Below are 72,089 nucleotides of genomic sequence, written 5' to 3'. Positions count from 1 at the left end.
CACTCAGATACGGCAGTGTTGTACCAGTGAGTGCCCGAGACCCTACTAAGTTTCAACACCAGGTGAGAACTGAAGCTCTGCTTGTTGTGCATATGAATAAACATGTTGTGAGTTGCTTTCAGGTGCAGCTATTGAAGTTATTCTGTACACTGCTTGAATATCAAGCAGAGAGGCAGTCAGATTACTGTACCAAAAGAGTAGTGACATTGGAATACCCATTTAGCTCTTAGATGTCCAGCCATTAAGATTGTCATTGCTTGTAATGATGCGAATTGGTTAATTACCAACAGAATTTCTAATTGTTAGACCTTCCTACGAAAGAGTTTTGGTTTCGCTATAACAGTGAATTGGTGTTGATGCTAGGTTGTTTCTATGGCTCAGCAAAGCGTAATCATGGAACACAAGACAAAATCTAACCTTTTCATCTATCCCTCTCAACATTTTAACATATTATGCATATCCCTATGATAAAATTTCTTGTGTCTGAACAAATTTCTACACGTATTGCTCACACCTCTTTTCACTGCACTGCATAGAACTCAAATCCACAGTTGAAAATTCTGTTATCAGTTGAAATTATCTTAACTACAATAAATCCATTCTATTGTGATCCATGGCAGCTTCTGTATTCTGACCCCTTAACGATTTCTTACACAGAAATCGCTCATTCTAAAAAAGGAAACATTTTTTGTATTGTCTGTTTCGCTTATGTCTGTGCCTGCATGCCTGACTTGGACCAATTTGGCCAATTTTCCGTTGTTCTAAGCCTCGTACTGCTTTTATGCTCTTCCGTCAATCTCGTCAGGGCTTTGGAACGCTGCTTATGGAGGAAGCGGAGCGCATTGCTCGTGATGAACATGGCTCGCACAAGCTGGCAGTTATTTCAGGTGAGTCGAGTGGCTACCTTGTGAGCCACTAAAATGGCTGTCATTTCTGGTGGTTTACTTTGCTCCTGTGTCAGCAACGACATGACGGTAGCATGTTTTTAATATGCAGCTTCCAAAGTATTTAGGGATGGTCACGTGAGCTCCCTCTTAAAGAGGCAGGGTAACCAGCTGAACAAGGTTAAAAATCACTTGCAAAAAATACGTGCTAAAACTAGTATACTGTAATTGGCAGATGTCACAGCTTTATTATTCAATGCACTGTCATTGCTTACCATTTTGCAGCTTATACTGTATAGTTGCATCTTTTTGTTATATTTATGTTTTTGTCATATGAGGGACTTTCAACTTAGCCATTATTTTTGTAAAGCACAGGAGGAAAGAATGAGCATAAGAAAAAGCATGAATACGAGAGCAACAAGACTAGTGATCACTTAAAATTATAAGTTCTAAATCATCTATTTATATGAGGGCTTAACTTGTCTGAGATGTTAAGGTACAACAACTTGCCAGGGAAGAGCCAGTCATGTTTGATTTAATTACCATTTTTCTGCAAGGTAAAATGCAACGCTGTTTTTCTTTCCTTTCTTTTTTTTTGCTTATTGGTCTACTTCTGTAGCACACTGATGCTTTCGTAGGAATGTTCTCTGAATGTTGACCTACGCAAGCCTATGTTCTCCTCAATTTAGTGTCTTTGGTATTCGTGTAATCGTACTATGTATTTTGTCATTTGTGTTTCAGGTGTAGGCACACGAAACTACTATCGCAAACTTGGATATGAGTTGGATGGCCCTTATATGTCTAAGCTGCTCACAGCCAAACCCACTTGAGTGCTTCTATGGGAGGTACCTTGTGGGAGGGCGTTGTTGTGGCACTGTTATTGTGAGATTGTTGACGCGGACTGTACAGAGAGAATAAAGTGTTGGTCAAGTGTGTTTATTGATGGCGAGTCATTCTTTGTCTGGGAACTTCAGCTGACGCTCTTTGTATGCAAACACCCAACCTTGTTGCACCTTATTCGTTAAGCCAGACTAACATTGCATTGAGAATGGGGTACGCAAATTAAATATGTCATTGTAGTGATAAGAAGTTGGAAATTTGTGCAAGTTGCAGTAGAGCAGTAAACTATTTGTCCAGTACGAAATGTAGTCATAAGTGGGGCTGCTAAGGTTGATGCAGGCCGGTGTGTGAGGCGAGCGCGAGCGCAACCCCCCCCTCCCCCCCATCTCGTGGACGAGTCCGGGGTGGTGGAGGAGACTCCCCCCCCCCCCCAACCCACTGCTTTTCCCGTAACTAACGCCTCTGCGTCGCTACACTCACCGACAAGCTCAGACTACAACACCGATGCACGTTCATTTCGAATTTCGCGCGGTATCGTTAGTGTTACATAAGTTCTAGCAGATGGCGCAGCCTTCCACATAGCTGGCCGTAACGAGAGAGGAAGAGATAGCGGGTTTTCAAGAGGGTACAGGTGAAACATCGATCTGTCATTTGTATAGCTAACGGAGGGCGGTATGTTTATTACCCCTTGCCTGATAAAAATCATTATCTATTTTCTTTTTCTCTTTAATCTTTTATTTATTTATTTATTTATTTATTTATTTATTTATTTATTTATTTATTTATTTATTTATTTATTTATTTATTTATTGTTCTTGTTTCGGCCGGGCTGTGTGTTGTCGGGCACGGCCGGGCCCGTCCGCTCATGGGCATAGGTCGGGTCTTCGACCGTGCAAATGTTCTTCATAGATCCAAGGCATTCTGTGGAAATACAGAGTGACAAGTAGAATTAACTGGCTCTTATATATATATGTATGAAGTACAAGTAGAATAGACGCGCGTGCGCTCGGGTTCAGAGCGAAGCGTCATTTTACAGCGTGCTTACTTTACTGTGAATATTTCACCGGACCGAGAACCTATTTGTTGTGATCTGTCTGTCTGTCTGTGTGTGTGTGTGTGTGTGTGTGTGTGTGTGTGTGTGTGTGTGTGTGTGTGTGTGTGTGTGTGTGTGTGTGTGTGTGTGTGCGTGCGTGCGTGTGCGTGTGCGTGTGTGTGTGTGTCCCGGCTAACTCGGACCGAGATTTAAAGGGACACTAAAGAGAAACAATGAATTGGTTTAGATTGATAAAGTGTGCTCGGAGAAGTCTTGTGTAGTTTATTTCACCACCATAGGTTTATTATTAGAGGAGAAAACCAAGTTCAATGTTTCATTTTTAAATTTCGCGCCGAACTTTGTAATTCGTGACGTAAAAGACTTCAAAGACCATTTAACGTATTTTGGCGCCACTGGCTCGACGAAATTTCCACAAACTCGTTATGTCAAGTCTCTGGCCCCCTCAGAGGACAATGTACTTCGATTTAACCGATTAGGAACTACGTACGCCCAAGCAGGCGCCGTCGAAAATATGTGACGTCACGGCAAATGGTGCGGGAATTCCAAGGTGGCGTCGCCACCTGTATTTCCTTTTTGCGCGTTTTCTCGCTTATTAAGCTTCTTCGCGCAGAAAGCGTGGTGTTTTTGGTATCGTGGAAGACTACTTTACTAATGCGAGAAAAATCGTTTTTGCTCTTTAGTGTCCCTTAAAAAAAAAAGCATGTGCTCGAGCAAAGTCCTACCTGCTTTGTATTAGTAGTATACAGGTTGTATGTCTACATACTTGCAACCTGTATTTTTTTCACTACTGAGCACCAATTACTTAATTAACTTTGATTAGCCGACTTTTTTTATTCTTGCTCGAATCAGGAAAATATTAAATTTAAGTTGCAGGTCGCCTCAAATAACCCCTGAATCAAGCATTTATTTTGTGAGATCTCCCTGCTTGTTTTTTTCCGAGAAAAAACAAAATCCCTCGAAACACACCAAATATCAAATAGACGTGCGCTCGTGCGCCGCTACTCGAGCGCTTCCAAACGTTCTTTGAATGATCAGCGCCTCCTCTCTCTGTCTATATTTTTTTTTTCTGAAAAAGAAAATAGAGGCGGCACTGGATTGGTACGCGGCGGCGTTCAATCGTTCATTGCACATGGCTTTACGCTGTTAAATGGACGCGCATCAAACCACGCCGCTGACGCGTCCATCAAAAAGCGCAAGGCCCTGTGCGACTGCTGTGCGAACTCAACTGCAGGTGATTTCGTTCGCTCAAACCACGGTTGAGAGCAGCACGATCGCGGCGCGCGAGTGCGCTAGTCACGTGTTTTTTTTCTTTTTTTTGTATTTCGTGGGCTTTGCAGCTTGGAAATAATGGTACACGTGAGACTCTTTATCGCAAATAATGCAATGGGGGGTTTGTGAAGACGCTCTCGAACTTTGTCTAAAGTCAATATTTAGCAATTTATTTAAGTAATCGTAATTAACAAATTAATTACAAAACAAGAATTGTAGTGCGCAATGTGGCTGTCAGTAATATGCAACTGATTTCACTCGCCTGCCTCTAATATTGTATTTTTTAATCATTCGCTAAAGATAGCTGGGACACCCGGTATATATATATATATACACGGTAAAGTTCTAAGCGAGCCCCCCCCCCCCCCCCCCCCCCCTACGGTAAAGGATAATCCGACAAGATTTGTAGAGGGGAGGGGGGGCTTGCTCGATCACGGATCAAAATTCAAGATGGCGCCGGAAGAGCCGCGCGTGCTTCCAGTGAAATGCGTTAGTGAATAGGCTTGTATTCGCTGTCGTTATTAGCCCCCACCAAGCGAATAAAAACAGTGAATGAAGCAGTGAAAACGGCGGGAGGGCAGGGTGAGGGGGGGGGGGGGCGCTTGCTTGGGGTTTTACGATGTGTTTATATATATATATATATATATATATATATATATATATATATATATATATATATATATATATATATATATATACATATGAGGTTTTCTTGAAGTGCCACCTCTCATACTTATACGGCAACCAAGGCAACCACTCCTTCAACTATATATATATATATATATATATATATATATATATATGCCGTGTTTGCTAATAAGCACTGACGAAAACCGGTCCACCGGCGGTCGAAACCGTTGGCAAATAAATTTAAGATAACCGCTAAGTTGTGTCTCTTCTGTTCCCAAGTACGTTTGGCCCACTGGAAAAGCTTCTTCAGTATATATATATACTACGAAGTAGAGGACGTGCAAAACGAAAACGTTTTATTTTTCCGACGTTTCAGCCGGGGACTGGCCTTCATCAGGGTAGTATTGATTCTACTGGATCCAAGGACACTTCCTTCCTCATATATATATATATATATATATGCGCTGTTTGTGCTATTTGTCTCTTGTACGACAAGATTGCAGTTAAGCAGAGTTTGACAAAAAAAAAAAATATTTTTTTCCACGAAAATAAACCGCGCAATTTATTTTCGCTCAGAAGAATAACCCGCGCTAGAAGTACTTTTCTGAGAAAAACGTTCGCCTGCTCAGACGTGCAACCATTAAAACTCCCGCACTTTATTTCCTAACAAACTCGTGAAGTCCCTGTCATTGGGATGGCACGTTTGAGATGTTTTGTCAGTCAGACGTCTTTGTAGGTGAGGCCACTGAACTGAAACCATTGAAGGATTTCATCCAAATTTGTAAACAAAATCGCCGCGAAGTCATCAGAGGCGCGCCTGTTCCGTTCTGCTCAGAAAGCGCACTGACTGCATGCCGGCATATATACCTGCCGATCTCGCTCTTTTTGGCTCGAGTATCTCCACTTACTCGCCAATGTGATCTATTGAAAACAGAGCCCTTCGATACGAACACTTATCGCTTTCTTGAGCACTTGACCGTGCGACGAGTATGGAAAAATACCGTCTTATTCAAAGCGATCGAGTAGCATTTCTTTGCTTGTCGGCACATGTTATTGTACACGCGCAGTAGTATTTATCCGGACGAATAACCGCTTCAGTTTCACCGCCGGTGCAGTGGCTTTTAAGTCACTAGAAAAGACGTCACCTCGGCTTCTGCAAGATATAGAAGGTAACACTATAATATAGAAGGCAATCAGGGCTTGAAGTCTCCTTTCATTGAAGTCTCCTTTCAATCATATCAGAAACGTCTCTATTTTCAATTTTCGCGAGAGAATAACGCCGCAAACGAAAAGCTTATGTATAATTTACAAGTGTTTCAAGGCGAAAGCCTTATATGTCTTTCGAGAACGTGACTTTAAAGCCCGGCGTGTGGAACAAAATTTCACATGACCACCTGCGCGTGATTTAAGCGTTCGCTTCGTCTTTGCGGTGGTCGCGTGACTAAATTTTTTTTTAAACATCGGCGTTCACGTGATATAAAGTGCACGGTAAGATAGCAATGGCGAATGAATTTCGCCTTCGAGTCGTCTTAGGCTAATAAAAGGAACACTGCGATTTTTATTTTTATATTATAGATCAGAAGTCTCAAACACGTCCACCCGGCTATTCCCACGTGGGGACCGACATGTCTAGCCTGTGGGCCCTGTCGCGGGCGTATCGGACGGGGGACGCTCTTCCCCACGTCTGTAACGGACCACAATATGGACAACGACAGTCATGTGCGTACCGCAGGCCGCGTGTCTGAGAGAGAGCGAGAGAGAACTTTATTGTGGTCCGTTACAGACGTGGGGAAGAGCGTCCCCCGTCCGATACGCCCGCGACAGGGCCCACAGGCTAGACATGTCGGTCCCCACGTGGGAATAGCCGGGTGGGCGTGTTTGAGACTTCTGATCTATAATATAAAAATAAAAATCGCAGGGTTCCTTTTATTAGCTTAAGGCGACTCGAAGGCGAAATTCATTCGCCATTGCTATCTTACCGTGCACTTTATATCACGTGAACGCCGATATATATATATATATATATATATATATATATATATATATATATATATATATATATATATATATATATATATATATATATATATACATACATATAGATTAAGCGTTAAGAGAGGTGTTTGCGATGATCACAGTGCAGTGAAGCCAACTGTCTCTAGAACTGAACAAATGCTTATGAATGCTATACAAATACATATATTATTCCGAACGTACTTCGGGCATTTATTCAACGTGTCAATCCAATCAAGCATTAAATGAAATTACTTTGGAAACGATTTTTCAAAAATAACTCGGGATGTAAATATATGTGAGCTCAAAGTAAGTAACATTAGTTGACTCACTGGATGCAGAACCTCAGGCGCGACAATGCTATATTTTATGTTCCCTACCACTTGCCTAATAAAGTAAGCAAAATACATGCGTCTTTGCAATTACAGCAGACTTGTGATGCACATCTAAAAGAATGAAAATTGAGTGGCAAACTAAACAGACCAAGGTGAACCATTACCGATTCACGATCAGGTAGCTTCACACCAGTGTTGGCGGTAACGCGTTACAAGTAACGGCGTTACCGGTAACGCGTTACTTTTTTCGGTAACTTAGTAACGTACTCGTTACAATTTAGAAACTGTAACGGGTAACGTACTTACGTTAACATTTTTCGGTAACGTGTGGTGTCACGTTACCCGTTACTTTTTCATCCTGGGGGTGCAGTCTTCTCAGAGCTCGCCCCGACAAATTCTTTTGTCGCAGCGTCGGACTGCTGTCGGCGTGCCAGGCATTGACCAAGAAAGCGCGGGCGGAATCGCTTTTCTTTTTTGTGGAAATTGTTGGGACCAATTTCTTAAGACGCGCCGACTCCTTGTGTGGAGGTTTTGGCCATCGCCACACAAAGCTTGATGAAAGCCGCATAATTCGCCATGAGAAACTGTACGGACATGCTTCTCGTGGAAGTGGATGTAGCAGGTTGATTGCTCGCACCTGCGTCTTTTCGTGCCCAAATGACAGGCCGACCGAAGAGAAAGTGCAGCGGCTGGTTTACTCGATACCACGTGCTGGTCGTGAAATTTTGTACGTGGGGGAAACAAAGAACTCCCCCGAAAGGCTGCGACAACATAAAAACGATGCCCGCAAGTTCGCGTGACAAAGGAGTACACTCGCTGAGCATAGCATGGTAAACGACCACCGCATCGAATTCGACAACTCCCACGTCGTCGACTTAAGCGGCTTTCTGCAGAATTCTGGCCGATCCAGGCGACAGCCGGTAACGTCAACCGGTCTACAGGTGCGCTGCCGATCAAGAGTCTGCCTTATTGTGGAGAATTGGCGTGACCCCCGGCTGGAAGAAAACCCTGAAAAAGAGTGCGAGCGGGACGCGAAACGTAGAACTTTTTCTTGTAACGCAAAAAAATCTTATTTTTTACTCACTACCTTAATACCGCTGTCTCACGAACAGCCTTAACCGCGGTTAAGCTAACTACGGTTACGGCTAACCACGGTTACAGGTAGCTACACGGCAGACATTACCGCAGTTAGTGTACTAATCGTGGTTATTGCAAACGGGTGATTCCACGAGAGATCGACACGGATCCGAAAACAAATATTTTAAGTTTAATTGAGTATTTTATATTTTATGCATGTCCCATGCCAGTAGCCCGAAAAGGAACTCAATTTCCTTATTAACTGCATAATTTACGAGGGAAAAATATCAAACACATTCAATCCGGAGGGACCAATTTCATTACCTGTCGTTCTCGAAAGTTCACGACGTTGTAAACAGAAATATTATCGTTAAAAAGAATATATTTTGTGTATGAAATGTATGCGCAACAAAGAGTAAAGTAACATTGTTTGAAACTTGTACAGCTAAGGAAACTGTTTTTGAAAAATGTCTAAATATGCCACGTTTTATAGTACCTACAAAGTTGATAAGGCTTATCAACTTTATTTTAAAAATAAATTTTGCTTTTAAATGCGAAGCATCTCTTAGCGAACTTCTGCGACTTTGAGCGTATCTATCTATCTATCTATCTATCTATCTATCTATCTATCTATCTATCTATCTATCTATCTATCTATCTATCTATCTATCTATCTATCTATCTATCTATCTATCTATCTATCTATCTATCTATCTATCTATCTATCTATCTATCTATCTATCTATCTATCTATCTATCTGTCTGTCTATCTATCTATCTATCTATCTATCTATCTATCTATCTATCTATCTATCTATCTATCTATCTATCTATCTATCTATCTATCTATCTATCTATCTATCCGCCTACGTCTTTGTGCTCTCCTGGCCGTTTCGTTAATCGGATGTATACCAAAATTGGTGTGTCATAACATGGCCTTATTACGAACATAAATGACAGGTCATATCATGAAAATCATGACACGCATGTCATGAACAGCATGATTTACATTCCACGGCCTTTGGGCTCCCTGGCCGTTCCGTTAATCGGATGTGTACCAAAATTGGTGTGTCATAACCATAGAGTTTCCTACAATACTTACTAGAGGGAACTCTGGCGCTAGTGTCTATGGGAGCTGCAATGCATCGCGCTTCAGCCAGCATGGGAATCATGGGTAGTACACGGATTTGTCTAAACTTCGTTCTTTCGGCTCCGTTTGGCTCCGCGTCGCCTGCATCCGCTTTGTCGCAAAACGAAGTTCAGCAAAAATCAGCAGTTTCACTTCACCACTTTAACTTCTTTAGGCTCACCGATTCAAATCTGGTCACGAAGTTCACAACGATCCATTCTTTTATCCGAAAGAAAACCAAAACATAGCAATAAACAAAGCCACAAGTGCGTTCGAAGCCCACAAGCACGAAGACTAGGCAAATCCGTGTACTACCCATCATTCCCATGGTGGCTGAACGATCGCAGCGCCAGAGTTCCCTCTAGGTCATTTTAGGAAACTCTATGGTCATAACATGGCCTTATCACGAACATAAATGACAGGTCATATCATGAAAATCATGACACGCATGTCATGAACAGCATGACTTACATTCCACGGCCTTTGGGCTCTTGCGGCCGTTCCGTTAATTTCATATATACAAAAATTGGTACGGCGTGACAAGAGTTCATGACGAACATAATGACAGGCCCTAACATGCAAATCATGACGCGCATGTCATGTGCAGCATGATTTACATGACATGGTCTCGGGGCGCTCGCGGCCCTTTAAATGAAGGGATACATACAAAAACTGGTATGACGAGACATTTCTGTATGACGAACATAACTGGCACGTGGTAACATGAAAATCATGATATGCATGTCATGTATAACATGATTTACATGCCGCGCTCATGGCGCACTCGCGGCCGTTTCGCTAGATTGATATACACCAAAATTGGCACTGTGCGATGTGACTTTATGAAGAACATGAATAACAGGTGGTAGCATGAAAACCATGACATCCGTGACGTATATGTAATGATTTACATGCCACGCTGATGGTGCATTCGCGTCCGTTTCGCTTGCGTGATATACACCAAAATTGGTGCTACGCGACACGACAGTATGACGAACGTAAGCGAGACGTGGTAGCATGAAAATCATGACATGCAAGTCATGTACGACCTGATTTACATGCCACGCTCATGATGCTCTAGCGGCTGTTTCAGTAGATTGACATACACCAAAATTGGTATTGCGCGACGCGACTGCATGACGAACGTAAATGAGAGGTGGTAACATGGAAATCATGACATGCAGGTTATGTATGTCATGATTTACATGCCGCGCTCATTGTGCATTCCCGGCCGTTTCGCTAGCTTGGTATACACCAAAATTGGTATTGCGCGACGCCACTGTATGACGAACGTAAATGAAAGGTGGTAACATGATAATCATGACATGCATGAAACGTACGACATGATTTACATGCCATGCTCATGGCGCACTCGTGGCCGTTTCGCTAGGTTGATATGCACCAAAATTGGTATTGCGCGATGTGACTGTATGAAGAACATAAATAACAGGTGGTAACATGACAACTATGGCATGCATGCCATGTATGTCATGACTTACATGCCATGCTCATGGTGCATTCGCGGCCGTTTCGATAGCTTGATATACACCAAAACTGATACTGCGCGATGTGACTGTATGATGAACATTAGGGACAGGTGGTAACATGAAAAACCAAAATATTCATGTCATGTATGGCATGATTTACATGCTCTACTCATGGTGCACTCGCGGCCATTTCGCTCCTTTGATATACACCAAAATTGGTATTTCGCGATGTGACTGTTTGACGAACATAAATGAGAAGTCTTAACATGCGAATCATGTTATGCATGTCATGTACGATTTACATGCCACTGTCATGGTGCGCTTCCGGCTGTTTTGTTAACGTGATGTATACCAAAATTGGTATGGCATGACACGAGTGCGTGATGAACATAAACGACAGGTCATGCATTTATATACCAGAATATGCGTTTCATTGGCATGGTGTACTCTAGACTGTGCATGCATGCGTGCATGGCAAACATGCGATATATGGTGGACTAGAGGCCATGGCATGAATGATTTCATTTTGCTCAAAGACAAACAAGGCGATGTGTGCAGCTCTTTGCTGGCTGCTTCGCATTACATCGATTCCCACAGTGCGTGGGATCTGTCGAATTTTTCTATCTGCAACTGCAGCGAAGTTTCTGGTTATTGAACTCCTGAGCGAGTGAGGCTGATCTTGAACACCCTCACATAAACGCTCGCGATTTTTGCGGTAAATATACAGGTTAAAGTGAACAAAAAATGTTTATGCACAGATATTTTTTTTACGTAACTAGCCCGTTTAAGCATTTCTTTATTACTACAAAATTCGCGCATTTATTTTGCTAGCAGAAGCACACCATCAAAATTATTGTAAATTTCTTGAGATTTCATTGATGCTTTCTTTGCGAATAGCGTTGATGATTGACTCTCATATTCTGTATAATGTCACATTAACAAAAACGGCTTCACCATGTGTCAGAGTCAGAAGCCATCACACGTAACTCTAAAGGCAACTTTAAGCCCCTATACCATTGCTGAGGTCCGGTACATTTGTGCAAGTAATACTCATTAGATCAGAATTTTGGGTATATTCGTTGTTTGGGTTAGAAGTTTTATGTGAAACAAATTTCAGATTTAAATTATTGCTATTGTGGGTTCGTGCAGCAAGGACACATCGATTATAATTTATGATTGCGGAGTAACGGCAGAGGTAACGTGCGTTACTTTTTTTCGGTAACGGTAACGGTAAGGCGTTACATTTTTTTGTAGGTAACGTAGGGCGGTAACGCGTTCCTTTTTTTATAGTGTAACGGGTAACGTATTTAGTTACTTTTTTTCAGTAACGCCTACAACACTGCTTCACACTCAGGTGCCTCGTGAAACAGCATGCTGTGCCAAGGCGCTATGTCGAACAGGGTGGTGACCCGTGGTTTCAGGAGGCGTTGCTCGTGGTGTTCAGTGTCTCAGTGAATTGCATTCAGCAGTACGACGATATCTGTTTCCTTCTGTTTTTCTGACACCCCGTCAACCAAACATTCGCAATTAAATCATTATTCGGATAATTGCAGAGCATAATTTCCCCGCCCAAAACATTACTGCCAAAAAAATTCAACTCCAGCACTTGTCAAATGGGTGCCACTGTCGGACTGCCGAGGGGGGGCCGGCCCCTCCTTAAAAAACGGAGGGGGGGGGCAGCCCCCCCCCCGGGCCCCCCTGACTTTAAGCCCTGATGGCAATACACTAAGAAGACAATAGAATAACTTTCTGTTGCACGATGTGGAACACGAAAATTTACGGATAAATAAAAAGAAAGAAAAACAACTTGATGACGATTTCTACTAATGTTTTCCTTCAGTGTGTTTCGGAAAGACTTATCTGACTTCGCTGCAGCCAAACGACATACATACCTTTTTAACCATCCCGCGGAACATATTTAGCTCTGAGCTGTGTGTGCCATTGTTTTTTAAGTGTAAATGTAGGTACTTGTATGCAGAACAGACGCTTATTTAAATGCTTGTAGCGATTTTCCGACGGAGACGTTATAACAGCGCAGCTGTTTAAGCCGACCGCTACTCCGTGCGGAGCAAACAGAAGTCATCATCATCATGAACCGGCACGCGCTCTCTTTGTCTTCTTCTTCTGCTTAGCTCCCAGAACACGTGCACCGATTTCTGCGGCGCGGGATGCATTAACCCTGATGGGCGAGACAACGAGTACAGGGAAAGAAAGAGCGAGAGAAATAAAGATGGAGAAAGAGAGAAATCCTTGGGAGAAAAAAAAGAAAGAGAAAGAGAGAAGTAGATAGAAAGAAAGGGACGAAAGAGAGAAAAATATAGAAGGCGAGAGAACGACTACAGAGAGAGAGAGAGAAAGAAAGACTTAGAAAAAAAAAAGAGAAAGCGAAAAATATAAAGAAGGAGAAGGCAAGAAAGAGTGAAAAAGATAGAAAGACAGAGCGACAAAGACAGGACATAGAAAGACATAGAAAAAAAATATCACGCATAGCCATGTACGTATAGTATAGCATAGCAAAGCGCGTGAAAGAGAGAGTTGAGAGGGTAAAGGCCTAGCCAAGGCAGTACCAGCTATGTGCCTAGTGCAAGCTGCGCTAATTATTTTGTGCCTTTAGGTGCACTCTGCAAAGGAGTTATGGGGAAAAAAGCCTTACATGAAGCAGGACAGAAGAAAACACAGATCAATCAATCAATCAATCAATCAATCAATCAATCAATCAATCAATCAATCAATCAATCAATCAATCAATCAATCAATCAATCAATCAATCAATCAATCCAGAGGCTGGCGAACACCGTGCCGACGCTGCCCTACGACAACATTTTACAGAAGGCCGCAACCATACAATTTACTACAATAAAACTGCGCTTGCGCATCGCCCGGACAGCTCTGAAAGGAGATTCTGTGTGGAGTTTTTTGTTTGGTGTTCCTGACCTCCAGATAAAGATATATATGTTACTGTAAGCAGATTTGTAACAATAGGAAAAAAAATAATAAACTCGGACCCTTAACGCTAATATTTAACCCACATCGAGCCAGTCGTCCCAAATACAAACCTTTTATTAATAACGTTTTATAGATGCTGCGTAACATCTTGAAACGAGCTAAAATATAATAATTGTTCGGGTTTTACATTCCACAACCACGAAATGATTACGAGGGACGGCGTAGTGGAGGGCTTCGAAAATTTCGACCACCTGAATAGGGCTCTTTAACGTGCACCTGAATCTAAGCACATGGGCCACTAGCAGTTTGCCTCCATCGAAATGCGGCCGCCGCGGTCTGGATTTGATCCCGCGACCTTCAGGCCAGCAGTCGAGCACCATAATAACCACGATACCACTGCGGCGGGTGAACTGAAATAATTGTTACATATTAATGCGCGCTGGTTATTATGGTGTTGGGAGACTTCTGCTAACAGAAAAATTGAAAGCAAGAAGAATCCTGATTGACAGCAGTGATGCACTTTGTAGTTCTCGTCCATCTTGACAGCCAGCTATCGCATAGCAATGTAAATGCGCTGAATGAAGCACAGACGAGAAACGTAAGGGACAGGACAAGTGGTGCGCAAACTTTCAACTGTTTATTTTCGCAAAAGCACGTCAAAGATATACACAAAAAACACTGAAGATAACAAGGACTATATTGCAACGTGTTGTTCATCGAATGAGGTCATTTTGGTGCTATCATGCTCCGCATGTGTATTCCTAACTAATCTGGCGGTTGTCAATAAAGTTAAATGCTGCCTCACAAAGGGCAATAGATGCAGAGCTCACGTGATTGTGTGATTTAAACATGAAAAATGCCTCCATGATTTCGCGTGTTTTTTTAAACCTGCAATGCGCCAACGTCTGCGTTTGGTTAAAAATGGGATCACATTCGCATCTTGCGCAATGAGTAGCTAAGTGCCCTGGTGACTTCAGCATTTCTGTGGAGTACCGATATTCTCTTAATCTTGTGTTTATGCAACGCCCAGTCTGCCCAATAGCAGCCAGCTATAGTTTTGAAAAAAAAATGCATTTATATTGGCTTACGTTATCCATATACTTATAATGTATGGTTAACAGAGGGGAACGCTTATATTCAACTCGATGTTCGATGTTCTATCACGTCATCACCAATCGGAAATATTCAAAAATTGAGTTGTGGCTGTAAACATATGCGTCCGCACGAGGGGTGCGGAAGGGGGGGGGGGAGGGGGGAGGGGCAGCCCTCTCCCTCTTAGCCACCTAAAGGGGGGCGATAATTCTGCCCCATACATTCACTCTGTCGGGTCTTCATTTAATATTTACTGCGCAGCTGCTTATGCCAGCCGTCGGCTGTAATCCGCGAGCAGAAAACTATCATCATCATGAACAGGTACGCGCTATCTTCGTCCTCTTCTTCATCTTTTGCTTCGCTCCCAGAACACTTGCGCCAATTGGTCCGGTGTGGGATGGGATAACTCTGGTGGGTGAAAGAACGAGTACAGTGACAGAGAAAGAGAGAGAGAGAAAGAAGTAAATGTTCTTGGCAAAAAAAAAAAATCCTTGATGAGGCGGTATTCGAATCCGCGTACCCACGATCCGAAAGCGAGCATCGTAATCACTCGGCTATCCAGGCACCCTAGCAGGGCGCAACAAAGCCTTGTGTAGTATAGTATACCAAGGAGGTGGGAAAGGGACGTGCGGGTGAGGAGGAGGGAAAGGAGGAGGGGAGAGAGTAAAGCATAGCATAGAAATACAAAGATAGAAATAGAAAGAGAGGGAAGAAAAACAGAAAGTAAGACAGAGAACAAAAGAAAGAGAGAGAAATATATATACAGAAAGAAAGAAAGCTAGAAAGAAAGAGGAAGCGAGAAATAGAAATAAATATATAGAGAGTAAGAAATAGAAATAAACAGATGTAAAGAAGAGAGAAAGAATAGAGAGGACAGTGAAAAAGAAAGAAAGAGATGAATAGAAAAAGATAAATATAAAGAGAAAGAAAGAAGGCCGCGAAGCTCCGCACTTCCTTCAGGCTTGGCACCAGCAGTGGGAAGCCGACTTAATGTTTTTTTTTTAATGCGCAGGATTGTGGCTACGCATGTTTAATGACGACCAAGGACCCCTGATGTTGCATTAAAAAAACTATTTCCGTCCCACACTTACAGGCCTTCTTGAAAAGCACGTCAATGCGTTATGTGCACGTCGTTCGTAAAAGCACGTCGTTCATTATGTGCTGAAATTCAGATATAAGTTGTCCGAAATACTTGTACGTCACATAATCACAAATCCATAATAATCCATAATAATAATCCATAATAATAATCACAAATCAGCAGCTCCACACCAACAAATGCGCAGCCAGTTGTCATGGTTCAGCAAGCTGTGTCTTGCGATCAGCCGCTTGACAAACCCGCAGCAGCGGCCGCTCGATGCTGCGGCCGCTCACATTACACGAGTGCCGCTTCGACTGCGGATGAGCTCCGCTTGTGCGCCAAACTACGCTCAGAGGACGGACGAGCGAATGAATGCATCACTGTCAAAGTTAAAGGCTGTTAAGTTCCAACAAAAGCCATATTATGCAATGAAAACTCTGCCGGCAATTTCGCAGTGAACACCTTCATACAGCACGCATGTATTTTCTCCCCTGCTGTTATGCCCGCAGCCGCAAAATAACGTGATAAACACTCGGCTTGCGTTGAATATTGTATCTGCGGACGCACAACAATACTGTATTGTAAAAGCGGTGCTTCAATGAAGCAAAGGAGTTGGACACACTTGTTTTCGCAGCCGGCTGACACAAGTGTTGCACGAGATGGAGAACAACTGCAGCTTGAGTTGTTCTACCATCGGAAGCACGTATGGCAGCTTTCTTTAGATGCAAATGGCTTGCTTTTGTGTCATGTGTTGCTGATAGAGTGAACGTAATCATCTTTAGGCCATCAGGAGAGAGGAAGCAACATGAGCGCACTACTGGAGGCGCTCACTGCAAAATTACCGGCAGAGTTTTCGTTGTATAGTATGGCTTTTGTTGGCGCTTAACAGCCTTTAACTTTCACAGTGATGCATTCCTTCTCTCGTTCGTCCTCTGAGCATAGTTTGGCGCGCAAGCGGAGCTCATCCGCAGTCGAAGCGGCACTCATGTAATGTAAGCGCCCGCAGCATCGAGCGGCAGCTGCTGCGGGTTTGTCAAGCGGCTGATCGCAAGACAAAGCTTGCTGTACCATGAAACCTGGCTGCGCATTTGTTGGTGTGGAGCTGCTGATTTGTGAATATGTCACGTACAAGTATTTTGGACAACTCATATCCGAGTTTCAGCACATGAAAAACGACGCGGCCGCTAGGCTGACTTGGTCACATTTGACCGCATTATAACTTCTTAGCAACCAAAATAATGCAACGTTTTTTTTTTATGCAGAATGGTAGATGACGTCCTTGACTTCAATCAGAGCGATTTAAAAAAAAATTAATAATGGCCTTTTTGAGAAAACTATTTTTAAAGTTCAGCGTTTTCGGTAAATCACTTACGTTTCAGCCCAATTATCGAGTTAAACGGAGCGCGATAAAACCACGAAAATTAATTTAAAAGTGAACAGAGGTATCAAAGTTAATGTGTACCTATTTTTATTATCCTCACTTTAACTTGTTTGCAGCAATAAATTCCTGAAAGACAGGTATTTTGTGCGATTAGCGAAGTTTGTGATTTTTCTTCGAAAGTGCTTTGACAACCAAGGGAAATAATAGACTCATAAGATTGTATTTCCCTTGTTCTTTAAGGGGAATAAATATTGTGACCAAGAAGTGCACCGTTTTTTCCCTAGGCGCGCTCAAAATTCAGAAATCGTGAAATTGACGGAAGAGTGCTTTTTGCGGCCAAAATTTATGTATTTTTTTTTTCAGGCGAACAAAATTATTTTTCGCGAAACTAACTAGTTTCGAAACCATTGTTCTTGGTGTAATGCCTAGACCTACAGTAAATTTCATCAAAATCGGGAATGGTGACCAGGATTTCGTGTTCGATCTTATCTGGAAACATCCAACTATTCTTTTATCATGTTTATCACGTGTCTGCCCTTGTCTGTTTCTCTGACCGTATATTTCGCGTTTCGGCAATAAAACCCCCTGTTGGAAGTCAGCGCCTGTGTTGTGTGGTATATATATTCTCGGTGTACCGTTTCTGTGCTGTTTGAAAAAACTATGTACGTACCAACAAACCCGCTTAACCACCATTTCGAAATTCATTAAAAACGTTGTCATGACAAATATGCGCAGGTGCGCGAGGCACCACTCGGTGACGGCACTGTATGCGTGTATATACTTTGCATTGTGATAAATCGAAGTGTATTCGCAGCTACAGTAACGTCGCGTACTCGCAAATTAACGATGGGTGGAGCGCGCTACGGCAGCGCAGGATATGCGTGGGCCGTACGCGAGACCGAGACCATTTGGTGAGGTTACGAGAAGTCAGGGACCGCGATCCGTTACGGACGAGAGGAGGACAATTAAAGATGGAAGGAGTGCCGAGCGTGTTGACAGAGTGATCGGCCGTCGTCGGAACGAGTTCCGAGAATCACGTGAGCGACAAGGAGTCAGCGAGACGCTCTCGCGTTGCGCTGACACACGAGAACAGCGTACAATCGTCTCCCCCTCCTTTACTCTTGCTTGAACGAGAAGTGTAACATGTAGCGCAGACAGTGACGTGGACGCCCCTGTCTTGCGGTAGAACACGAACGACATTGGAGGAAGTTCACAGCGAAGAGACGAGGACTACTAGTTAACAATAGGCTATTTGTCTATCTATTTTATAACGTACAGCTGACCTGTTTACCAGACATGCAAAGCTCATCGCTGAAAAAGCAACATTAAGAAATAGTATCACACATACATGATGACGTCGGTAATAACCGCAAAACACCATACGGAAAACACGACATACAATACAAAAAACATACATTGGAACATTTTTATAACAATTTAACAAAAACAAGAAAAAAAAAAACGCCAGGCCTGCGCTGAAATCGCAGCACAGTCACAGCGAAAGCTGGAAGAGCGGCGTTTCTAGAACCCGTTGTAAGCTCTCTTGGGGCTACAATAGAAGTACACTAGAATGGTACCCACTACGCCATAAATCACAATTTTTGTGAAGTTGGGAAGCACCTACTGAGACATTATTCGTCATTCTGCGGAGAAGCGAGGCACCAGCTACACGTCTGTAAGGCATTATGTGCACTTTGTTGACGCGACGACTGATGACGATGAAGAATTATGGCTCAGCCCTTTGTAATGGGTTGGAAGCTTTAAACGGCCCACCAGTTATGCAATTTGCATTGGGTGACGCCCGGTCGCTATTTCCCTCTCCCGTCATGCTGTATAACATACGTTGACGTGGGAGAGAGATGGCGCGAGGTGGGGGGGCGAAGACCTTTACTGAGACCCCGAGAAAATGGATCATGCGCTTATGGGCTTCCTTGGCAACCAATACAAGTGCACTTGCGAGGAACCCACTACGCTATAAATCATTGTAATTTTACTGAGGCCCCGAGGAAATGGATCATGCGCTTATGGGCTTCCTTGGCAACCAATACAAGTGCACTTGCGAGGAACCCACTACGCTATAAATCATTGTAGTTTTTGAGAAGTAGGGCAGCAGGCACTGTGCCATTTTTCGTCATTCTACGGAGAGCCGTGGTACCTGCTAAACACATGTAAGGCATTATGCGCACTTTGTTGATGCTGTGCCTGATGACGAGGAAGAATTATGGCAGAGCCCTTTGTAATGGGTTGGAAGCATTCAACAACCTACTCGTTGCGCAATTCGCATTGTGTGACGCCTGGTTACAGAATTCGCGTTGTGCGACGCTTGGTGCTTATTTTACTCTTCTACCACGCTATATTGCATATGCTAATGTGGTTACTTGTCGACATGAAGCCTGTATAGGACCTTTTTGCAAAGCAGCTTCGAGCACCGGCATGGCTCAGAGGTTGAATACTGGGCTCCCACGCAGAGGGCCCAGGTTCGAACCTCGTTCCATACTGGAATTTTTTTCTTATTTAGTTTTTTTTTCTTATTTCGAGCGATACTGGTTACGGACACCGGCGGCGGCGGCGGCGGCGGACAACTACGGCGCCAAAAACGGCCGGTGAAATGATCTCATAACAGCTTTCGCTGTAAAACGTTACAAGGAAGAGCATAATTTTACACACTGAAACATATTGAACACAAAGGGAAGCACTGCGTATCTCCGAGAATGTATGATTATACAATAAGTAATAGTACAATTTGTTAAAGGTTGTTGAGTGCATCGAGAAATAAACCAACTGCTTTGCATTCTACATCAGCTGTTAGACTATTCCGCTCACGAGTAGTTCTGGGAAAAAAGTAATACTTGAACGTCTTTGTGCGGTTTATGTAAACTACAACTTTCTTTGAATGACATGAGCACACAACACATTCACTTGTTGGCTTAATGTGCATTGTTTTGATAATTCCAGTTTTGCCATGAAAAATTATATACAATGAAGAATAAAATTAAGAAAAGGCTCTCGTTGTAACAGCAAGTAGCCGAAATTAGCCGACTAACAGCAGACTTGGCAGTAATGAAATTACTGTAATTAAATTACTTTTTCTGTAACGAGTAATGTAATGAATTAATTTTGTGGGCTTTTAATTCAGTAATGCAGCGATTTACTTCGAGCGAGTAATTTCAACAAAATTGCTCATTACTTTTCCAACTATTGACTGAAATATAGCGTGCCAGCTTCCCTTATGGCATAAGAAAATTGACCGAAAATTGAAAAAAAAAATTGACAACGACAAGTTAATCCGAGTGCCAAACCTCCAGCGTGAGAATGAGCCCACAGAAAAGCCACGTAGCATCCGAACTCGAAGCCTTGTATAATAACGTTGCTTGAATAACTTTTGCTAAAGTCATTTCATGGTAATTTCACTACCTTTAGGAAGTAATACTAATGTAATGTCACTACTTTTGGCCAGCTGTAATTTGTAATGTAATTAAGTTACAATAGAAAATCTAGGGAAGTAATTGGTAGTGGAATTAAATTTGTTTTTGGGAGTTATCTTGCCATATATCGCCAACAGTAAGCCAACATTAGACCACTAGCCAGCATATGTCATCATTTAGCTAGCATCACGCAAAAGTAGAGTGGCGTGGTCTTCTGGGTCAGTTGGTGCATGATGAGACCGTGAAGGTGCCAGGAAGCAATAGACGCCGGCACATCAGGAAAGGAAACGGCCCCGAAACGCACAGCACAAACGTTGCAGATTTGCATCTGAAGTTTATTACAAACGTATTCTGTAGAATACGTTTGCCACGCATGCGTAGAACCAGGTGCAGTAAAAAACACGCAGACAACCTGACCCCCCTCTTCCGGTCTTAATACGTGCAATGCGTGGTAAAATAAGATATATACGTAAAAACTTTATGTTCCTTATCGGTGAAATGGTGAGAGTTCCCTATCGGTGAGAGTGTAGCAGACTGGAAAGAGAGATGAGCTAGCTTTCGATATCAGAAACTTGGGTGCTCACCCTCGATCCATGTTATCGATAAGTCGCTTCAATTTTTGACATATACCTAATGTTACCATGCATTGCACATGTTAAGACCGTATAGGGGGGGGGGGGAGGTGAGGGGTTGCATGCTATTTAGTGCGCCTGCTTCTCTGCGCATGCACAGCACAATTTTACGTCTGTTCATTTGGCAGTCGTATATCTCTGGTACGGGTTGAACATTTTTTTTTAAGTGCGGAGCACTTCATGGGCCCGGCCCGTCATATGTTATCGTAGCTTGGCGTAACGCAGGCAAAACCACGAATGGCATAGCCGTCCGTAGAATATTGAGCGCGCTCGCGCCAAGATTCCTCTTGTTCATCGAGCACCTTGATGATGATATTAAGTGCGGAGCACTTTAACGCCCGGGCTGTCTGTCGTATGCTGTCGTCGCTTGGCGTAACGCAGGCAGAACCACGTATAAAAATAGGAAAAAAAAGAGGAAGCAAGCGAGAGACAGAGAAAAAAAGGAAAAAAGGGAATAAAAACAGAAATAAATAGAAATAAAGAGAGAAACAAACACGGAAAGAACTTGAAAAAGAAAGAAAGAGAGGAAGAAAGAAAGAGAAAACCGAAGAGAAACAAAGAAGACTGCAAAGCTGCCGTAATTTTTTTTTTTTTTTTTGTCGCTCTCTCTTTTGGTATCGACGACGCGCGGGTGATGACACGTACTCCTATCCGCGCGTCTAAAACGGGGGCGTTATTGCGGCATGGCGATCAATTTTTTCTCGCCGCACCTGGCAATAGGCCCGCCATCATCCGCCTCACATTACAGCTCTATACCTGCCTGCACCGGCACGCGCCGGCGCAAAGACAGCAAGGCAGAAAGATGCGTGTAAAAAGAGCGAGCGAGAAAACGGCGTTCTGGCGAAGGGCGCGAGATGCGAATGCGCCGCACACGTCACTTGTACCGCGTTTACTCCCCGCCCGCACTACCACACATAGGCGCACGTGATTGCGCAAAGAGCGCATGTATATACCCTCTACTCAGACGACCTTGCATGTCACAACCCGGTGTTGGGAAACGCCGGCGTGGCCCTGCGCAAGCGAGGAACCGTTCGCATGCACTGTGCTGTGCAGGGCATGTAAAATCAAGAAAGTAATAGAAAGACTGCCCACCACGGTGGTTTATAGTGGTTATGGTGCTCGACTGCTGACCCGAAGGTCGAGGGATCGAATCCCGGCCGCGGCGGCCGCATTTTCGATGGAGGCGAAAATGCTTGAGGCTCGTGTACTTCAATTCAGGTGCACGTTAAAGACTAGCCCAACTAGCCCAACTTTCTATCCTGTTGCACGTTAAAGAAGCCCGGGTGGTCGAAATTTCCGGAGCCCTCCACTATGGCGTCCCCAATAATGATATCGTGGTTTTGGGAGGTTAAACGCTAACAATTTATTAACAAAAAACAGGAAGGCCCACGGAGTCCCCTATGCGGTGACATCGGCGACATGGAACATTTTATTCGGCTTTGCCCGCAGTTTGACAGGGAAAGAGCAGCGATAGTCCGCAGCTTGCAAAGGGGTTTTCATAGGCACCGGGCATTTGAAGATGCCATTTTTTCCACAGATCCCTACAATTCAGGCTATGCTCAGGCGGAACAATTGCCCGCCATGTAGTCCAGGCTACTGCAACATCACAACCACCACCACCACCACCACCACCATCCCTTATGCTTTCGCCTAATGGCATATTCGGGTGGTCTTTTGAGAGAGCTCTGACCGTGTTTGAAAGTGTGAACTCTACAGTGAGAACAAGCAGGTATGGAGGCCAGCTTTCTCCTTCCTTATCGCGTATTGACCCGACTATTTTAGTATTAATGCTTAGCTGCTCTTTTACACCAATTTGCCGGAGCCTGAAACAACCACACGAATGTACCATGGGACGACTCGAAGGCGAAAACCATACGTTGTGGCTATTTTACCGTACACTTTATGTCGACGTCCAACTTTCACTAATTAACGGTCACCAATTAAATTCCGCTAATGAACTCACTACTTTTTTCGTCCCTACTTCTTTGCGCTTTCACCTTTCTTAAGAATGGATGACCAACGCGCGCAGAGTGCCGCATTGATTCACCTAATCTGATTCGACCAATTAACGAAAAAAATTTCACTAATTTACTTTTTACTATTTAACTTTCAATACTCACTAATTAACTCACTGCTCATGTCATTTGCCTCGCCCCGCCACGGTGGTCTAGTGGTTATGGCGCTCGACTGCTGACCCAAAGGTCGCGGGATCGAATCCCGGCCGCGGCGGCTGCATTTTCGATGGAGGCGAAAATGTTTGAGGCCCGTGTACTTAGATTTAGGTGCACGTTAAAGAACCCCAGGTGGTCGAAATATCCGGAGCCCTCCACTACGGCGTCTATCATAATCATAGCGTGGTTTTGGGACGTTAAACCCCAGATATTATTATTATTAACGTCATTTGCCTCGATTATCGTCATAAATGTGCTCAGTCCCCGCTTTCACTCGCTTTTGTGTGGCTTTCGCTCCCCTAGACGTCACGTGACCCCTTTTTTTTTGCTTCACTTCTCTGACGCCGCCTCTTCGTTCAAGGCTACCTTCGCATGTGACACGCAATACTTTCGCCGCAATAACTGCCCAACGAAAACGCCTGGAAAAGGACTGGCACAGAAGGAACAGGAATGAGAATCTGCGTGGCTGAATGAATGACACTCGGCGGCCTGGCCTGCTGTGAATGTTTTACAGGCGACGTCACGACAAGTGCAAACACTTCACCTGTCATCACTGTCCATTGGAAATAAATTTGAAAACGTCACGGTGCTTCTTTTTTATGTTCTGTCGGCACCGTCGCTATGACGATGCTGCACAGACGCAATGATTCAATCGTCTGGATGGGAATTCGACGCGCCCTTGCAGGCTTCCCCACACGACCACTTCGACGTGTAGTTAGATGTCCATGACGAGAACGCACGTGTTCGCACAGAGCGTTGACCCGCTACGGTGGTCTAGTGGTTACGGCTCTCGACTGCTGACCCGAAGGTCGCGGGATCGAATCCCGGCCGCGGCGACCGCATTTCGTTGGAAGCGAAATGCTAGGCAGCGTGTACCTAGATTTAGGTGCACGTTAAAGAACACCAGGTTGTCAACATTTCCGGAGCCCTCCACTATATGGCGCCCCTCATGTTCATATCGTGGTTTTGAGACTCTCTAATTCGACCATGTCCAAAGGACATACAGGGGCCTATACGTTTTGAGACTCTCTTTTAATTTGAACCTCGGATTATTCGAATTCGTCCTGAATGAGTGTCTTCGACTATACTCTTGCAGCTTTTCCCCTCCGTTAGACAAGCATGCATTCATAATATAAAGTGGTCGGTTGGCTACTCTATACCCTACACTTGGGAAAAGGAAAGGAGGAACGCTAGATAAGAAAGATACGAAAAATAGAGTACAAAAATGACAAAGGAACAGTTGGCGTTAACACAGAGAACACCAACACGAGCTATCGGTTCACAAATGTAAGGGAACTATGGTTGATTTCAGGAAGCACAATGGGGCTTTTGGGGCCCCGTGCGCTTAAGAATGCGTAGGCCACGATCCCTAGATCTTTTCTTCCAGAAGTGGTCTCCAGATTAATTTTTGCCTGTTTAACAGGCACCTGAATCTAAGCGAGCTAGCGTAAGGCTCGTTCGCACCTGCGACTCACACCGGTCGCGCGACCATTTGAGACGGGCAACCAAAAAGTGACTCAAAGCGTCCGATGTTCACACCTGCGTGCGACTTATATATCCATCACCACACCGTCGTGCACCGTATTTGCGTCTGCTCGCTCTGCTATTGGCTCAAAAAAGTAAGCCGATATCCTGTTTATGCACATCTGATTGGTTCAGAAGTTCGCTATGGCATTGGCAAGCCAGAAAAATTGAGCAGCGAGTGACTGAACCAATTTGGCCAAAGCAGTCGCTTTGCGACCAGAGCGGCCAATAATTGCGACCGTTTGTGACCAGTCGCTTTGCGAATAACTTGGTCGCGCGACGGGTGCCAGTCGCAGGTGTGAACGAGCCCTGACTCTCCAATGGGAAGGCGACCGGCCCGTCCAAGAATCGAACCTCTATCCTTGGTTTCAGGAACACCGTGCCCATTGAGCCGCCATCATAAACGTGTTCACAAGGGGCAGCACGCCTATGGCCGCCATGGCTCGCCAAGAGTGTTTGACACCGCACTCTTTGACTTGTCCAACTAAAGTAGCGGTTATCGGTTATCTCGCTATAGCTAACCTATATAAAGCTAATTGCTTCCCGGAGTATTGAATTTGTAGTTAGTGATGCACTGCGGAGCTCCATCCGCGAATGCCACCGCACGATCACGTTGGTGCTGTCAGCAATCTACCAATGGCGTGCGCATCACAAAACGGAACGCATTAGCAGACTTGTATTCCTGGCATTTCTGAATAACCTCTGAAAAAGAAAGAAAGAAACGGCTCAAGGGGAGCTGCCGCAATGTTGCAAGCACTACATCAGTGTCAGCACGTTAGCACGCTCTCTTCTTTCGGTAGCCAAGCCTAGTGGAGAGAGAGAGAGAAGCAAGGACAGGCATGGAGGTTAACTAGACGCGCGTCCGGTTCGCTACCCGGCACTGGGGGCCACAGGCGTGGTTCTCAATTAGGGGGGGGGGGGGCTAGTAAGTTTCAGCTCAGCTCCCCCCTCGCCCCTCCCCCCCCACCCCCACGTTGGTCGAGTTCGAAAGAAAGGTCGCCGCAATGGATAGAAAAATTAAAATGAAGCGATGACGTGCTTTTCACAAAGGCCTGTGCATTAAAGAATGGCGTGGAAGGTCCTACTGACTAAAGGCATGGGGCAGAAATGGCACCCCCCCCCCCCTCATTCGCACGCCTATGGGCAAAGCATCGCGAAGTGTATGCGGCAGAGGCGTAGCCAGAATTTTTTTTTTTTTTTTTGGGGGGGGGGGGATGGTTCAACCATAGTTTATGTATGTTCGCGCGTGCGTTTGCATGTGTGCCTGTATATATACGCAAGCAAAACTGAAAAATTTCGTGGGGGGGGGGGTAGGGGGTTTGAACCCCCTTAACCCCCCCCTCCTTCCCTGGCGACGCCCCTGGTATGCGGAGACAGTAGTTGATCTGTGCAACTCTCTCTACAGGAATAGATCGCTAAATATGGCGTATCACTTCTGCATCGTCGACGCCAGCGCAGCGCAGCGCGTCGATATAAGACGACGCGAAACACCATTCCGCCGTTATATGTCTGTACGTACACGTGCATATGTAACAGAACGTTCGTGGAATGTTGAATTGTTACACCGTGAGCCGAGCTTAGTTTGATATTCTGCCAACCCCTTTCCACGATACCGTGACGTCGACAGGCGCATTAGCAACGAAGGCAACGGGAAGCATCCATCGGATGTGTCGCGTCGCGTGTAGACACAAGCACACCAAGCAATGACACACTATAGCGCGTGCACAGACAGGACAGCAGCAAGAGGGCCAAGTGCGCCCCGATGTCGCACACGTGACCTTGTTTGCCGACGTTTCGTCGAGTGGCAATGAGCGGCGTGGTGTCGGTGGGGCCGCGTCAGTGAGCTGCGCTCTTCCACCAGCGTCAGACAGATCCAGAGGCGTGAACGGCCCGGCGCGCACAGAGCGGCCGGTGTGAGCCCAGCCAGCCGGCAGCGGGACGTGCAGGGACAGCCCCGCCTTGGGCACACGAGCGCCGCGAGCGCTCGACGATAACGAAGGGCGCGTCATCGTCACTCGATCGCTTGTCGCGCCGCGGTGCGCGGAGGAAGGATTGCGCTGCTCCTGCTCCTGCGGTGACAGCGACTTCGCGGCGACACTCCGGGACCATGGCGGGCATGTGGTTTGTGGTCTGCGTGCCTAAGGATGAAGGTGAGTTGTGGCTTGGACCCACGCGGGCTCCCGTAAGCCCACCCACCACGATGGTCAGTGTTCGTGTCCTTCTCTGCAGAGCTAAATGAGGTCGGAGGTTCGAATACCACCGCAGAACGATGGCGGGCAAAATGCGAAAGCGTTGGTGCGCTTGGATTGAGGTGTAGCACGGCCGGTCTGGAGGCGTAATATAGCTACGGGTGGCAGCGTCTCCCGCTGCCCGGGCGTTTCTTTGGGACACTAATACCAATTAAAACCTTTTCCATTGAAAAGTTTCTTTTCAACGCTGCTAAACATGAGGGCGCGGGTTCGATTCCCAAGACTGCGGTCGCATTACGGTGGGTGCGAAGTGCAACAACGCCCTCGTACTTAGATTTGGGCGCTCGTTAAAGAACTTCAAGTGGTCAAAATTCACCTGGCGGCTCCCACTAAGGCATGCCTAGTAACCACGTCGTAATTTTGGTGTGTAAAACCTCAAAATTCATTAAAATTTATCTCCGAAATTTGTCTTATTAAGCGGTCAAATGAGTGGACTCGCAATGCATCTTGCCATAGCTAGTTCTAGTACCAGTGACTGTTGCCTTCTGTAGCTCATTCTCCGATATGCCGTCAAGCGTTTCTTGAAGTCGAGTGCCGAGTTGCCTCATTGTGAATGTCGCGGCGCAGGCTGCGCGTCTTTTATCGCTTGCACGGCAGACTCTACGGACTGAAAGATTACACCAAGGTGTTGGAGCTTCTGTTTGCGGAAGCACTTGGCATTAGTTCAAAAGGACAGACTGATGGGCTAGTTGGTAGTGCACTATTCTGAACAGTAGCGTAGAGGAAGCACACGGACGGCGACAGATCAAGACGGGACACAGCGCTAACAACTCAGTGTTTATTGCACGTGATCGTAATACACACGACACCACGCGAAGGAACGGAGAGGGGGAAAGGGTACGCAAGGACAATCGACCCAGCAAATGAAGCAGGCGGCTGTCGCGACAAAAATGCCATTTCCTTTTCCGATAAACAGATTGAAGGGCAACTTACAGCCTCTCTATATTTAATCTCTGCTGCCTCAATAATTTCTCTCGTTTGCTGGTCAGAATTTTTGGCTATCGAATGCGCGCGGTTAAACAGTGGCCTGCAGCCGCAACGTGCACAATGCGCAGCGAGCGTGTTTATAGGCGTGTTTATAGACATTGTACCGGTGCTGCTCGCAGGCAATCGTTCATGCACCTGCCTGTCTGGCCTACACAGAAACATTTTAATGAAAAGCTGAAGATGTTTGCAAGGCTATTCGACATACTCTTTGCCACATGCGAGCGGAATAGACGACATCCTCTACGCAAGACACAAACGGTTCGCGGTGCTTCTTATTGCACATACGTGGCTTGCGCACTCCTGCGTTCACTCTAGCGCACATGCTCGACAGCTTTATTGGAGCAGGATAGCGCAATATCAACACCGACGCGCTTTGTAATTTTCTTGGGATTGTGACTAATATTGCGGAAGTAAGGCAAGACAAACAACTTTTTCTGCCATGCGTCACATGGTCAATGGCATTGCGGTCATCTTCCTTGACTTTCTTCAGCATGCTCCCCAGCTGATACAGCGGAGAACACATGCAACGGGTAACCCGCATCTGATAAACGTGCAACCTGGCTATCAAAGCTTCTGTGATTGAAGTGCGGGCAGGACTTCAAAAGGGCATTATTAAAACACAACTTGGTTATGCCTCGCTTTACCAGATTTGAATGAGCCGATGGACATGAAAGGATGGACTTTTTGCCTCTGTAACACCAACATACCTGCTTACTATCAAAAGTGAGGGTCACGTCTAAAAGCCTGAGGGACCCGTTAACGGGTGCTTCAAATGTTACAACAACAGGCCTAAGGCATTCATTAAAAACAGAGCGAACAGCACTTGTCAGGTCGGTAGGCAAACCAAAATCACGTGACACTGCTGAGAATTCGGCGCAGCGCGTGTGCTTCTGTGCACATCAGCACTACCGCAAGCCATCTTCATGTGGAATGATCTTCCCGATGATATCGCCTCTAATAGTAACCCTAACGCGTTTCGGCAGAAACTTGAGATACATTTTCGCGGTGTAGAGCTGCAAGTTTTTTTTTTTCCTTTTTTGTAAGTTTCTTTCCCTTTTTTTTCATCGAACATTCAAACTTTTATATTGTCAAGTGTTGCGCTCTGTTTTTATTAACGTGCTGCTATTCGTGTACTATTGAATTACAATGACTCATTGCATTGTTAATTTTATTACGAAGTATTTTTTGGTTATTATTATTAACCTGCACTGTAGCTTTGTTCATTGTGAGATTTTGTTCATTATCTGATTTCACTGTAACCCCCCTGACTCAATGCCTTCGGGCCTGTAAGGTATCTTCTGTAAGGTAGATGACGTTGTCATATGCGAATTTCACTGGCGGCAGAGGCCAATGATAGCGTGCGGTTGTTCGGTGTATAGCGACGGCCGACGCGCTATTTCAACTACCTCCAATTTCTCGATTCAACGTTTCCCTTCATGCTCGGCTGAAATATCGTACTGCTGCGTTGCTTCTGCCTTCGCAGGTTACACGCCTCGACCAGCGTACGACGCTGCAAATATGGCAATATTTCATTCAAACACTGTTTCACGGCGTTTTCAATCTGGGCTGTCTTCACTCGCTAATTTACCGCGTGCCTCGCAATCATATCATTGTCTTGGCGCGCAATAACTCGGCAATTATTTCGTCTTCAATCGCTGCTTTCGAGCGACCCGGTGTTAACGCGATAGCGTTGAAGAGCTCGTTTCGCAGAAATTCCGGTGTCGGCGTCGTCGTTGGTTCTTAGCGAAAAATCGAGATTTATATAGATAAATAAAAATATTCGGTTCGAGTGGGAATCGAACCCAGGTCTTGTGCGTGGCAAGCAGGTGTTCTACAACAGAGCCACGCCATTGCTTGAAACTGCTTCGGGAAAAAGAAAAAACACTATACGAATGTCATGTAGTGAGAAGTCTCCTTAACGCATGTAATATTGCGTGGCGGTAGCGTAGAATCGCGCCAGGCGTCAGAACATGTGGGTTGTTCAACGAGTGGGAAATTCAAAGGCCCACCCATTACAAAGCGCTCTGGCATAATTAATCATCATTATCAGTAAGAGCATCAACAAAGTGTACAGGTGCGCGTGTTGCGTTACGGACGCGTAGGGGGTACTTTGCCAATTTGCAAAAGGAAGAATTATGGCGTAGTGGAGACTTTGCAACTTTTCTTGTGTTCCTTTCCCGCAGCGGCACGGTTGGGGTTTCCACCGAGAACCGAAGCCAGGCTAGCGATTGAGAAGGCGATGCGAAAGGAGGCCCGATTACGCTATCGCGTTCTACTCTTAAAGGCGAAGCTCAAGCGTCCTCCTAATTTTTCCTCGCCGTTCATCTTGAAGCTATCGTACCTGTACTTAGCGACGATGGCTTTGCAGAATGGATCGTTGGGCGAGTTGGTACGTCATAATTAACGTAGTGCGCAAAAAAAAAATCGCAAAAAAATCGAGTACACAGAGTGGAAGGCGACCACACGAGCGCTTACTTACAAATGAACGTTTATCGACACTGGAAAAAGCTGAATTAGATTATACAGGGGGCCACCTTAGATAACTACGTCATTGCGCCTGCTGGCTTCTTACATGTGGTCACCAACTTTCCTACATTTATTTTTGTTTGGTTTTCAATAAGCGTTCGGTTGTAATTTAAGACCTCATGTTGTCACCTCCCTCTCGATGTGTCGCCGTTTTTAAATGCGAAGCATTTCTTAGCGAACCTCTGGCACTTTGAGCGTATCTATCTATCTATCTATCTATCTATCTATCTATCTATCTATCTATCTATCTATCTATCTATCTATCTATCTATCTATCTATCTATCTATCTATCTATCTATCTATCTATCTATCTATCTATCTATCTATCTATCTATCTATCTATCTATCTATCTATCTATCTATCTATCTATCTATCTATCTATCTATCTATCTATCTATCTATCTATCTATCTATCTATCTATCTATCTATCTATCTATCTATCTATCTATCTAGCCGCCTACGTCTGGGTGCTCTCATGGTCGCCTCCTTAGCTTGGTGTAGACCAAAATTTGCATGGGAGGGTAAGAGGATTTGACGAATATTATTGCCGGGTCATGACATGAATAACAATAAAATCCTGTCGCGTACGTCGTCAAACCCTTTCCACTAAACACGTGTGGCACATACCCGTTTACCACGGGCCGCGTGACCAGGAACGGCGAGAACAGACATTGGTAACTTAAATGCTAGAGCGTTAAGAAAAACCAAGATCGGCAGCGTTGACTCAACGAATGGAAAGAATGAAAATTAGGATCCCAGCAGGAATCGAACTCAAGCATCCTGCGTGGCAATCAGGTATTCTACCACTGAGCCACGCCAGGTCTATAAGCTGGTTTCGAAAAACAGCCTACGCAGGCGTAATAACGGTGCAACGTCAATTGTGGTTGTGGTGCTGGCTATCTAATTTTACAATAAAGTACACACTACATGATACTCCTACGATACAGGCGTCATATAAGATTGACGTCTGTAGTTTCAGTGTTGGCTCCGCTTTTATAGCAGTCTATTAAACATTACGTTTGTATTCCTATGATTCAGCAAGCTATATTGCTCGACCCCGGAGGAATACATTAACGAAAGTTCATATGATATCGACATCACCGCACCGTAAAGTGCACTTCGTCCACCAGAACGACGCAGTGTCCTCTTCCTTTCTTACGAGGCTGGGCGATGGCCTCATGCTGACCGAGGATAATGCCAGATTGATTGACAGCCGCTTTGTAGACTAGGCTACGTAGGCCACATACGTCCAGGTAGTCTACGAATACCACAAACACCATCCACTGATGTTGGTCTACGTAGCACTATCCAGGCCTACCAGCCTCGAAGGCCTATACCTCACCAACGCGAAGGGTGGCTTCAGGTTCCGACATGTCGCCGGCTCTGTCCACAGACAATTTGTCGACGAAATGACCGAGGCATCCACGAATTCCGACAGCTCTACTATACCACATACTTCCCTACACATGGACCCCTCGTCACCACGATCACGACCGGATCCTGTAACAAGTCATGACCAGCTGCTGGTGCTCACTGATCACGGTGATGATGGCCTTGTTCAAGAACTGTCAACAACTTATTCCACACAAGCACACGGGTTCGTGAAACGTGTGTGCGTTCTCCATCACAAGGGCCAAGTATAAGCACTACATATCAGCTTAAGGCTTCGGGTGTTGGTAATGCCCACGTTGCCGTTGGCAGCGTTGCCCACCTGTAAACAATTGGTTATAGAACACATATGCGGAAGCTTCAACATATATATGTGTGCGTATAAAATTTATGCAAATTTTTAGCGTCATTTTGTAACGTGTCGCTCAGTAAAAAAAGTTACGCCACAGTCACCAACCCGCCGCATGCTTCGCATAACATCGACTCGCACGGTACGTGGGATCTGCCGAATTTTTTTTAGCGCTTTGTTCATCTTGGCTTTGCGCTGCTGAGCCAAAGGGCGCGGGTTCGATTCCCCGCCTTGTAGGCCGCATTTTGTGGAGAGAATTAAAAAAATGCTAGTGTACTAAATAAGTGTGTACAGACGGAATCACAGAGCGCCCAGCCGGCCGCTTCAGCTGCCGTTTTCTGCAGAAATACGCAAAGACCGACGCCGTAGTGATATACCTAACATAGTCAGACTGCATGCGAGGTCCTTGTACTATAATTCAAGCGCGAACGGAAGCTTGTAGCTAACGTGATGTAGCAGCTGCGGACAACAACAGCGTCCACAGCCACGCGCTTCACCGCTCAATTTGTGATTCCGTCTGTACTATATGTATATAAGGAACCCGATGTGGTCAAAACTAATCCGGTGACCCCCACTACGGCGTGTCCCTCGATATCGCGATTTTGGCACGGGAAACCCCAGAATCTTCTATGTTGAAGATACAGTGCTTTTGCATCGCCCGTAAAAACTGTTTTGCTTATCGTAGTAGCAATGGCATGCACGTTTTGTCTGTCGACTCTGTAAGCTGCTGCATCGCATCTTTAATGTTAGTGGTCCAGGCGGTACAGCTCGAGCCGAGTGTATCTGAAGTGGGCATTCGTAAGATAAAAGCAAGATGTATGCTCTATTTACCGCCGTGACTTGGCCGTACCTTACGGTAAATGACATCAAGCTGGAACAGAGTCAGTATTGTAAGCCATAAGATAGGTTCGCGGTGTCTGTATAATCCGAGGCAGCGGGCCATTTACGACAGATATCTCGGGTGAGTGCTTGCATTTTATAGCCGCACGTGTAGTTCAGACTGCCCGGTGCGCTAAATTATAGCACTGTGGGGGATTCAGTTGCGTTCAGAGATATACGCTCTGCTTCTGATAAGGTCGTCACGTGCTTGATAGGATAGCTATGATGGCCACATTTCGATGTTGGCTTTTCGGGGTGATTTTTCCTTTTCGGGGTGATTTTTATGGGCTGCTTCACAGTAATATTTCGGTGCATGTCTGGTATATAGACGTGTAGACACTACCTTCGGAAAGCGAATTTTTATTTTTTTTATCCTAACAATCAAGTGGAAAGGGATAGCTGTCGCCAAAAAATGGCGACGGCAACTACTTCATTTATTTTTATTTCAATAAAATACACGAGAGAAATGACAGGCATAGAGGATTATGTCGTTTATCTTGCTTTGTTTTCGAGCTTCGATGGAAGATCGTAAAACGTCAATAATTCCATCTGTAGCATTGATCATGCTATTGGCAAGACTTGTATGTCTCTCGGATTTATGCGAAGATAGGCGCGCTCATTTCCAAAACATTTCTCAAACTGCTCCAAAGACGCAGTAAACCCCGGACCCCGTCTTAATACGGCACTGTCGTTTGCATGGAGCGATATCAAAGAGAGTGCGAGCTGCTTTCTTTGTTCCTTAATCTAGACTGTTACCTCTTCCCAGCGCTTGAATGAATGAATGAATGAATGAATGAATGAATGAATGAATTTCGAGGAAAGTAATCGGTCTCGGCCACTGTTGATAATGTAGGAAAAAGGTCTGCCTAAAAAAGATTAGTGGATGAACAGCGCGATTCCATGTCACTCTCTGTAACTTCATTTCGGCACGTGTTCAAATCGGTCCTTTCGCGTGAGCTGGCTGACCTTTCCTACACTACTCGAAGCAGGCCACTTTGACTATCGCATGTCGCGATGGCTTTCTGTGCTTCATTATTTCGTGGTACCACATTTCCTACAGGGTTATGTCACCGTCTGCTACACGTGTTGGATGTCGGATCTCCCTTGGGAGGAAGCTACAAGTTGCATACCAAACTGCTTGTACGAAGCATCTTAAAAAGTACGTGGAACACCGACCACGAAAGAATAAGAAAGACGTTTCGGCTTCCCTGACGGGAGCCTTGTTCACAACGAAGGCTCACGCACCACGAAAGGCGCATGTCGCTGGGAGGTCACAGTTCGCGGAAGTACAACGCTGCAACTTGAAAAACATGTCTAGGAACTCCGTACCGTATTTCTGGCTCTTACACAGTACACACGCGTAACATATCTAGCCTGTTCTTCAGTTTTACTTTGAGCAGAGCGACATAGCACGTCCTTTCGCCCGAGGCGAATATATTCTTTGCTCGCCCAAACACCGCTCGTAAGCGTCACTTTCACCGCTTTGGAAAGCGATGCCGCGTCATCTCTCGCATACCTGAGGGTGATCAAGGGAGCATTAAGTTGACGCACGTGGTACGCTTTATCGGCATGGTAAGACCCACTGCTCGCGCGGCGTTGTTGCTGATTGGTTGCAAGTGACCGCGCGAATTGGCCAATAGCATTTCACAGCTGGCTGGGATTCACACTGAGGGCGTTATATGACGCGGCGTGTAAAACTATATGAGATCGGACTTAACGCGTGCGTCAGCGCAACACCGCAGGACAGGTATTAATATAGCAGTGAAAATGGGGTGGCATGACTGAATCTAAGTAATATATTTGTTTGGGTCTTACATCCCAAAACTACGATATGATTAGGGAGGGCTCCGGAAATTTCGACTACCTGGTGTTCTTTAACGTGCACCTAAATCTATGTAGACGGGCCTCTAGCATTTCGCCCCCTATCGAAATGCGACTGCCGCGGCCATGATTCGATCCCGCGACCTTCGGGTCAGTAGTCGAGCACCATTACATTACGGCGTCTAATAGGTCCTACTTTATTCTCTGAAGGGGGTCATAGACTTCATACAAATTTCAGTAAGTTTCGTCGAGCGAACGTCGCCAATATCCGTGACGTCACGCGCGGAGATTTCGGCGCGCAACTTAAAAATGAAACGTTGACCTTGATTTTCTCCTGTATCAATAAACATATTATGGTGAAATTAACGACATTAGAGTTATGAGAGTACAGTTTATGAAACCAGAGTTATTCGTTGGTATCACTTTAGTGTCCATTCGCACTGATTGTTCGTCGTACTGTGATCGTGTCGTGAATGCAATGACCGTTCTTTCGGAAGCACTTTTCCGCTGGTGCGGCTCTTTGATGCAACTGTCGTCGGCCATGCGTGCCGTGTACTGTATGCGCGAGCAGCCGATTTCGAGGCGCTGTGGCGGCCGTCCTTGAGCCGTCGAAATCTGCAAGCGGCATGGCGTGCTTCTCATGGCTCTTGAATCTTTTTACCATGCAAAGCAGCCCGTTTCTGCGGTATACGGAGGGCGGATTCCAAGTTCACGGGCTCCGAGGGACCGTTGCGACAGTGAGGCGAAAAATCGTGCTGACGTAGCTCGCGACAGCATTGAGTGATGTACCCAGCCCAAGGTGGCAGTACACGGATGAAAATCTTTTGAGGGTCATTATTCGGGGCTCCGATGACCCTGGCAAGCGCGCGAACCGTGGCGTTCGTTTTCGCAATCTCTTCCGATGCTTCCGCGTGCGTGCGAGTCACGGATTACTCACGACTCATTTCCGAGAACACGTGGGGTAGCACAGCGTCTTTTTTTACGAATGCTAGATCTTTGAGCAACGGATGCTTCCAGTTAATTAAATCTGGGGTTTTACGGGCAAATACCACGATATGATAACGAGGAACACATTAGTTGGGAACTCCAGAATAATTTTGACAAGCTGGGATTCTTTACGTCCCCCCTTATAAAAGCACACGGGTGTTCTGGTATTTGGCCCCGTCTAATGCGGACGCCGTGCTCGGGAATCGAACACACGGCCTCGAGTACTTCCATTTGTAACCTATACTTCGGATGAATACCGACGTTATTTTTAAGTTATCCTCAACAGTATAACAGTATATTATGTTCAACAGTAGCGAACGTTCAAACTTGTACTTATAAATGATAATAATAATTAATTTTAGATAACTAACAGTTCAGTACTCACTGGCACATATTGAAATTACCGTTTGAAATATGTGCCAGTGAGTTAATAAAGTTCTGGTTTCTTTCACTGCTTAGTAGCAATAAACTTTCTCACTAAATAAAATACTGAAACATCTTAACGAACCTTTACTATTCCAAACTGATTCGGTGTATAATTCTTTCACTAACCCGACACAGGCTACCAATTAATGCATGTCCGCTTAGCAGATATCTTCAGAATATTCGGCCTTTTATCATTGCCGTATGTTAGCTCCTATGAGGGGCAAGGTTTCACTCTGAACCGCGACGACTCGATCGGAGCCAAAAGTTTCCGTTGCAAGCAAAGCAGTGACAAAAACGCGATAAGCGATGCGGCTCGATTGACGACGTGCCCCTTTGATCGCCCTGGATTCTCGGCACAAACGCGTGACGTCAGTGTTTTGAGAACCTGACGTGTTCTTTCTCTCCTGTATCTGAGGTCGCGCCGTTATCACATTCTCAGCTTTTTCCTATACTCCTTAGATTCGGACTTAGCGCAGTGTCCTCGTACACAGATCGGACATCGCGTCGCCATTCGCGAAATCACGAGCAGGAATCTGATATGTTCTCGCGTATGATCCAGAGGCTCAAGAGAAATTTATTTTATTTATTCATATACCCTAAAAGCCCAATCGGGCTTTGCATAGGGATGGAGTCGGTAACAATAGTAACGTGCATAAAAAATAAGAACAATAATAGCATACAGTGATATAGTTATATACAGTAGAAAAAAGAAACAAGAAAGTACATGCGCAAGTAAGTACGGGACACAGAATTACAAATTTAGAAAAATAGTCAATTCGTTAACGAAATTATCATGATTAGTTACGGATGCAATGTCTCTCGGTAGTTTATTCCAAAGGTATATTGCGAAAGGTAGGGGTGAATGACGATACAAATTTGTGCGCGCAGACCGGGGTTGTTCTTTAAATGGGTGATCACGACATTGGAAAATGAGCAGTAACGATGCGAGATTCGCGGAACAGGGATGTACTAAGATAAAGCGTGTGAAAAATAAGATAACAGCGCTATTAGTCTGTGTTTTTGAAGAGGGGACAATGAAAACGATTCCTTGATGTGTGGCCTAGGAAAAGGCAAGGTGAAAAAAAAATGGCTCCCGGACATGAATGCATGTGTATATACGTCGCGAAAAGAGTTCGGCGCGTCTGGTGTGCAGCCTATTTTCTGGGTCAGATATCGAATCTGACGCTCTTGAACGCTGGAGGTGCTCGAGCATGATCTTTTGTGGAAGCGAAGGCGCAGGTGATAATCTGTTGTCCGTGTGTGCGAGTGCGTGAGTGTCTGCGTCGTTTGGTTATCTTCGCCCCGATTCTACATCGCTTTGCTTCCGTCTGACGCGAGTCTCGAGGCCATTACAATTAGGTGAAGGGTGCCCTGGGCAAATGAGTGTAGAGTGTTCCTACTAACGAGGGCATGTGTTGGTTGTTCCGCTGTACCGTTTCCTTGAGGCGTACTTTAGTGACGGTACGTATGCATACACAACACGTGGTCGTACGGAATATACTTAAGTCGAACAGGCTCGCTCTGAACAACGTCTCATTGGCCCGTTAAACAAAACCTTGACGCTATTCGACCGCCTCTTCGGGGTCAGGATGAAGCGTTAACCGACACAATTGTCCCCTTGTCAGATCTCTTGAAGGGCCGGCAGAGGTACTGCGATTGTATTGGGTCATTGCTCCGGCATCGGGCAGGTCTGAGCGAGAAGTGATGCTGTGGACATAGCTGAGGCCATAAACACGACGGTATTATCCACACAACGGTTCCTCTACGTTTATCAATTGTTTGCTTAGTGGTTGTCCGTCTCGGTGGTACGGTGGGTAAAGTGTTCGGCTGCTGACCCGAAAGTCGCGGGTTCGATCCCAGCCGCGACGGTCGCATTTCGACCGACGCGGAAGGCTAGAGGCCCGTGTACGATGCCGCCACCGCCATGGCGGTGGCGGCATCGGTGGTGGTGGAATTAGCTTGGCATACTTGACCGACCGTTGTTTCGCCTGGTAGTCTTTAGCTCTTAGCACACGGTTAAGTATGCCAAGCTAGCCCTACTCGTTGCACCAAAAGTTTATTAACTTGATGTTCCGAAGTAGGAATTCTACAGGCGTACAACTCTTACACTACTCCAGATCCTTCCGGGAACACTTCATCTAGAAAGTTCGCGCGCGGAAATCTCTTGCAGGACCATGAAGTAACGCTTTTTATTTCTATTTCTTCCCCTAGAAATGCTGGTTCAACCACGCTAAGTGTTCCAAACCACCAGCTTCACCAGCTTCACCACAAAAGGCATCCAGGCGTTGCTTTGCGAATTTTAGTGATTAGACCACCGTCCAATCGTTCGCTCACAAGCGACTGCGTTTGTAGCGACGCACATAACTTCAACGTGTATACCGTACACAACGTCACCTAAGTGGCTATGTGAGTTCTCCGCGTTCTTATCTGTTCAGCATATGCGGTTTCGTAGCCACTCCTTCGGGATACAAGATAGTGCACGCTCTTATAGCCGCATTAAAGCCGTGTACCGAGCTGTTGTGTACATACGATAGGATGTCCCTGGTAACGGCAGGTGTTTTTTTTTTTCTAACAGCCGTGCTTCGTACTTCGCATCGGTTCTTGCCGACACAGGCTGTTTGGATAAAGTGCAAACGTCCATGTCGCACCTGCAACATGGTGTGCAAAGTGTGTGCAGGTCTGATAGCTGCGATTGTTATCGGTCTTATCAGATTATTCCGCCATCTACAGGAAAACACGAGATATCGCAACAGATCGGCTTTGACTATGTCGTGTTTACTGTTGATACATTATTTGTGGCTTCGCGTGGCACGGGCTAGACACTGTTTTTTCCATTCGAATGACTTACAACCGAAGCTGTGGCACCTGCATGCCGTTGTGACTATTTCATTGGGCGCGTGCCTAGGATGGTGCAGAAAAGAGAGAAGTGGTCTGCTGCTCTTGATACTTACGAAGGTTCTTTTGGCGTTGTCCGTCGTTATATATAGCTTCCATTAGTAGCTGGCATCTTGTCCATCTGACGCGCCATCCTCTTCAGTTTCGTCATACTTGTGCTTCGAGTTATCGCGACTGGAGTGTTGGAGTGCCGCGAAGACGGAAGTTTCTGGTGACGACGCTACCTTGAACCTTCCGTTCTCATTTTACATTTCTCTACTTCTTGCAATCGTTGTGCGTTATTGTGCGTGTTATTGCCTCAGCTGGTTGTGACGTCAAAGGTTTCGACGCAGTCTGCTGGAGTCAAGTGAACTGTTATCGATCGACAAGAATCTCACTGCCTTGTAAAATTGCTAAGCGCTCGACATATAAGAAATCCCCCCCCCCCCCCAAAAAAAAAAGGCAGGAGTCAGGGGAAGATGGAAGCTTTTGAGGAAAAACATCCTACCGCGCGAGCAGACAGCGAAAGGGCAAGGTTCTCCCTGCGCAAATATTAGAAGTGAGCGAGCTGGCCGCGGACTTTTAAATGCGCCCGTTGCGCTTCTCGCGCCATCTCGCTGGTAATGAAGAAACGCCTATAAGCGCCTGCCGTCTCTGAGTCCTGCCAGCGGTAAAGGGTGTGTATATAACGCTCGCTGTTAGATACCTGAAGGATCTGTGTTTTGTGGCGTAGTGGTTAGCGCCACGCGCTGCGGAGCGAGAGGTCGCTGGTTCGATTCCGCGCTTCGGAAGCATCTTTCTGAATTATTTTCCTTTGGGACTTTTATATATATACACATACTTATACATATACGGTGCATGACGGCGGCGACGGCAAAAACCAGCCGAGACTGTCCATATAATTGCTATGGCAATAAAATTCGTAAACAGGGGGTGTGCTGGAACTGACGTCTCGTCCAGCAGACTTGTCGAAACGTCGGCTCCAGCGCATCCCCTGTTTGCGAATTTTTCATCGACATATAGGAACAAATACTGCACAACAACCTGCGGTGGACAAGTTGGTGCTGGACAAGTTGGTGCTAGACAAAGCGCTGTCCGGCGCCTGTCCCGTCTTGCGTTTCTTCTTGTGCGAAAGTGCTTCAGAGCTACAATATGTCAGTTAGCATATAGGAACACATGCGGGCTGCTTCTCCGCGATAAAAGCCGAAACGCGCTAAAATCTCGGAATTTTGCGACGTCACGCTGACGAACTGGGAATGCGATATTGAGCACGATATTGAAGAAACTTCTGGTTTCTTTCACTGCTGTGTAGCAATAAACTTCTTTCGCGAAGTAAAATACGGAGACATCCGAACTAACTTCGTGCAATTCATAACTTATTTAGGGGCACTTTAAGCGTTCACTCAAACTGGCTGTTCGTCGGAATTCAGATCAGTTGGTCGATCGAATATGTGTTTGGGCCAGTTGGTTCACACTTTCTTTCGAGGAGCAGCGCAAGAAACAGATAAAGAAGACACGCGTAGAAAGAGGCGCAGTTTACAGTGAATATTCACTTGTTGTAACACAAAAATAAGATAAGGAGGACCAAAACTCACAAACGCTCAGTTAAAAACATAAAATTCACTCTATATCTGTCCGCGACAACATAGTTTGCAAAGTAGCATTCACTCGCACTTCGCTTGTGCATGCTACAATAGTATACGTAGGTTACAACACAGGCTGAAACATCATTTGTATCAATGACATCTTCGTACAGATAAGCTGCATCATCTGACTTGCGAAAAGTTATTCTGGCGTATTTCGAAATATTTCTGCCGTCCGTATATAAGCCCGGCATACCGCCTCTTCCTGTCCCATTGCCCACTCTAAGTTTGATTGCGTATGACGGTGATGGGCTTTTCTTTGTCATAAAGCATGATCGTTGCGCGTCTCCACAAGGACGCTTGTCAGGGCACTACTTCGAGTACGCCTTTGCGATGTGTACAGCCGAGGTCGCTGATAAGTTGCCGGGTTCAGTGTGTCCGTTGCTGATGCGAACCTGAGTCCAGTGACATATTTCTTATAAAACGCGAGCAGGCCGGATGGGGGCGTGATCTGTTGTAAGGTTTCCTGCGGACTCTGACTCCCGGTAGCGTCAGCGCACTCGAGTCGCGCACTGACACAGAGAGAATTTGTTTAGGTGGACTTCGAGAGATAGCTTTATCTTAAGGAGGGCTCTCGGGTGAACGGCTGTATCAAATGATATTTTTTAGGGTGGTACTTGAGTATCAGTAAGTATGACATCTGTTGCGAAGAATTCTTACTTGGTCTGCTGTGCGTATAGCGTAATTGTAAGACAGTACTTAGAAGCAGGACATGTAAAGATCATGCACCTTACCGACTGTGGCATATATATATATATATATATATATATATATATATATATAATAACTTCCAGGCAAGTCTGTTTACTAGGCAACGTTTAAGCCACCAGCCAAAACAGGCGTCAGAAAGGATACGCGCACACACTTAGCGCTAACCACACACCGATTTATTGAAGTACATTATAAGGCATGACACCATTCTTGCACATGCGCAACACAAGACATACGTCATGACATGGAAGTTTTATCAGTTTATCATTGCATTTACAACCTTGCGTCAAGCGAGCCAATCTCGGTAGCCCATCTCTGTGATTGAGGTTTTACTTACTTATTTGTTAGAACTTTCACTGACTTGACTCATATTTTACCACTGTGTCGAGGCCAGGCCCGTAGCCAGGAATTTTTTTCGAGGGGGGGGGGGGGGGGGGGTGGGTGGGGGGGGGGACTTGGTGAAAGCCTTGAAAAAGACCTATTTTTATCATTTTTTCTGTAAAACACCCCCCTCCATCAGAATTTCGGGGGGGGGGGCTGCTTCCCCCCCCCCCCCTGGCTGGCTGCAGGCCTGCTCGAGGCGTGCACTGTTTCTGATCATTGTGTTCGCAGGGGAATGTCCTCTCTCTGTCTCTAATGTTTCTGTGGTATCGAGGAGACTGCAGCATATCTTCTACAACTGTCCTCGCTACGCTGTGCATAGACGATCACTCTCAATCGCTCTCGCTCGCCTTGACCGCAGACCGATGTCGCTACCAACTGTCCTCGAATGTCATCCCGAAAAGTCATCGATGATTAAAGCAACGAAGGCATTGTTAAAATTCCTAAGGACAACAGACTTGCACGAGCGGCTGTGCACTGATAGCGATGCCGTATACCGCACAACACTGTGGCGTTGTGTGTGTGCTCCCTCTCTTTCTCTCTTTCTTTACTCTTATTTAAACTCCCCCGTCTATTTCCCCTGTGCAGAGTAGCAGGGTTATGTTAAACTGGTTAACATCCCTGCCTCTCCCCTCTATCCTTTTTTCCTTCCTCTCTTCGCCTCTGTTTCTTCAGAAAAAATCAGGCGAAGCTGGCACTAAGCCGCGCAAAGCTTGAGACAGCGCAACTGGACTATTCTGAAGACTCATCTGGCTGCTTCTAGGTTGTTTCTAGGCCTTAGCTAGGTGATGCTAGGTTGTTCCTACGTGATTCTCAGCGCAGAGAGGTTCGGATTTAACCACAGCCACAGACACGACACGGATGTCCAAACTCCAGAGACAGAAACTCGCGCTGAAACCAACGTCTCATAGATCTACAGGTACGTCGTCGTTGGCGTAGGCCTTCCGTCGCTTCGGGGTCTTCTCGCAGCCGCCGTTGCCTTTCCCGTTCCCTATAGTATTCTCCCCTTGTACGGACTCGGGGGTCTTCGGCTCGCCGCCGTCGCTTCGCAGCCATTTGTTGGGCTAACTGTTGCCTTTTTCATTTTTAATGGAAGTTGTGTGTAGTGGAATTTACCCAATTTCTATGGCATATACCCGTTTATGATGATGATAGTTTTGTGATATGGCGCACAGTGACACATACCCGTTTGATGACGATAGATTTCTTCATTTTCAGTTGCCGCCGCGCTGGGTGTGTGCGACATCCTACAAAATGCTTCAAATTAAGTATAAAAGGACGGTACTACAGTTCATTCTGAGAAAGAGTTACAGGTTCAGCGCCTGGTCCTGTCTGTTTCTTTCTGGGTCCTCGTACGTTACGCGCTGTTTCGAACCCATGGAGTTACAGCTTCATTTGGTGTTACGCGCTCCTTGGAAAAAACGTGGGGGCTCGCTGTAATCGTGTTCGACACGGTGTAATGCGTGTAACACTTCACATAGACAAAAGAAACGAGAGATTGCGCAACCCCTGAACGTACGTCACCGTCGGCGTACGCCTTGTTTCGCAACTCGGGGACTGCACTGCGCCTCTTGAGAATTGTCGCGACTGTAAGCACCGTGGAATGCTCAGAGACGTCACGAGAGATTACTCTTCGGGAAAGCATCGCGGCGCCGCTTGATCGATAAACGTTCTTTACGTTCCAAGTAATAATAAAGAGCAAATGTTGTAATCAACGTTGATTGAGCGTCTACGGGTCTTTGTACTCGAAGGTTTTCGTTTGCGCATACAACGAAGCGGGGAGTTCAGGCTCGGTCACTGTGCGGGCTTTGACCCTTCGACTTATGTTCTTACACGAAAGACCTCAATGAAAACCAACGGGCTATAAAGCCAAAAAAGGTATATGGAACGTTATTTGTACTGTTAACTGTATTGTAGCAATTATAGCAAAAGTAAAAGGGGAAGAAAAGACAATGTGTCGCCGGCAGGGACCGAACCTTCAACCTTCGGATAACGCACCCCATGCTCTATACCAGTTGAGCTACGGCGGTGGTCGTCCTCCCGTCCACTTTATCGGGTATTTATGTACGTGAAGACCTGGGAGTGTTAGTCAGCGCCGCTCGTAACCATGTCAACGAGTGTGGAACACTTTTTTTTTGCCAGCTGGCGTGACGTAGCACGTGATCTTTTAATGAGCTGGCAGCTGACCAATAAGCCCTCGAATACTACCTGAAGGCACCAAGTCGGCCTGAACGAGGCCCTCGCTATGAATGAACGAAAGGAGTGGAGTTTGAGGGCTCGTTTAAACACAATTTTAATGAGAACCAACAGACTTTAATCGAGCCAAGGAAAGTATATGGTAGGTTATTTGTTGTAGTTACGATATAAATGTGAAGGAAGTAAAGTGGACGAAAAGACGAAAGTAAAGTGTGCGAAAAGTTGGCTTTTCGTCTACTCTACGTAGCTCATTCGCGTAGCGCATCGCACATAGAACATCGGACGCGTTAAGGGCGAGACAGACGGTACGATTTTCCATGCGATGCGACGGTCGACACGGCGGTGGGGGAGAGGGAATGACTGCTGTCCGATGCTATGAAAGGTCACCATTCCGGTTGCCCCACCGCCGTGTCGGACGTCGCATCGCATGGAAAATCGTACAGTCTGTCTCGGCCTTTATTCGAAGGTTGAAGGTTCGGTCCCTGCCGGCGGCAAGTTCTCTTTTCGTCCACTTTAGCTTCTTTACGTTTAATCATAATTACTACAAATAACCTCCCCTATGCTTTGCTTGTCTGTTGGTTCTCATTAACCATGTATAGTATAGTATAGTATAGTATAGTATAGTATAGTATAGTATAGTATAGTATAGTATAGTATAGTATAGTAGAGTAAGGAGTGCAAAAGGGAAGTGAGGGTGAGGAGGAGGGAAAGGAGGAATGGAACGCGTGTTCGCACCACCAGTTCGTAGCTGCCCGAAATATATATTTTTTTAATCTGGCACCGATGCGACACCGCTGTACGGTGCAATGGTAAAGCAGACTGCCATCGCGACCTTGGACGCTAACGCATCAATGTTGCTCTGCATTTCAGACGGGTGTCGGAACACGACGAAACAATGCGCATTTATTCCATCGTGCATTGCAATAGGCATGCACGAACGAGTTTAGCAACGCTCCGAAGGCGCAACGTTGGCAAGCGCGCCGCAACGAGTGATCACGGCCGCACCTTAACGCGAATGCCGATGCGCAGCACGTCACGTGCCGTTAGTGTTGCGCGGCTACAGGCTCATCGGGGTGCCGCAACGGGAAAGCGGCTTTTATTTCGATCTCATCTGGGCCGTGGCAGCGGTTTCCCGGGTCCCCACCGGACGTCCGCTATTAGGGCCACGTTTGCTGCCTCACTTGTCGCCCGGGCCACCGCGGCAGGTGCTTGCGCATGCGCAGAGGGACGATACGTAGTCGCGATCGTTGCCGATGTGCCGGAACTGCCGTGCCTTACACCATTCTCTTCATATATACCGTCGCGACTATATTTTTTTTCTTCGAAATGAGCAGCACGTGTGTTTGTTCACTCTGTTTGGACAAGCATCATCGCACGTGGTTCACTCCTTTTACCATTTCCGGTTTCTTGATTCACTTCCGGTGATAACCTATAGCTAAGGGTGAACAAGTTATGACTCTGTATATTTTCTCTCTGTATACAGAGTCATACCTTATTCACAAGTTCAATACACTCCAGCCAGCAGGTATTGACGTTTCTAAGGGGGCTCTTGAATCTATTCGGTATGGCACATACACAACGAAAACCAATGAGAGTTAAGTCCTTCTTCTAGGAATTTCGAACCTACCATTGTTAAACTGCCACGTGCTTCCATTGACAATCATTCAGCGAAACGTATACCCTCCCGTCTCCCGCCACAGGGTGAATGCGCAGAAGACGTGCGCAGCTCGTGTGTGTAAAGCCTCTTCTCTGTCCTCGTCCTCTGCGCATTTACCGCGTGTCCTGTGTTATATAGCAACTCCTAAGGTTAACCTTCCTTTCAAACCTTCCAAAGTGTTTTTATTGCAAACAACGCTTGTGCCGGTCGTATTCGTCCGGTACAGTATGATTCAGACATGGGCCAACGGGACGGAGAAAGATATTTCCCTGACGTGGAAAAGTAACCTGGCTGAGATTAAACCGACGACCCTGCGCTTTCAATCCAAGCATTCTTAACCGTTACGCCTCGACAGCTTTGCGAAAATGAACCTATAATTTCAAGGCGCAATGACATATCTGATGAATTTCTGTTTAGCTCGTCTTGGGCGCCATTTTTTAGAGTGCCTATAACACTGAGATCTTTAAAATAAATGCAGAATATCATTGTCATGGTGTGTGCCACAGGAGATGACAATGATGGTGCGTAAGTAACATTTTTGAGTGCCTTCTGAAAAGCTGTGGGCTTACAATTGGTGCTCGCTTTACTCGTGAAGGAATGTCTCTGGTGTGTGATATACTGTGTAACCTTGATGTGATGAGGCTAAGTAAGGGAAGTCGTGCGAGAAACCGGGTTGCTCAACACGTGGTGACTGACCCCTACAACTCAGGAGATGCCCAGGCGGGACTATTGCCGGCCATGTAGGCCAGGCTAGCCACGCTTACTGCAGTATCACAACCACGACCACCACCACCACCATAGTGAAGTGGAACAAATGCCGCTGCAGTCAATTATTTGTCTTTGTCGAGAGGGGGAACGGATAGCAGGGGGCCAACTCGGTTTCAGACAGTTTGCTACCCTACACGTAAGGACGAGGATTTGAAGATAATAATAAATGTCTAGGTATTTAGATAGATCGGTAGGTATAGACCAATATAGACAGATATATACAAATGTACAGTAGACAGGATTTAATATCAATCACGTACAATATAGACAGTGTCGACACCGCGGTTGTATCAGCAGCGTGTTTTTGTTCTTGTATGAAGTGTGTGTCTCCGTGCTTGTTTAAGGCTTTAGGTGTGGCTTGTTATGAACTACAACTGTAGACCCTTCGGGCCAGCGATAATTATTTGTGCCTCCACTTCTTCTTATAATAGCAGAGATTGCGAAACCGAAGCAGCAGCCGCAGCAGCAACTTCAGACCCTGCAGACCGCCAACGGTGCTGTGCGCAAGGATGTCAACGGAATTCAGGAGACACGAACGTCGGCCAAGCAGGTTTGTGCCCACGTGACTACATTGAGAGCCGAGGACAAGTGAAAACCGAACAGTGATACTAGTGGTACAGTGGTACTAGTGGCACAGTGGTACAGTGAACAGAGGTACAGTGATACACACAACCACAAATAGCACGGGTGCGCGTGTGGGGGGGGGGGGGGGGGGGCTGAACCAGTGTCATCTTTTTCGGGATTTTCATGTCAGAAATGCACGGTGTTGCGGCTTTCCAAAGCCGCACAAAGCTTGAATGGCAGTTTTTATCGATTTTGTAAGGTTGATATTATCTTTTGGTGTTATGTAAGAGTGCAATAAGACTTACTGCCTATGCTTTAAAACAGTGCGGCTATGACATTACCATCTGAGCAATAGAATATTAGAGCACGACTGAATACTCATAGAAATGGTACGGAAGGCACTCTAGGAGCGTCGCAAGCATGCGCTCTACACCCGCGATTTCACGTACAGCTCTTCCGGTCGAAACCGCTCTTTTACGATCTCGCTGCATGTTTGCTCGCCGCGGTGGCGTGCTCTTTACGATACAACGATTAAACCGAGGCTGCGGCATACGCGTCTTTAGCCTATAGCTCTTTTAACGGCGGCACCGCCGACGCAGCATCTGCTGACATCGAAGCGCAGTCAGCGTGTATATGGCGGTGTGACACCGCTACCTCGTCGTTGTGCAAGAGTTCGCGAATCCTGTGCCAGATCCCCCATGTCTTCTATGTAGCCCGTCGCTAAATGATGGAACGATGATCTAAGACCAAGCTCGGGTCTTAAAAATCTACATCTTGAACGTAGTGCAATGCTTACCACCTCAGAGGATGTTGTTGACAACGCGAGGCTTTCGTTGTATCTCATCTGAAGAGACACGACGTGTTCGAACACTTACATATATGAACCGAATAAAGATAGCTATGCAGCTGTTCAGGCTCCGAGTCAACTTGCTCCATGCTGCGCATTGTTGATCAAGACGTCGTTTCAATTTTTTGAAGTAATGCGACGAAAGGGGCTAGTTGGTTCATGTTCAGAGTCATGTGGCAGTAGTGGCTTCTGCACTCGAGGGCTAAGACCAACAAAAGTGATAACTTTAAAAAAAGCCGTAAATCTAAAAATTTCAGCCAGTGAGAAAGAATTTCGCGGGTGAAAGTGAGGCTCTTTCATTTCATTTCATTTTTATTCCTTAAAGACCCCATTGAAGGGGTATTACATAAGGGGTGGGTACATACATAAAAAAAATCAAAGCCATATTTTAATACAGTGCAATGTAATCTGTTAAGGTGGCCAAAAAAGTTGAGGGACAGGTGATGGCTGTAATGTCGTTGGAAAGGCCGTTCCAGTCTGTTGCTGCACGGTAGAAGAATGAGGACGAAAAAGTGACGGTGCGCGCACGCGGGCGCGCAACTTGTTGCGGGTGACCGGTGCGACTGGAGATGCGTGTCGGGGGGAGGATATATGGTGGCTGGCCGAGTGAGCTGTAATAGAACTTATGAAAAAGACAAATGCTAGCAGTGCGGCGACGAGATGCGAGATCCACACTGTCCAAGGGAATCAAGAATAAAATCAACAAACTCGTCTAGATTAAAAACGGAGGGCTTCCTTAAAAGTATTACAATGTCATGCAGTAAGAGTTATGCTTGAACGTAGGCCCAACGGGGAGATTTTTCAAGTAGTACGTTGCTTTGCAAGCTGAAACACAGTATCGGGAGTGTGCTGACGAGGAGTGACAACAGACTTGGAAATGCTCCCACCTGTTGATGTTGCTAGGGGTATTGCGTGTACTCTAAAAAGATGTGTTCCACTAAAACGTGTTCAACATGGCGCAGGCTTTACAAGACTGTCTGGAAGAGTTGGGTGTCGAAGATGCGGTATGGTGCTCGAGGAGTTCCGACAAGGTCTATCAGGTGAGCAAAGTCCCACGCTCTTTTGACTCTTACTTCCACACATACTCGTGCAAATAAACCAAACCTACATTAACTGAAACACCTGCTTTTCTTCGCAGCAGAATGCGCAGTTTTCACTGTAGCTGTGCGTGGACAACATCTCGTTTGACAAGGAACAGCCTGCGAATTTTCGTACTTCGATGCTTTCCAGCGCCAGAAACAAGGACGACATAAAATGATAGATAACGCTGTATGTGCAAATTTTATGTCCCCCTTTGTTCCTTGCGCTGGGAAACACGGAAGTGTGCAGCACACACTAGCCCAACGCTCAACTTTAGTGAATTTTTCTACCCATCCACATTCTTCTGTGCATTGCATTCACTATACTTGTATATGACAGCGAAATGCTTATTTCATTATGCTGAACTTTATACAGGCACCAAGGCCAAGTTAGAAAAAAAGGACTGTGACGGCAGCAGTGCCTTACTTAGAACTCAATTTCTGTCCAGACAGCAAGTCTCAGCTCACATGTCTCAGCTCCCATCACTATATCGCTGAGTGCCAGGAAGGATTGGTTTTAGCAGCGGTACTTGAAAGGAAGTGCCCCGAGAAAGCTAAAGAATACGCCCCGCCACGGTGGTCTAGTGGTTATGGCGTTCGACTGCTGACCCGAAGGTCACGGGATCGAATCCCGGCCGCGGCGGCTGCATTTCCGATGGAGGCGGAAACGTTTGAGGCCCGTGTACTTAGATTTAGGTGCACGTTAAAGAACCCCAGGTAGTCGAAATTTCCGGAGCCCTCCACTACGGCGTCTCTCATAATCATATCGTGGTTTTCGGACGTTAAACCCCAGATATTATTAAAGCTAAAGAATACAGACTCCTGGGCACGATCGAAGTTGCAGAAAGCATTACAACCCGTTTCGAAGCTCTGTCCTGGGCTCACTAAGCGAGAGTGCGATTTTTGATGGCAGCGTGGTATTTCAAAATTCTGATAGCAAACTGTGATGAGTATCACATTTCATGCTTTGTTAAAACCATGATGACATGTTATTGTCTGCGTTTAACGACACAATTAGCATAAAAATTCAACATCATGCTTCGCATTGCTTAGGTATACGCTTGACTGGCGCAAAACAATTTCGTTGAAAGGGGGATAGAAACGCGAGGACAGTGAAGCGCTCTTTTCTATTCCCCTTTCCATGAATTCTATCTTGCGCCGCAGTCAAGCATACCTAAGCAATCTAAGCACCAAATAATCCAAAAAGCCCTTTGGTTCATGCTTCATACTCGAGGGTGCTCTGAAGGCAAGTTTGATATGTCTTGCGATAAATCACTGTAAGTCCAGAAGACCCACCAGGCGCTGTTTTCAAACTTGCTGATAACTTTTCGGAAGAATCTGCCGAAACATGAAGAATCCCATTTAAAATCCCGGGAATATTGCAAGTGTCACCTGGAGCGTAATCGAAGAGTAGATTTCAGTTGTGGTCGTGGAAACGTTTTCCTTACGCCAATCATTTTTAACATGACGACGTTGGTTGTTCTAAAATCTTCATGAAACGTGGCGACTACAAGATGTTTCTTTTTAATCACAAATGCGGCTGTACGCCCTCTGCCTGAGCGCAGGTCATGTTTCCCTGCGAGTCGGGCGAAGACACGGACCTGGTGCTCAAATCTCTCAACTCCAGGGGCATCGGCCTGGACGCGGGCTCCACTGTCGGGTGAGCTTGCCGTGATACCTACAACTCAACGTCCACGCGCATGCGTGGCAGAGCTGGTTGAAGCGAAACCCCTGCGTTACACCGGAAGTTGCTTTTGCAAAACTGTGTGATATGATCGTAGGCGGGATCTTGTACACGTTAGATGTTTGTCCGGTATTGAAATGTTCGGTTTCAGCTCACGCGATTGGCCAGAAGAAAGCTGTTGACTGAGACAGACAGCTTCCGGTCAAACGTGTTTGCCGAAACCGAACGTTTCAGGATTGAACAAAGACCGAACGTGTACGGCATTCTGCCTGTGATTGTCCTGGCATTGAACAATATGTGAGAACTTGGGCGACTTGGTGATGCGTGATGAACCACAGCGCAACTGCGAAGACGAGGACGATAAGAACGAGGTGCTTGGTCCTCCTTCTTCAGCGCCGTGTTCGTCCTTTTTCTTATCGTCCTCGCCATAGTAGCTGGGCTGTGGTTCACCATGACTTGTATGTGGGAGAGGAACGTTTTTGATGTTTCACAATGTGTGATTGACGTAAAAACGTTCGTTGCTCTACGGTCTTTCCATAATTTTTCCGTCTTATCCACAGCCACAATTAGAAACAAACACGAGGGCTCACATACTGTTTGATCAGTGGCCATCTCGGAACTCATAGGCTGACCCTGCACACACGTATCCACATGTACAAACTGTACAGAAACCTACATGCTCCGTACTTCATGCGTGCAGTCTCCCTTCTGCATACTCTATTGGCCAAGTTCAACAAGGCTTGAAAATAGAAGCCAGATTGTTTGTGCCATTGCTATGTGTATTGCTGATTGCGTATATTTTTTCTTTGTCTCGTTGTCGTTCTGTTGCATTGTGTGTCAAGCTCTTTACCTGAATGTGGGCTTCATTATCAACTCGAGGTCGCAGCGATCCACCTTGTCCTATATGCTGAACTTTAGTGACGAAAGCGTACGCTGCGAGCAAACACTGTTTCTACACGTGTTTCCCGCAGGCCTATCGCATACACACTTGCGGTCGGGCGACTTTATCGCGTCTACTTTTCCATCCCACACGTGGTGGGGAAGTTTGCTCCGTCATGCATGAGCCTCAGCGGTGAAAACAATCGATATAGTCTTGTTTACGACGTGTACACTGCAGGGCTCTCCACAGGCATTAAACATTTGCTTACCTGTCCGAACAAGATATCCCAACGCCTCTTATCATTGTTTGCCCCTCACTTTGCACGTGGGTGAGTGCACGTGCGTGTAGCGTGCACGTTAATGGCAGTATCAGTCATTTGCATTGTCTTACCTTGTCACCACATGTGTCCTGAATGTGGAGTTTCGTAAAACGTACTGGCAGCTTTCGCTCGTATTGGTGCTAACCTCCTTTTAAGAAGAGATTAATTCTATGGGCTCTGGCATTCCGCAGCAGATCAAGGCATGCAAATGACTGCGCTGACTACAATAAAATCCACGAGCTAAAAAAAATTTAAAAATACAATAAAAAAAGTACAGCACTTTCACTTCATCCGTACCATCCAAATTAAGATTTAATTGATTCTTGTTAGCTCTTGCTTCACTAGAACTCTCTTGGCGAGAATTTCTATGCTTTTAATTTTTGCTCTTTCAAAGTCAAATGCATCGTATATCTTAAACTTAATTATATCAAATGTCGTGACCTAGCAGCTATAATATTGCGCTGCTAAGCTCGCGGACGCGGGTTCGATTCCCTGCCACGTCGGGAGAATTTCAGTGATGATGAAAAAAAGACGCTCGCTTAAATTTAGGTGCTAGAGGCCTTCACTTGACGCACTCATTATCTAAAGCAATGTACTTGAGCTTCGAGGTATCCCACTCATATTTCATGCTGATCTGCAATATGAGATCGGAGGGAATACAGCGCAAGGTAAGGCAGGGACAAGGAAGGGCGACGCACACCTTGTCTCTGTCTTATCTTGCGCTGTATTCCCTCCGATGTCTAACCAACGCGCCCAAGCTTCGATACTAAAACTGCAATATGAGTTCATGTCAGAAGGCATAGTGGTTTGCGAAAGAGATATGTTGCTGGTATGCCTAGTGTCAGTACTGACATCCTTTGTCGGTCGACGTTAACTAATTAGGATGGGGCGAGCTTCGTGGTCAATGTTTGCGAATGAATGCGGGTGTGATAGGATACGTAACGACAGTTGGGGCAATTAAGCGTATCGAGTAGACCAAAACTGAATTTTTTCGATTTTTACGGAAGAAAGGTGGCCTTCACAAGTGTATCTCTGAGAGCTACATGTGAGGTTTAGCCAGTCGTTGAAATAGAAAAAGATCGCATATTACATGAATTTATGAGGTTCGAGCGGAGGTACACCGGACTGAATGTGTTGTTGAATAGTGCCGAGAAACCTCGATCTTGCTGAAATACCGTTGCAACAACTGAACTCCTCCTTTTTTTTCTGTTTTTCAGGGTTGTTCCTTGCGCGATATTTTACCAAGGTGGCGACGATGCTAAGACAGATGACCACGAGTAAGTGCACGTTCCAGGTCTTGACATATTATCTTCGTTTCGTACTATCTCATGAAACTTGATTAGTGTAGACGAAAACACGAGCGTGGACGTTTTATGTGTGTGAATATTTATGACGTGTGAACATGCTGTTGCGTGGACAATTATACTGTTGTACCGGGATTAGGAATGTGAATGTCCATTCATGTGTAAATTTTGCACTATTTATGGTTATTGACAACTTCACAATGCAAACTATTATGAAAGAGCAGTCGGAGCCACACCTAGGTACCAACCACTCTTTAAACCCATTTAATATTAATAAAGTGCTACGAGAACCGTGGTTAGGCCGAAGCTTCCTAATATTATGCAGTTCACCATTGTGATCACGCTAACCATTCCAATTCGACGAGATTTAAACGATCCACCGACAAGCTATCACAAGTCCTACAGATTTCATCTGGGTCTTGGTTGTTCGAATGTCCGCCGCAGTGATGTAGCAGTTACCGTGCTTGGCTGCTGACCCAAAGGTCGCGGGTTCAATGCCGGTCGCGGCGGTCGCATTCCGATGGAGTCAAAATGCTAGCGGCCCATGTACTGTGTGATATCAGTTCGCGTTAAAGAACACCAGATGGTCGAAATTTTCAGAGTCCTTCACTAGGCGGGCCTCATAATCATATCGTGTGTTTTTTTAAACTTTCATCGGAAGGTTTTAAAATAATCTGGATGGTTCCCAGTCATTCGGGCGCGGTTTGCGCAAGACAGTAGTTACATGTGTAATGGGCCGGCAGCATAAAAATATAGAAAGGAGCGCGTGTGGCAATATAACATAATAGAACGGCGTGAATAGATGACACACGAGTAACAGGAAAGGAAACCGGACAGGCTCTAAAAATTTCGTGCCAATACGCAGTTTTACTTTTGTGACAATTTGACAGATAAACATTTGATACTTTTCGCAGAGAAGAGGCTTCCACCTTCAAGACTGCCCAGCAGAAATTTCTCAAGTCTGTGACGGCACGTCTCACAGTAGCTCAGGTTAGTATGTAAACTTATTGTCCATTTTTCTTTTCATCTGCACTCTATTACGGTTAGCACTGAAAATACAGTGTCAGTGTTATCGCTCCGTAACATTTCATCTGATCCTCATCATGGCTGTTTTAGAAATTAAGAAGATAACTTGGTTGATCCTGAAGATTTTACAGGTCATTTCCTCTCTGCTCTTCTCCGAGTGCTTGTTTTTAACTTTTATCACACGCTTGAGCATACTAGCAAGAGGTGCCACCAATAGGTGTCGATATTATGTTACGTCGTACGCCTGTATTGAGACACAAGCTTAATGAAAACGAACAGACAATGAGGCCAAGAAAGGTATACGGGACGTTACTTGTAGTCTTTTAATTGTATTGTAGCTGCTACAATATAGTTAAAACACTGCAAATAACGTCCCCTATACCTTCCTTGGCTTGATTGCCTGTGTTTTCACTAAGGTTATGTCTAAAAAAAAAAAAAAGAGCGCTTCACTTTCCCTTCTTTCGCTTAAAGTAAGAGTTATTCCAAAATAGAGTAACACTGCTCACCTCTGCGACTGATCGTCTTCTGTTCTCTTTTGCGCAGGTTGTCGAAGGGGTACGGTCAAACGGGGAACTCAACTTCGACTTCGTGGCTTTCATCATACTGGCCGGGTGAGCACTGACTGATGCAGAATATAGCTTCGTTCTGGAGAGTTTATTTCAACATTGGCGCTGCGGGATGCAAGAGGAGTTTAGCACTACGCAGGGGCACGAGCGAACAAAAAAAAAAAAAAGACCCAAGATAAAGCATGCAAGCTAGAGCTTTCATGTGTTTGACACGAGCTTCACGTTACAAAGCCACAATTTGCTTTCCTTGTTTGAGAAGGCACCAGCCTCACCAATTCTTCCCATGCTGCGTCTAGTGATTTCAAACGTTGATAGGGAACCCCGGGCCCGTAGCCAGTGGGGGGGAGGGGGGCGCCCCCCCCCCCCGAAATTTTGGTGAAGTATGTGTTTTTACCAAAAATAAATAATAAAAATAGGTGTTTTTCTCAAAAAGTCAATGTTTTCAGCAAGTGGCCCCCCCCGAAAAAAATTCCTGGCTACGGGCCTGGGGAACCCACATGCTAGAGTCGTGTGGAAGCTCGATCCTCACTTCATGTGAGATTGCACCACTTTCGACATCGGCCTAGTTTACCCAGCGCAGAGGTGAAAAATAAGGGAACACGGGCTGTCACTGCATGAGCAAAGTGAGGTATTGGGCTAGTTGGTTTTTCCTGATTACAAAAAACAGCGCTACAGTTACTGCGAAATACGAAGTTATGGGGTAGACACGAAACGAAGTGGACACTACAAGCGCAAACTATCAACTGAATTTTATTGAACAAAACTGGATGATAAGAAGACATCCAGGAAAGGGAAAGATCAGTTTACGGAGAGGGTAGGGGGGGGGGGGGCAATCTTGCTGCATTGTCTGCATGTGCTCCACGTGGGGTGATTGCGATGAGGTGAATGGGTGTTTACGATTGCGAGAAGTGGCGAAGACTCAAAGTTCTTTTCCAAGTGCGCTGATTCAATTGCTATCTCTTTCTTGTGATGAATTCTATTTCCGCGTCGGTTAGTAGAATGGAGCTTGTACTGACGCATGCGCTTTTCTGGTCCGATATGTGGAAGGCTTCCCATATTTCGCTTGTAGTCTTGTTCTTTGATTTGGCCAAAACTGTCGTTTTTTCTAACATTGGGCGGCACCCACACTCTCTGCAGTGCATGGAAAGGTTGCCTGTAATCGCCTTCTACTGGCATGCATAGCGATGCTCTTTGAGCCGTTCATTGAGGCATCTTCCTGATTGTCCAATATATGCCTTGCCACATGTTAGTGGGATAGTATATACGATTCGTATTTCACATTGAACGTATCTATTAGCATTACGTGTTCGGCATTCTTCTTTCGGACCAGGGAAGCGCATGCGTCAGTACAAGCTCCATTCTACTAACCGATGCGGAAATCGGGTTCATCAGAAGCCAGAGATAGCAATTGAATCAGCACACTCGGAAAAGAACTTTGAGCCTTCGCCACTTCTCGCAATCGTAAACACCCCATCCCCTCATCGCAATCACCCCACGTGGAGCACATGAAGACAGTTCAGCAAGATTGCCCCCCCCCTACCCTCTCCGTAAACTGATCTTTCCCTTTCCTGGATGTCTTCTTACCTTCCAGTTTTGTTCAACAAAATTCAGTTGATAGTTTGCGCTTGTAGTGTCCACTTCGTTTCGTGTCTACCCCCTAACTTCGTATTTCGCAGTAACTGTAGCGCAGTTTTTGTAATCACGTGTCACTGCATGGAGCCGAAGTTTCGACAAGCGGACTTGTCTTCTTCGAAGCTCCTTTGGAGAATAGTCCGCTTGTCGAAACGTCGGCTCCAGCGACACTGCGTGTTAAATAATTTTACAGCAGGACTTTTGTGCTCGAGGTTTGCCGTGTGTCGTCGATAGAAAATTATCATGAACCGGCGCGCGCTCTTCCTCTTCTGCTTCGCTCCCAGAACACGTGCGCCAATTTGTCTGGCGTGGGATGCGATAACTCTGATTGGTGAGAGAACGAGTACAGAGAGAGAGAGAGAGAGAGACAGATGCGAAAACACCCGTGTACGTAGAATAACGAGCAAGTTAAAGATCCCCACGTGGCAGAATTTAATGCAGAGTCCCCAGATACGACGTTCCTCACAATCATATTGTTACTTCAACACATAAAACCGCACAGTTTAACTCTTTTTCTTCTCGTTTTCTGGCGCAGGATGATTGCAGCATTGGGTCTGATGGACAACAGCGTGGTCTCTATCATCGCAGCAATGCTTGTCTCGCCGCTCATGGTAAGATTCGTTTACGCAACCGCTCGAATCGCATCTCCTGTTGGCCCCGTCATTTTTCGCTGCTTGTTGCTGCTCTGCGCGCTACGAACTTTATATAGCGGTGAAAAGTGGCGCTTTACTTCAATTCACTCATCTCTCCAGTCTGTTTGCACCTCAGCAGCACGACGTCACGTGACCTCTCGCAGTCCTCTCCTTAACTTGGTATTTACCGGTATCAGTTGAAAATATTTTTTTTCAGGTTTACTTAACACAAGACATATATATATTATTTAAAAAAGCACACTTTTGGGACCCAACCAATTTGTTAAAGGTCTCTTCCAAATTTATCAGTAGAAAAAAACACATCTGTAGCAGCTGTTAATAATATATTGTAATAAGATCAAACAAAAGTGCCTGAAATAAGTAAAACAAACAAATACAGCACAAAAAAGTCACAAATTAAAAATTTTTCTAACAATATTTCATACTAAAACGCGACTTAGGAGGAAAAGAGGAAATGGAGGCTGTGAGTAAGTATGGACTGTGCTATACATTGTCAATAAGGGAGCGCTTTAACTTTTCCAGAAATGTATGCAACGTTTTTTTTTAGAAATGTATGCAATACAGGCCACGTCACGTCACCCGGCAGTAACATCACGATTGACGTCATGCCACTTTACAATTTGAATGAACTTCAAGGTTCTGCCTGGCATTGCATAAGTGTCGCTGCTTTGCCAGTGTCAGTGGTTGGCCGGTGTCATTGGGGAATGGGGGTAATATATATACACTGTGTCGCTTCACGGTTCCCACTATTTTGCCAGCGTCACTGCTGCCAGAGCCTGCAGGGTCGACAGCGATGTGCCGCTCTGCCAACGACGTCATTCGTGACGTTTCTGCTCAGGTCACGGGAGCAAATTGACTTTGAATTTCACGGGATCACGGGAGCAAATTGACTCTCTTCTCTTCAGGGGCGCTGCGGCCAGTGTATGTAATGGCCTCATATATTTGACGTGCAGGGTCCCATCGCGGCCATCACGTTCGGAATCATCATCAGGGACAAGTCATTGGTCAAAGTTGGGCTTCGCACCGAGCTGTGCGGGCTTTGCCTCTGCCTCGTGTTCGGTGAGTCACTGTCCCCAAACGGGGTCACGTTTTTTTTTTGTTTATTGCCGCGAATTTTGCAGCTTAGATCGATTAGGTTTATCAATAAGAAGGGCTAAAGAGGCCGGATTGATGTGTACTGCTCAAGCCATATTAGTGTGCGCTAGAGAAAAAGGGAAATGCGAGACTAATAAGGGAAAATAAGAGGGATTGTATGCGTCTGGTATTTAATATTCAGACACTACTTATCTTGACGTTTACTGCTCGTCTTGTAATTCCGATAATTTACGCTATCATGGAGCGGCCCGCTGCGTGCTAGTTCACGCCTCGATGGACCTGAATAAAGTTTTTCCGTTCCAAGGAAACCGAGAGTCTTTACTCTCGTGGTAAATAAGAAGGAATAGGTTGCCTGGTTAGACCACAATGGAGCCAATTCTTCGCGTTCGTATTTCCCTTCTAGAGAGGAGAAATACTAAACTGGCAAGGTCGCACTTCCCCGAAAGATGGTATCTCTCACAACTCGCGAACCTTACCTCAGGTTTATCAACCACTCTTGCAGTTGTGGAGTACATGTTCTAATCCATACTTGCTGTCGTCATGAAATACACGTGACTGCGGAAATTTCATGTATTAATTATATCGAGCTAAAACCACTGTGCCACCAACGTTGCCTGCAGATGGTGTCGCCATCATTTGACAAAGAAATGTAAGCTGGACTTGACAGTATCTAGGCGCAATGTCCGACTAACCTTTTGAACCTCATCGCGTCTTATTAGCACAACGTCCTGTCTTGCATTTATTCTGCACAGCTCTTCCAAACACGCGAAGGTCTAGCCTTTAATTCTGTTCATAACTACTGCTATATGCTATTCCCGAAGTTCCGCAAATACGAATTTGCCGTCTCAATAAGTTATGGTACTTATGTTTGCGAACTTTCTGCTCTACAGCCTAGAGATAAACCTGCGAGTTGAAGGCTGTGGCCGTAATGACTGGGTCTGTTGATGTCGCAGGGTTCGTTTTCGGTCTCATCATGGCCTATTGGGGAGACATTCAGGGGCCAGGAGGCTGGGGACCCAACACGTGGCCTAACTCGGAGCAGACGGCCAGGTAAGTTGCCTTCGCTGTACGTGTTCTTTGACTAACAGCATGGGACTCTGTGTTTTGATTTCAGGGTTGTGAAGGTACGTTACAGCCAACGTCAGACGTTTGGAGGCCACGAGACAAAAGAAAAAGCTGAATATTCCCGTTGTTTCGGCACACAGGATTGAACTTAGATTTCCGGCCTGTTCTCAAACGTGCTAGAAACATGTGCTGTGCAGTTCGACCAGATACAGTCATCAATTGCTGGAAATTCAAAGTTTTCTCCGACGTAGTGCTCTCTAAACTTTTGACGCCAACTGCACATCGAGGCTAATCTGTCGGCAACTTGAATGTGGCGATCGGACTCCTCAGTGAAACGTGGCAGTACTAGCGTATTAGTTATGCGCCTACCGCGATGACTATAATACCTACATTGGCACCATGCACCTAATACGCATTCATATAAATCTAGTATGTCACCGCTAAGCTGGCAAAATTGAGCTCCCTCGTAGGCGACATGACAAACGGTGCCAGAACTTCGTAACGCACTTCCTATTGTAGTTGTTCACTCCTTGCACAAAATAACAGCCAGTGTGTGACTTACACAACCGTTAGAAGCGAGCAGCGTCCTGATATTATGTCCGAGAATTAGCGCATTGTGGGCTTGCTGAACGATGTAAGCAGTTTCATGTCTGAAGGCTGGCCCTTGTTTACTACGATACGGTGGATGGCTGTAGAATAGTTTTGGCCACTGGAAATCTCAGCGTTTTGGGATTCTTCCTAGCATTACGTTTCAATACCAAACGGCTGCCGTAGCCCCTTGGTGTACCTATGGAGATGATCAAACGGCCATCATAATCGTATAACCACTCCATTGCTGTAGCGGGCATTATGTTTGCGTACGTATTCGAAAAAAAAAAAAAACACTCGTGAATATTTCTTTCCTCTGGATGGCTGTTATCGCGCGCAGTATCAAGAACGCGATATCCTCAACGCTCAATATGTCACTTTCAAATGTCCTGCTTCGAACAATTGCAGGGGTCAGTGGCGCAGCTTGTGGGTAGGCGCGCTGGTAGCGCTGCCCTCTGGTGCTGGCGTAGCCATGGCCATCCTGGGCGGCAACTCGGCCTGTCTTGTGGGAGTCGCCATCTCTGCTTCGCTGCTGCCTCCCTCCATCAACTGTGTAAGCACGAGCCTTCTACTGCTACAACAGCATTAGGTTCACGCATTTGGAATTCCACAGCGCTTTTCTCTGGCACTTTGAAATGCCGCAAATTAACAGTGTGAGCTTTCTCCTGATTTATGGTGTGTTGAGGATACCATGCATTGTCCACTAAACAGATTATGCTGTTTCATCGATAGTCACGCAGGTCAAACGGACTCCAGCTTTCGACTAAGTTGGTACGTGACTAGGCTTTAAACTTTCTTGCAGGGGTCATTGTGGGCTCTGTCGCTCATGAAAGTATTCAAGTCTCTCGGTCAAGATCCAGTCAATGTGAGTAAAAATTGCGGTTCTGTTGCGTTGCTTATCTAAATTTTGAATTTTCTTAAGCGAATAACATGAAGGATAAATCCCATTTTCTAATGTGGGATAACAGACAAGATACACCAATTCGTACGGGCGCTACGAGAGAAACAGAGAAGGCCATAGGACGTGGAAAATAGGATCATTGACTACAGCAATTTTCCAGTTGTCCACCCCGCGCCAACAATACTTATGCTTGTACGATTACGCTAACGAGCCGTAATGTAACACTTTGTACTATGCTTTCCTTTTTGACATTTTCCGACTTAGAATGTGTAATAGTTGTTTTAGGTGGAACTACGGTTGGCCCCTGAAAGGTGAATACACGTCGTGAGCATTATCACCGAGCCTACGAGATTTATGATCGTAATCTGTTAGTTACCTAAATGTTTGCAGATAAAGAAGTTATATTTTCGTGCATGTACTGAGTTTCGGTTATACGTTACTGCCATCGTCCACCCGCCGTGGTAGCTTAATTAGCACGGAAGGTGTCGCGCTGCGCACCTCGAGGGCGCGGGTTCGATTGCCGGCAACGGCGGCCGCATTTCTTTGGGGGCCAAATGCTAATATCCGTGTGCTTCGCTTTAGGTGCACGTTGAAGAACCCCAGGTGATCGACATTTCCGGAGCCCTACACTATGGCGTCTCTCATTACCATATCGTGGCTTTAGCACGTAAAACCCCAGATATAATAATAATAATAATAATAATAATAATAATAATAATAATAATAATAATAATAATAATAATAATAATAATAATAATAATAATAATAATAATAATAATAATAATAATAATAATAATAATAATAATAATAATAATAATAAAAATAAAAATAATAATAACAATAATAATTACACAGTCTCCCGCTAAAGGGGACCATGAGGCGATGCGAAGCCAGAGCACTTGCACGATCGCGTTGCGCAGGACAGAAGTTCGGCATGTCGAGCCCGCATTTCAGAGGAGTCAACCGAAGCAAGCGCTGGACAACGCGCGCAGCGCTCTACCCGCCTTATATTCACACTTCAAGGATAGGAGACTAAAGGAGGAGAGTAGCGCATGCGCCGCGAGAGCAGAAGCGAGAACGCAGGAGAAGGGCAAGCAGGGGCTGGTAGAGAAGTGGGGAAAGTAACGCACAGCTGTTGGAAAGAGGGAAGGAGGAGAGTCGCGCATGCGTATAGTGTGAGTGCGGACTACCAGGCCGACGCCGCGGGACATACCCCCGAACAAGAGATGCTTCGCATCTAAAAGGCCGACGTCCTTCCAGCGCGAACACTTCTACTTTTTCATTATGCGAAATCCTGATAAGCCTCTGCTGCAATGTATCTTCCTTGGGCTTTTCAAACAATGGGCTGACTGTATTGCTTGCGAGAGAAATTTTGTCCTTTATTTTATTCGACTTACGAGAGCAGCTGAATTCGGCAAATAAAAGCACGCGCTATCCTGGCGTGGGCACAAGCAGAGAAAACGTACTTTATCACAAACTGATGACAGCTGTAAGAGCTGAAGGCAGATAAAAGATGACTTCTTATCCAAACACAGAAAGTTACCAGGGTGCCACTCCTTCTTGCAGTGCACGAGAACATTAAAAACAAAATAAGAGAAACGGCCTGTTAATGAAGACGCGTAGCGTCACTATCAGCGAGTAACCGACACAATAACTGTACCGGCGGTAAACTTGGTGCCCGATAACCTCACATCTCGCGTTTCTAGAACATCGACAGCGCCACGTTTCTTTCAGGTCCGATTTTCGTATGCGTGCCAACGGAAAGCCTACGTCGTTTTCCGTCGCGCGTACCTTGCGTACGAAGTGATCCTTGATCTCATTCATCCGCTATGCAGCGAGCGGCCCCTGAGGACCACGTGTCTGCTCGGCTCAATGAAGCAAGCCGCGTTCTCTTTGCCGCCATGATCCCGAAAAAGAAAGAAAAAAAAAGATACACAAGCTATCTTTAAGGACGCTGAAGAGTCGCTATATATGGCGTAAGCTTCAGGACTGCTGTCAACTGGCGGAATCATAATGTATTCACCTTCACTGAAGCGAAAAAGACTGGGTTACCGAGTCAAGAACACACATCACACAGTTGTTCCCGAGGAATACATTTATACGACAGTCCAGGGCGCCTAAATTTACGCACATTCAGTCATGGCGGCGGTGCTACATGCCCGTCTTTTGAAAGGCTTAACCTCCGCACGACTATAAATCGGCTAAAAGCAAATGCTTTCGCCGTTGACAAAATATTGGAAACATCGGTCGGAGCATCACAGTTGCGAAAAGCAACGAAGGCGCTGCTACAATTTCTAAAGGCTATGGGGCTGATTCACCGTCTTTGAGGTCAAGCACACAACTCTATACGTCGGCGGCAACAACAGTGGCCTTTCTTCCCCTTCCCCAGTACAAGATAGCCAACCGGGCTCAGCCATGGTTAACCTCCCTGCTTTTCTTATATCCTTCTTGTCCTTGTCCTTGTCTCATCGGAATGGCCACAACAGTGCGGCATGCAACTTATGCGCCTGTAAGGTGACGATTAAACAAATTCTATGCCACCGCCCATCCTAACAGACTCAACGACGTGCTTTAGAAGCCAAACTCCATCGCCTTGATACAAGACCACTATCAGAGATCAAGATCCTGGCACCTTGGCCCACGGTTTCTTGCGTGCACAAGGCCACGAAAGCTCTATTGTGCTACTTGAAGACGACCTGACTTCACGAGCGTTTGTCAATCATCCCCTTTCACCGGCCCCACGTGCAGGGTAGCGAACCGAGCCAGCGCTTGGTTAACCTCGCTGCCTTCTCTTCTTGTCCTTCTTCTTACTCATGGCGGTAACATTGAACAACTATTGGTATTACAGATAGATATATGGGAAAACTTTGTTGATTAATAAGTGGAAATAATGCTCGCGGCGAGCACCAGACATGAAATGACCAACCATGGTACGATTCAGCGCTTCTCTGAGCGCCCACTACATAATGCGAAGCATTCCTTGGGGCCATCTATACATTGAGTATCCCGCTGTATGCTTGGCATTCGCAGGTGACCGTACCCATTCCGGGCACCGACCAGACCCGCACGGTGCAGACGTACCCCGCCTTCGTGGCGTACCCGGGCTTCCAGGCGTACTACTTCGACAACGCCAACATGCACAAGGAATGCGCCGTCATGGCCATCAACTCCTTCTGCCTCACTGTCGTCAATATCCTCTGCATTATTATCGCCGGAACGCTGCTGCTCAAGGCAAGTGAGCAGAGTGGCGTTTTTTTAAACGTATTTGAGCGTATCATTCACAGCGAGGGTCTCGTCCTGGCAGACTTAATGCCTTCAGGTAGTATGCGAGTGATTATTGGTCAGCTGCCAGCTCGTAAAAAAGATCACGTGCTACGTGACGCCAACAGGCAAAAAATGAGTGTTCCACACTCGCCGCCATGGCTGCGATCGGCGCTGACTAACACTCCTAGGTTTAAATCAACATATATACCCCACAAAGTGGACGGGAGGATGACCGCCGTCGTAGCTCAGTGGTAGAGCATCGGACGCGTTATTCGAAGGTCGCAGGTGCGGTCCCTGCCGGCGGCAAGTCATCTTTTCGTCCACTTTACTTTCTTCACATTTAATTCTAAATACTACAAATAACACCCCCTATACTTTCCTTGGCGTTATTGTCTGTTAGTTCTCATTAATATTGTGTCTAACAAAGATAAACGAGCCTTTAACAATCATCTCCTTTCATTGAGCTTTGATCGTAAGTTACACTTGTACAATCTTAAAAGCCCTCTATAACGTGATAGAATTAAAGCTTGGTCAGACAGACGTGATATTAACTCTTTCGTTGTCGCACAAATTATTTAGTGCTTAGCGCATAAACTTTTTGACACACGGACACGACACAGGACGCACACGCGTTTTCTGCGCCCTCACTAAGCTCTTGCATAGGTTCGACATGTCATATATTTTGTCGGCGTACGATTGGACTAATTTCCTATCGTTAAAGTTTGCGTAAACTGTGTTCTAGAAGAGTCAGACGGATTTCAACGACGCTTAGTGCGTCAGAGTGTGCAAGACGTCGGCAAGGCCATAACCCTACAATTCATGACGTCATACTGGGGTGCAGGGGCTTGGGTATCGGAGCGAAAAAGAAGCGTTTATTCCGTGTTCTTTCATTTAGTGAACATCGTATAGCTCTAACCACGCATCAAAGTGGTCTTTGTCTAGCCTGATTCAGGGCTTCTCTTAACCGTCGCTTTGAGTGTACGCGCCCCTTGATTTCGCGTTGATGTTGCAAGTTTTTCTGAGTAGACGTTAAGATGGCTGTCATACGCATCTGTCGCTTACTGCTGTGTAGCCGAACTTTCTGGTCAAATCCAACTTACGCATTTTCCCCCTTCTTCTCTTCAGATCAAGGAAATTGCACCGGAGTCTAGCATGCCACGAACCCAGCGCTTTTGGAAGCACGACATCAAGGTCAGTATCGTGTACTTCCAATCTTTTTCGTTTGAACGTGTATGCTTGCAGCTGAAGGGTTTCGGCGGGGTCTGCAATGCACGCCTCTGTACGTTGACGCCGTAGCTTGTATCAGCGATGCGTGGATACTTCTAGCAGTTTCAGCTAAACTATTCTCTCCGGTTTTAGCACCTTTTTTTTGTAATTTCGTTAGTGTTTCCAATTTATGCGCTGGCTAACCTGCGTGTCTTCCCATCTATAGCTCCTTCACCTTAGTAATTTTTTCTGCCACAAAGGTATCTGTGTTTATCGTTTATTTAAGAGCAATCACGTTTCGGTATACAGTGAAGGGAGCTGAAAACTTCAGGCGCATTTTGAAGCCTGACAATTACGGTGCAGGTTTTAGTGATGTGGTATTTTAAATCACGGGACGACGGATCCGTTTCTTGCACCAGTTGGTTCTTTCTTGTGTATATTTATCAGAAAAGAAAGCAAATTTTTGTTAGACCAATGCTTACTTGAGAGGCTGCGGTCAAAATGGTGTTTGCGGAATGACTTTCACGCGCAGCCTAGCTGCATGGATCTGTGGCTGAGAGATTACCGTGTGACTTCAAGTATAAGACTTTCATACTACCGCCTTATCGATGCCTCACCTTTGTCACCGTCCATCGCAGGTTGCACGTGACTACAACAGAACTATCCACGAGTCCGACTTGGGACAGGAATTCCTCCAAGAATGGGCGGTGAGTTGGGCTGGTTACTCCACCGCCGCTGAAAAGTCCGATCACCTATTCGCGTTGAAGTGCTGAACTTCGTCATTCGTTTACGCGTTATGGGTTGCACAAGCGTTTTTTTTTTTACATTTTTGGAAGCGTACATCGCTGACCGCGTTTCCACACTCGATCATTATGTATATACACGCAAGCCAGTAGACTCGGTGACAGCTGAGCACTTCTGCATGGCAAACAACGAAATTAACGCTGATGAGGTTTGTTAACCCCACAAACTTGAGACCGTTTCACAGATTTCAAAGCTACTGATGCGTTATTTTATTTTTCCTGTTTATATTATTTGTTATTATGTTATTTTGTCTTTAAACTGCATTTTCTTTATAATTATTCAGCGCCATTGTAACACTAGTAATGATGTGCGCGTCGCTGCTAAGGTGTTTACATGTGAACTCGCAGAAAGTAAGCGGCGTGGATCCCAAGCTGATGTCGTCGAATGACCCGCAGTCACGCATGGCACAGCTCCAAACGCTACAAGACATCCTTATGGTGGGTGCTCGGATAATGTGCATTTTCTTAACTTCATTTACCTTAACTAACACAACTATCACAGTGCTAATAATTCTATAATGTATTGCTGCTTAAATGACCCCTGTCTCAATAGACGCAGTGAAAAGGTATTGATGTATTTTATTAATTACGTTGAACAAGTCGATACTGCCAATGTCGCAGAGTTAAATCAATGGCGAAGAGCGAAACCGAGGCCACTAGATATAGACGAAACAAATGGAACGGATAAACTTCGTGGCTGCATATATTATGACGTGTATTATAACTATGCAAATTCTATATGTTCTTTACTGAATTGTTTCTCAGGATGCTGAGGACGACGACGTCTACCAGACGGTCACAAGGCATTTGGCCAACCAACCGGCAGTAAGTATGCACCTTCTAATCATAGAATAGTTGCTTGGGCTTGAGTACGTTCACCAGGAAAAAAAAGGAATGATCTGAGAGCGGAAAGTAGAGCCAACCTTTCGAGATGGGTACCCATACAGTAACGATCACCAGGTCGGTGTACCTGTCTGTCCCCATTAGAAAAATAAATGGTTGCCCGGCGGTCATGGGAATCGAACCCAGTACCTCCCGCAGCAGAGGCGTAGGCTCTACCACTTCACAGCCACAGTAGTCAAGAAGAAATGTTCAATTTAATTTAATGAAGTATTCCGTTGAGCTTTTGAGCGGAGAAATTACACGGGCGAGACAGTGTAAACACTTACTAGATCGAAAGGTTGTCTACATCTATATACTTATCAGTGTGCGAAAGAATTGTTCGGGGCGGTCTTTTTTTCTATACACAGGCAATTTTTAACTAGTGTAATAATTACGACATAAATGGTAGAGCAGTTAAAGTGGACGAACAAGCGCCTTTTCCGTCAATTGGATCAGAAGCCACATCCTTTGAATTACGGAAGCCTTGCGGCCTCGCATCCCAGTTACGGGAAAGGTGCTTTTTCGTCCACTTTAATACCTTTCAATTCATGTCGTAATTATTACACAGTTAAAAACAACAAATGTCCGCTATCCCTTCCTTGGCTGAATTGTCTGTTTCATTACTTGTCATTGTGTATTTTGCGCGCTAAAAAGCTAAGTGAGGAATCTGACTGCGTGGCTGATTAATTAACCAATCTATACGCAGAGTCTGGCCCGTCGTCTCACGATGGCCGCCTTGCCGGGTGGTGGCCTTCAGCCCTGCGCCGATCCGGCGGACCCGGAGTCCGGCTTGCGGTGGCGCCGGAACAGCCAGATGGTGTCCAAACATGCTGCACAACTTCGAACGACGCAGCAGCAAGAACCTCGGAGTGTACGCCTACGTGAGTCATCATCATCGGCCTTGCTTCGCCCACTGCAGGGCAAGGGCCTCTCATGTTCCGCCAATCAACACGGTCCTGTACTTAGCACGTTATCCCCTCAAACTTCTTAATCTCATCGGCCCACCTAACTTTCTGTCTCCCCCTCGCGCGTTTGCCTTCCCTTGGAATCCAGTCTGTTACACTTAATGACCAGCGGTTATCTTGGCCACGCGCTACATGCCCTGCCCATGTCCATTTCTTGTTCTTGATTTCGACTTCCTTAACACCCGTTAGTACCCTGACCCACTCTGTTCTCTTCTTGTCTCTTAAGGTTGCAGCTATCATTTTGCTTTCCATTGCTCGCTGCGTCGTTTTCAGTTTAAGTTGAGCCCTCTTTGTGAGCCTCAGGGTATCTGCTCCGTAAGTAAGTACCGGTAAGATGCAGCTGTTATAGGCCTTCCTCTTGAGTGGTAGTGGTAAACTGCCATTCGTGATTTGGCATGATTCTACGTGAGTACGGTGCCTTTACTCGGGTGATGCCACAACATACTGTCCTTGAATGAAACCATTCCTCAGTCGTGCCTCCCTGCAGCTGTTGCAAGCGTCTGGCATATGTCCTTTAGCCGCGCTCGCGTAATAGAAGTCTGACCTTTAACAGCAGCCATATTAAAGTTTGTATTCACATCCGAATCTGTCTCTGCAAAATTGGTCGACCGCCGGTGTAGCTCAATTGGCAGAGCACAGGATGCGCTATCTAAAGATTGCAGGTTTGGTCCCTGCTGGCGGCAAGTTGTTTTTTCGTCCTCTTCAATTTATTCACATTTAAATTGTAATTACTACAATACAGTTAAAAGACTACAAATCACGTCCCCTGTGCGTTACTTGGTCTCGTTGTCTGCTGGTTTTCATTAAAAAACGAACCCTTAAATTTCCTTTCTTCAGTACACAAGGAATGTTCGTATGTCCTGTCGCTGTGCTCTGTTTTCCCTAAAGTCGTAAACCAGCCAGCCCAAACGCGTACGCTTCTGCCGTTGCCTGTTTGCTTAATGATAGCTAGTGTCGGCTAATATTGGCTGAACGCTATTACAAAGGAAGAATGTCTTCATTCTGGGTGCACACCAACACTCGCCGTAGACGGCAAAATACAGCTAAGCGGATAGCGGCCATCTTAAGACCCATTCCAATTCTCACGTAGCCGCCAAAATGGCCAGCTTCGCGAAGATGCGTTCCATTACTCGGACGACTGGGGCTCGATGCTGTCTTCTAAGCTGTCAGCGTATACTGTCTACGACGTTGTCCGGAATCGGAACACTGCCTAAGCTGTCAGCGTATAAGCTGTCCACAATGCTGGCCAGAAGTGGAACTCAACCAGGGTTGCACAATGATGGCTAGTGTCGGCTTACGTTGGCTACCCGCTATTACAGTGGCAAGAGTCTTCATTAACTCAGTCCAATGACTGAGTTGTCTACTTTTCTGTGTGTGTTCGCAGGACAACCCGAGTCCTGTTCGGGACGCACTGAGCCCGGCCTCTATTGCAACACCCGCGCAGCCACACGCGCTGTCCCGGCGCCGGTCGTCGGTGCAGCGCACCAGCTACTGGCCATCGCGCTTCTCAGTGTCGCCCGTGGCCGAACCCAGGCGGCGCGTGTCGCGCGCCAGTGTGCGGCCCGCCATTTTGCGCGAGGAAGACGACGAGACGTCGCGAATCTGAGATGGATGTATAGGGTGAGAGCTGGGAGTGGTTCATTCGCTTAGGTGCTTTCTACAGGCGGGGTTAAGCCTAGCAATCTGAGATTGCAATTGCTCCACCTGCTCGCCTCTTTCGCTGGACGAGGGACTTCTCTGCTACGCGCATAATGTAAGGTAATTTGCGACATGGAACACTTCATTGGGTCCTGCCGACGCTTCAGAATAGAAAGGAAGACTCTTCTAGGCAGGAAGATGAACATTACTGTACGAGCAGACGAAGTTCTGTGGTCGAACAATGCAATCGACTGAGAACATCGAAGTAATTTTAAGAGTCTCTCACACAACAGCTCGTTGTCTTGAGAGTCCGGTCCCCAATTGCGTAACTTAAAGGGACACTAAACAGAAACAGCGAATTGGTTTAGATTGATAAAGTGTGCTCGGAGAACTCTTGTGTAGTTTATTTCATCACCATAGGTTTATTATTACAGGAGAAAACCAAGTTCAAAGTTTCATTTTTAAATCTCACGCGGAACTTTGTAATTCGTGACGTAAAAGACTTCAAAGAGCATTTAACGTATTTTGACGCCACTGGCTCGACGAAATTTCCACAAACTCGTTATATCAAGTCTCTGGCCCCCTCAGAGGACAATGTACTTCGATTTAACCGATTAGGAACTACGTAGGGCCAAGCAGGCGCCGTCAAAAATATGTGACGTCACGGCAAATGGTGCGGGAATTCCAAGGTGGCGTCGCCACCTGTATTTTCTTTTTGCACGTTTTCTCGCTTATTAAGCGTCTTCGCGCAGAAAGCGTGTTGTTTTTGGTGTCGTGGAAGACTACTTTACTAATGCAAGAAAAATCGTTTTGCTCTTTAGTGTCCCTTTAATGCGTTAAGTGTGCTAAGTGTGCAGAAGGCTTTCGTATCAAGTGTTAGAGAGTGGCGAATTTCTCTCTTACGCCTTTGTTCCCACGCGTTACATTCAAGATGAACTCCTATGACCTAACCCAGCTTATTGTCGTTTTAATCTTCTCTCATTGTCCCTTCTGATTACAGGTAACCTCGAAAGAAGAGCACAGCGACGCTTGTTGCTGTGACGCATGTAAATAGATGAGCAGCAGTGGTGGTCAGAGCCTGGCGATACCCCGACTGCGCAGACTGGCCAGTCGGGTAGAGCCGAATTGTACCAAGGAGGCACGTCGTGAAAGCCGCTTGATTCGGTGAAGTGAGAGCCGCTTGCGGCATGTAACGCACACGTTCACGCTTAACCAGCTGCAGAACCCGAGTGTTCATGTGCACCTGGCGAGAGCATTTACAACGTCATTGTCATCACGTATATACGCAGTCAGTCCACAGCCCATCCTTGTGCCACTGCGCACAAAGCCACGAGTCGAAGGTACCGTGTACTCCACTCTTAAAGGGAACGCCTTAATTGCAATCGAGTCAGCGCAACTGCGAATGCTCATCATTATAGCGGCAAAATTGTCTTGTATGACGCTACAGCACACTACGTGTGTGTGCTATAAGTTAGTTCCTTTAGCCACCCCTCCGTCGGAAGTGGTTACGATTAATGAGTTCCGTATTGCCTTTAAGAGTGGATACGTTGTAGATCTTGTACAATATAGAAGCTGAGGATGATCTGCCCTCGTTCGAAAACCTTCGTTTTATAACGGAAATTTTAGTTGTTTAAAATGAGGCTGTATTGGCCGTAAAGGTCATAACATTCCTATATTTGTTAGAACGAGGTTAGTATACGCAATGTGGGCGAATCGGGAGGGTTGAGGGTGTGATATGTTTTATTTTTTGTTCACGTACTTTGTTCCGTTTATTTAGCTCAAGAACCATTGATTGTATAATATATAGAGGCACGATAATCAATTGCCTCCCTCATTGTGCACAACGCCGTTCGTGTCTGTGTGTAATAAACCATGTTCACCTTTTATACTCCCTGTGTTATTGGATATGCTTGGCAACACGTGATGATTGCTGACTTTTGACGTGTCCAGAAAACCCTTCAGCGTGTACTGTGGCTCGGTGCTGGTTTAAAGAACGCCTGCTGTTTGCTTTTTAGAATGGTGGACAGTGTCTCGTGAAACCTTCGCTAGATTTCTGCTTGACATCATGCTTCGATTAGACGAAAGGCAAACCAGGGGCAGGAACGCAATTAGCTTCCCAGACTTCTATCGCCGCGCAATTCTCAATAGTCTCGAACGAGTGTTTGGCTGTACGCGGCATTCACAACTGATCACGTGCCGACAGTCCCAATTGCGAGATGTGTGGCACTCCTGAGACTATCGAACACCTCCTGTGCGTCTGCCCACGATATCTCACGCAAAGAAATTCAATGGCGGCCGTCTTGTTGTCATCG

General features: G+C 45.8%; 2 protein-coding genes across 3 annotated transcripts in view; both read left to right on the top strand.

Moving 5' to 3' along the window:
* Positions 1-1,827, top strand: part of LOC119407025 (elongator complex protein 3) — a 9,959-nt gene extending 8,132 nt beyond the window's left edge. The window contains exons 14-16 of the mRNA XM_037673853.2: positions 8-62; positions 806-887; positions 1,626-1,827. Coding sequence (XP_037529781.1) covers positions 8-62; positions 806-887; positions 1,626-1,714 — 226 coding nt within the window. The 3' untranslated portion in view covers positions 1,715-1,827. The remainder of the gene's footprint in view (positions 1-7; positions 63-805; positions 888-1,625) is intronic.
* Positions 1,828-26,709: 24,882 nt separating this feature from the next.
* On the top strand, positions 26,710-71,663 carry LOC119407024 (uncharacterized). Of its 2 annotated transcripts, none has more exons than XM_037673849.2 (20): positions 26,710-27,120; positions 47,248-47,366; positions 49,190-49,267; positions 50,872-50,966; positions 53,407-53,466; positions 54,408-54,483; positions 55,063-55,130; positions 57,253-57,328; positions 58,324-58,429; positions 59,419-59,515; positions 60,527-60,671; positions 60,921-60,983; positions 64,050-64,250; positions 65,409-65,474; positions 66,128-66,196; positions 66,641-66,730; positions 67,058-67,117; positions 67,881-68,055; positions 69,524-69,759; positions 70,778-71,663. In XM_037673849.2, exons 1-20 carry the CDS (start codon positions 27,078-27,080, stop codon positions 70,829-70,831), a joined length of 1,977 nt encoding a protein of 658 aa, XP_037529777.1. In that variant the 5' UTR covers positions 26,710-27,077; the 3' UTR covers positions 70,832-71,663. The 2 variants fall into 2 exon arrangements, with proteins under 2 accessions (XP_037529777.1, XP_037529780.1); XM_037673852.2 differs by having other exon boundaries at positions 26,711-27,120; positions 47,251-47,366.
* The last annotated feature ends 426 nt before the right edge of the window (positions 71,664-72,089 follow it).

Source organism: Rhipicephalus sanguineus, chromosome 10 (genome assembly GCF_013339695.2).
Source record: "Rhipicephalus sanguineus isolate Rsan-2018 chromosome 10, BIME_Rsan_1.4, whole genome shotgun sequence".
Taxonomy (NCBI): domain Eukaryota; kingdom Metazoa; phylum Arthropoda; class Arachnida; order Ixodida; family Ixodidae; genus Rhipicephalus; species Rhipicephalus sanguineus.
Note: the sequence above shows the minus strand (reverse complement) of the source record. Positions and strands in the feature narration are given on the sequence as shown.

What these genes read in the sequence shown, in the direction of transcription:
- LOC119407024 (XM_037673849.2), top strand. Translation starts at nt 27,078, where the DNA reads ATGGCGGGCATGTGGTTTGTGGTCTGCGTGCCTAAGGATGAAG. An exon ending in AACTCGGAGCAGACGGCCAG is followed by an intron (nt 59,516 to 60,526) that starts GTAAGTTGCCTT and finishes GAACAATTGCAG; the next exon opens with GGGTCAGTGGCGCAGCTTGT. An exon ending in AATTCCTCCAAGAATGGGCG is followed by an intron (nt 66,197 to 66,640) that starts GTGAGTTGGGCT and finishes GTGAACTCGCAG; the next exon opens with AAAGTAAGCGGCGTGGATCC.